At 42.1% G+C, this 62230-nt stretch overlaps 5 protein-coding genes across 10 annotated transcripts; 1 reads left to right on the top strand and 4 right to left on the bottom strand.

The window, feature by feature from the left end:
- Window positions 1–1673: 1673 nt before the first annotated feature.
- On the bottom strand, window positions 1674–14971 carry peli2 (pellino E3 ubiquitin protein ligase family member 2). Its single transcript, XM_042388960.1, has 6 exons — window positions 14645–14971; window positions 8728–8857; window positions 6153–6254; window positions 5191–5388; window positions 4805–4993; window positions 1674–4652 (listed from the first exon to the last, which is right to left on the bottom strand). The coding sequence occupies exons 1-6, from the start codon at window positions 14719–14721 to the stop codon at window positions 4074–4076; spliced, it is 1275 nt and encodes a 424-aa protein (XP_042244894.1). The 5' UTR covers window positions 14722–14971; the 3' UTR covers window positions 1674–4073.
- A 3227-nt stretch (window positions 14972–18198) lies between these two features.
- ktn1 (kinectin 1) lies at window positions 18199–39148 on the bottom strand. Of its 4 annotated transcripts, none has more exons than XM_042388187.1 (36): window positions 39003–39148; window positions 33711–34420; window positions 33379–33537; window positions 33145–33261; window positions 32903–33033; window positions 32683–32787; window positions 32397–32537; window positions 32119–32225; window positions 31706–31850; window positions 30881–30977; window positions 30595–30779; window positions 30239–30328; window positions 30097–30134; window positions 29914–30004; window positions 29612–29680; window positions 29458–29495; window positions 29226–29316; window positions 28970–29038; window positions 28827–28864; window positions 25663–25753; window positions 25404–25516; window positions 25220–25316; window positions 24983–25020; window positions 24758–24848; window positions 23830–23916; window positions 22196–22285; window positions 21994–22080; window positions 21823–21912; window positions 21626–21718; window positions 21470–21538; window positions 21272–21355; window positions 20788–20871; window positions 19735–19818; window positions 19538–19633; window positions 19322–19432; window positions 18199–19227 (listed from the first exon to the last, which is right to left on the bottom strand). In XM_042388187.1, exons 2-36 carry the CDS (start codon window positions 34417–34419, stop codon window positions 19198–19200), a joined length of 3855 nt encoding a protein of 1284 aa, XP_042244121.1. In that variant the 5' UTR covers window position 34420; window positions 39003–39148; the 3' UTR covers window positions 18199–19197. The 4 variants fall into 4 exon arrangements, with proteins under 4 accessions (XP_042244121.1, XP_042244122.1, XP_042244123.1 ...); XM_042388188.1 differs by having other exon boundaries at window positions 33145–33258; XM_042388189.1 differs by lacking the exon at window positions 20788–20871.
- A 654-nt stretch (window positions 39149–39802) lies between these two features.
- On the bottom strand, window positions 39803–47303 carry msh4 (mutS homolog 4). 3 transcript variants are annotated; one of them, XM_042388911.1, is made up of 20 exons: window positions 46909–47303; window positions 45904–46077; window positions 45660–45823; window positions 45437–45547; window positions 45149–45264; window positions 44887–45060; window positions 44629–44801; window positions 44463–44530; window positions 44205–44279; window positions 44056–44120; window positions 43764–43933; window positions 43530–43666; window positions 42960–43111; window positions 42302–42426; window positions 41423–41623; window positions 41202–41278; window positions 40968–41096; window positions 40583–40757; window positions 40422–40510; window positions 39803–40127 (listed from the first exon to the last, which is right to left on the bottom strand). In XM_042388911.1, the coding sequence occupies exons 1-20, from the start codon at window positions 47114–47116 to the stop codon at window positions 39930–39932; spliced, it is 2781 nt and encodes a 926-aa protein (XP_042244845.1). In that variant the 5' UTR covers window positions 47117–47303; the 3' UTR covers window positions 39803–39929. The 3 variants fall into 3 exon arrangements, with proteins under 3 accessions (XP_042244845.1, XP_042244844.1, XP_042244846.1); XM_042388910.1 differs by having other exon boundaries at window positions 41202–41320; window positions 46909–47301; XM_042388912.1 differs by having other exon boundaries at window positions 41202–41320; window positions 42960–43063; window positions 46909–47298.
- Window positions 47304–49622: 2319 nt separating this feature from the next.
- Window positions 49623–51484, top strand: vcpkmt (valosin containing protein lysine (K) methyltransferase). Its single transcript, XM_042388913.1, has 5 exons — window positions 49623–49929; window positions 50089–50202; window positions 50718–50790; window positions 50893–51012; window positions 51136–51484. Exons 1-5 carry the CDS (start codon window positions 49673–49675, stop codon window positions 51238–51240), a joined length of 669 nt encoding a protein of 222 aa, XP_042244847.1. The 5' UTR covers window positions 49623–49672; the 3' UTR covers window positions 51241–51484.
- A 7944-nt stretch (window positions 51485–59428) lies between these two features.
- Window positions 59429–62118, bottom strand: arf6b (ADP-ribosylation factor 6b). The gene is made up of 2 exons (XM_042389211.1): window positions 61974–62118; window positions 59429–61743 (listed from the first exon to the last, which is right to left on the bottom strand). Exon 2 carries the CDS (start codon window positions 61053–61055, stop codon window positions 60528–60530), a length of 528 nt encoding a protein of 175 aa, XP_042245145.1. The 5' UTR covers window positions 61056–61743; window positions 61974–62118; the 3' UTR covers window positions 59429–60527.
- Between the last annotated feature and the right edge of the window lie 112 nt (window positions 62119–62230).

Below are 62230 nucleotides of genomic sequence, written 5' to 3'. Positions count from 1 at the left end.
TCTTTCCTCCTGACTAAAAAGGAAAAAAGGTGTAGAGTTTTGAAAAGGATGCCTTCTTATTTCTGGTTGTGTTCCTCCTGTTATTGCTTTGATCCTGCCGGATGGGTCTTTGGAGTTGTCAGGAGCCTGAGAACCTTAGATCATCTCCGTAAACTTGATGGACTTCATAGAGGGTATAGCCTCACCTATACAGCAATAAAGCTCAAATGTAAGAATAAGTAAAATTGTAATGCATTTGATGCAGCTTGAAATTATGATCTTGCAAAATTGAGTTGCATGGCTGTGAAAAAGCCATCCAAAGCGTCTCTTAGAGGTTAATTGGGATCAAAAAGGTGATGATGGAAGTACAATCATCACCTGTGTCAATTTATTACAGAGGCCAGCGTCAGTATAGCACATGAACCTCACTTTCTCATCCAGGAAGCTGGTTCAAGAGGAAAAAAAATATTGTATCATTCCACTTTATTTGCATAACCCTGCCCTGCTTAAGGCAGGGGAGCCACCGAGTGATCTCAAAATTAGCATGCTGTCACCTTCAGTGTCTCTTCTGTCATTCAGAAAAACAGGCAAGTGTGCAGACATATGAACCCATCTCACATCTACTGCGGAAATGTTAATTAGGAAGCATGGCATCCCACAGCTCCATTCCTCACCAAATGCCTAACTGACATGTTATGTATTTAAATCCCTTTCATGTGCCCTTATTATAGCGGAGATGAAGTCACATGCCAATGATGGAAAATGTCATCATCATCGTGCAATATTTTTTTTTGCACGCACATAAAAAAATAAGAGCTAAAAATTGCACACAACTGTGCATATTTGTCAACCCAGTCTCGTGATGTGTGATGCCAGGATTCAAATCTGAAATAAATCTAAGAACAGTATAATTAATTTGAGAAAAATACAAAAGCAAAAACATATGGAATGTAAATTAATCTGCATGTGTCCAACTGTACAGCCTACATACATCTCCTGTGATAGCATAATTGCACATACAGAGGATTTTCAGGCATCTATAGACGTGTTAATTTAGTTAATTCAATTTCTGTAGTGTCATATGTATTTGTGATGTATTTCTACTGAGTCTTTTTTCAAAATAAACATCAAACTTGTATTTCTTTGCTGTGTGTTTTTGGCTACTGGAGGCTGCAGGCTCACTGGTGTGTTGGGCATATTGCCAACATCTCTATTGTTGAGGAGGTAGTGCCCTCCTGTGGCTTCAGAAGGAAACTACACGCCACACTGAACACCAGGGAATGTTGCTCATGCATTCATTTTCTATAATAAATATTAAGATGAGGCTGATAACATACAACATGAAATGTGAATAAAATAGACTTCAAGAAAAATGTTGTCCCTTATCTCCAAAATGCTGTTTGATAGAGCGATCAAAATCCAGAGCCATTTTGGCTGCTGAGATAGCTCATACAGAGGAATGATGAAACACATATGTAACTGTGATTACTGCTACGTTGTGTGAACAGAGCTGAGACATCTGGAGTTCAAAGGCAGTAGCCGCAGTAAAAAAGGAACAAATCTTCATCCCCTGAACGTACCTTTTTAAAATCACTGAATCGTTTTCAGTGATGCAGAGCTTTATCTATGACAAGTATAAAAATGTTACTCGACAGACAGGCCTAAAATCAGAAACACCACCGTCTCACTCCGAGTTATTTTTAAAAAATATTTTATTCTTTGCAAAGGAGGCATCGGGAGCATCAGTGCGTTCTATGGCTTGTGTACAGAGTTCCTGTAGGAGACAAAATCATAGAACAAGCCCTTGGGTGAACTGAGGGCCCCACCCATGTTTACCAAGGAGGAATGTTTGAGGCAGCTACTCCGCAGCTGTTAACAGAACATGGTCTTAAGCAACGGGCACAGTGTTTGAGCTGAAAGTGTTAGAAAGGAATGCTACTGTACAGTATGTGGTTTAGTACTTGACCCCGCACTGTTACATAAAATCTGAAGAAATCAAGCGATTCAGAAACGCTCTGACCTGTGAGCTAACTGTAATGCTGCTGATACTTTTAAGAATGTTAAGTATGTTTCTCTTAGGAAGGAACCGAAAAGGAAACACAACTGCTGTTGAGATGATATCTTTTTTTTTTTGTGTGAAGTCTTGGAGCCCCTCAGCAATACTTTGAATACTATTAATAGAAATTACTCTCAACATCTCATAAGTTTAATGCTCAGTTTGATAAACTAGTGGCAGAATTAATGCCTTTGACTACACTCTACATATGGGCACAGTCTGGTGAGCTAACATCACAGAAGAATGCACAGATTCGTCCCAGATTCTTTAGTTTTCAATTCATTTGCTAGTTTTGTTTCGAACAACTTGACTCATCCACACACAATAGAACTTACCAAATTTGGCATTGTGTGTGATAATATCATTATTCCCATGGAGCTGGTGCGTGCAACTGAGCAGCCTTGACTGTAATCCAGAGCTGTCAACATTCCACCAGAGCAGCAGTTTGGGTTTAGGATTGTTTACAGAAACACTTTGGGCAGCAGAGAGTGGTCGTTACATCTTGCATGTGGAGAGAAAAAACAGCTCCTCCTTATATTTGGTATAATCTCTGGATGCTGCTGAGACTGTGCCCAGGTTTGATGGCGTACAAATCATTGGATCAGACCCAGCATGGGATAAAGCTAACAACAGTGCAGATTGAATACAGTACATGTGTGTGGGACAGAGACACAGGTGTGATTGATGCAAATGGTTGTACAGTTCCAATGTTGTCTTTCACTGTGAATAGGCCTTATCTATACCTTTAACAGCACAGTCATTGTGAAAGTTAAATGTTATAATTGAAGGGTAAAGCACCACCAGTGAGGAGAGTCAATGTATTTCAGTACATTCATTGTCAAACCCTGCAAGGTTGGTTTAATTCCTGTTTTCTCTCTGGTAGTGTTTTTTTTTGGGTGGTGGGTGGAGATCATAGCATAGGAGATTGGGGGTGAAATGATGCAGGGCGATTTTAAACAAAAGCCCAAGGGCACCCACACAGTCCAACCCACACACACACACACACACACAATCACACATGCACGCACACACACTCAAAACATTCTCACACACATTATTTATGCAGGAGAAAAAAATATATTAACATTTTGCATTACAAAACAGTACAAGGGCCTCAGTGTAGTAAAATATGTCTTCTGTCAGATAAAAACGTGGAGACGAATCCATGTGGGTTGTCATTTCCTTACATCTGTATGCAAAACTCTCTCCCTTTGCCTTCGACAAAATATCTTTCTCTTATCTATTAAAAATATTCCCAAAGTTGAATGGGATTTGAGGCACTGGATTATATCTCTGTACACACACAAAAAAAAAAAAAAAAAAAAAAAAAAAAGTCATTTTCACCCTCCCTCAAGGTTTGTTCAGCAAATGGAAGCCCCCTCTGGAGAGCTACATGATCTTGATGCCATTAGGCGTTAAGGGGCCGAAAGGCCAATGGGGAGCACTTAACTAGTTTAGGCATTAGACGCCAAGTTTCTCTTGGCTTTTCTCCCAGCCAACAGTCCAGCTGTCTGGCTCTGTAAAAACTCTCAGATCCACCAGGAGCTACACTATAAACCCTCCCCATCTCTCTCTCCTTCCCAAAAGACTCAACTACACCTGCTCGCTGTTATCTGGTTCAGTCTGATTCATGAGAGTAAAAACAATTCATTCTTTCTACAACCTTAATCTTACAGCCCTCTGAGTGAAAACCAGCAGCCATTGTAGTTTAAACAGCCCGGCGCTGGAGCCTTGTTTAAAGCGGTTGGTTGGCAGGACAGCTGAAACAGTATTTCATTCTGGAGGAGCCAGGCATCTGTGGTCCAGTGTGCTGCACATCTCTGTATCCTACTGTGGCCATCCAGACAGCCAAGGTCCTGAACAATCTGTAATGGCTCTCTGTTGTGTGGAATCCAGAGTATATGACCAGAGCTTGAGAAGATTGACTCCTTTCCACAGCTGGCGTACATGAACAAAAGAAAGCACAAAATAATCTGAACAGTTTCACAGCATGTTGGCATTCTGGTCTAATCTCTCCACCAGAGCAGGACCCTTCAGCTCAGTCCACCGGGCCCTGGAAGATTAGCTTTGAACAGCCCTGAGTGAGGCTGAGCTGGGTGGCACAGAAGGGGCAGGCGGCGTGGAAGGCGTGGGTGCCATGGGGCAGAGGGATCTCCGCCCAGTACTTGACTGACTTCTCGGAGCACACGTGTCCACATGGCACAAAGGCATGCGTGGGTGCACCTGTGTCCACGTAGAAGGCCGGCTCGCAGCCCAGCCACAGCGGCACATAGGGCCCGACCACCCGGCACATGGGACACTCTCGCTGAGTATTGGGCTCCTGCTCTGAACGGTGGCCCCAGTTGTGGTAACCGTGCACGTGGCCACACGCCAAGTAGACCCAAGGCTGCTTGTCCTCCAGAGAGGAGAGGGCGCGGCTGCGCTGCATGCTGGGGAAGGCGAGAGTGTTGAGACCTACAGGGCACTGGGGCCGCGCTGCATTGATCTCCTGCCTGAGAGCCTCCAGGTGCTTTTGGGTGGGAGTGTGGAAGAGGCCTTCTGCAGTGCGCCACAGCAAAGTGGCTCCACATAGATCCACCAGGGAGCCATCCTGCAGTATATTACTCTCAATCTCCACCTGAAGAGGAGGATGTAAAAGACATTCAGTTCACTTTGTGCATGTAACTATCATAATCACTTTGTATTTCTGACTTGAGAAACATCTGCTTAATAATCTGTGATGCTTCAACTACATCACAGTGTCACTAATGTATATAAGGGGCTACTGACCAGTTTGCCTGGGGTCTGTGCTGAGCGGGTCTCTCTCAGAGTGTAAACATCCCCACAAACAGAGATCTCTCTCCATACGCCAGGTTTGGACTCTTCTGTGAATCCACCCTTGGGGTGCATTACCAGCACACCATTGGTTGTCAGGCCGTCCATGTGACCGTCAGGGTTCTTCCATTTCGCAGCTTTTTCCTGTAGGCGAGACAGAGCACAGATGATGACGTGATCTAATGTGCTGTGTGGGGGTTTTTTATGTACTTTTATATAACACAGCCAATGGCAGAGATGACTTTTGTTTATCTGGTTACAAGTTATACATTTAAAGAAACAAAGAGAGCATTGAAATAGAGATACTGTACATCTATCATGGTACACTAACTAGTAATTACCCCGAGGAAGATGTTCTTGGAGGAGTCAAACCCGGCTGCATAGATACGAGCAGTGAAGGGCGGGTTACGCTCACAGACAACTCGGCAGGCAAAACGGGAGATGGTGCTCTGTGTGATGGGAGTCTCCTCTCCCTCCTGACCTCCTGCTATTGTGTCAGTCACCACAAAGTCTATGGGACTCTCAGTGGAACGCCCAATCTAAAAAGCAACACAGTAATTACATTGTTGGTGAGGAATAATTGATATCATGCTGTATCAGTGCTCGGTTTCTTGTGTTCTCTTGTCAGTACACAGGCATGGATGCAGAGGTGTTTATTTTCTTTACTGCGGACATTTTCAGCTTTCTGGCAGTTCAGCCTTTTGCCAGTTTATGGCAGTTTGACATATGAATGATGGCACACTAGTTCATGTTTCTGTTTGTGTGTTTGTGTGGTAGAAAAAAAAGAAAGACTGACACACTACACACTTTGGTACGCAACATTTCATACAGCAGCATGTTGGATTATCTTCAATGATACACTGATAAAACAAGTTTCTGTTTTTACAAAAAAGAATATTTCAGGCTTATTTTTAAGCAGATTGCAGAGTTCAACAATGTCCAAACAGTTCTCAAGCTGAACAAACAGAGGTAAAAATAAGCATTTCCCTCTTTCATTTCCTCTTTTTTTCATCACAAATGGTCCTGAAAATTCCTTTTTTTTTTTTTTTTTTGAAAGGTCTCCCCCTTCTTTGCTGTGCCTGTGTTTCCGTTTATTCTGTGTTGTTCAAAGACACATGGATACAATAAAAGAGCTGAATGTGTAGCACGTGTCTGCAGTGCTAACTTCCCTCTAGTCACCATCGCCTTGCTGTGCATTCAGATTAGTGCTACGGGCAGAACAGTTGACAGTATACATACAAGGCACATGTACTCCCAAGTGGAGGGTGAAGTTCAGGAAGGAAAAAAAAAAAAAAAAACCTACCTGAAACATGTCCGTGTCTTTATCATGGCTGTACTCCACCACTACTGTGTGGTTCCTGGATAGTGTGTATGAGATGCTGTGTTGGCCTTTACAGTTCACAGCCTGAAATATAACAAATGAGCAACTTAATACACACACACACACACACACACGCTACATGTTCTGTTATCATATTAAACACAATAAATGCATGGATTTTTAACAATTTAGCATAAGCACACCAACAAAACAGAGGTGTTCTTATTATTTTGCGTCACAGTGAAGACACTTTTTGATGTCTGGGTTTGTGGCTTTAACACCGGATCTGAGAGTACCAGAGATTGACAAACAGGAACTACTCGACCAATTGCAATGATTGCCTTATGCAATCTCATCATTAAATTACAGATGAGAGCAATAGCAAGCCCCCTATTAAAATGCATGGCACTCAGTTGATTAGTCACATCCTAAGATTCAACAACAACTATTGTGCTATTTGGAAGAACATGTTTATTTGTCCTTCTTTTCATCCTAGTTAGTTAGTTATTTACAACTAAATTTTTCTCAAGTAAAAGACTTCAATATACTAAATAAAAACCAAAGGTCTGGGGCAAGGAATTTCTGGAAGAGGGAAAATAAAGAGTGTGTAAAGTAACACTCCTATGACAGTGACCATAAACTGCTCACTGGCCTCAGCTAACACAAGCTCGCCTATCAGCTGATCTGCCTCAGTGTAGTGAGGGAGGGTGGGTTAAAGCCACTCAGGCCCAGCTCCCATCAATACTTTACCACATGCCACTATCATCCTGCTTTAATCTGCGAATTCCATTTCCCAAACATCCCCCCCCCCCGCCTTTGTCACGTGCGAGAGGGAAAGAGGGAGAGAGAGAAAGTGGGTCATCAGTGCTGCCACACTCTGCTGTAACATCAGAGACAGACAGGAACAAATGTCATCATCACATGCAGTCTTGTCTTGACTGTGCCGCTACAAAACAAATGGTGCTCCACCTGTTTAACAGCTAAAAGAAGTTCATACACACCCCGAACAGAAAGATATATTTTTACAATCACAACACCCCCCCAAAATGTCACACACACACACCCTCCCTCAGTTGAAAGCGTAAAAATAAAAACACAGCCACGGGGTCATCCGACCCCCCGAAAGGAAAGCCAGTGCAAACAATCACAAATGCATAAATTCAGTAATTGAGATCAAGTAGGGAGATTAGAGAGCAGGGGCAGGATTTCAATCGGAGGCTGGCAGTGGCATCACGGGAGCTCCTCATTATCTGTCATGAACACCAGAGTGTGCACAGACACGTGAGCTTTCCCTCTCAGCGTTCTCGGTTCATTCGTATGAGACTGCTACACTGTGAGGGAACAAGAGTGGGTTGGGGGACTGCTGTAGAAAATAAAGTATATATATATATATAGAGAGAGAGAGAGTGGGGTCCAAATGGGAAAGTGGTCTCAGACTTTTGGACCCCACTTATATATATATATACACACACACATATATTTTTAAAAGGGTAGATGACTTTGTTTTTTTACTTTACTGCTTACTCAAAAGGAAAGCCTTCCTCTAATTAAGCTCACCGCCCTCCTTGTTTCTTAAGGAATGGCTATTTTTGACCGTGTGTACAGCTGGGAGTGGAGGGTCAGCCAACTGCAACAACTTCCTCCTCAGCTCGCCCTCCTTATCCCGTGCTTGGTAACAGGGTGGCAGAGAGGAAGAGTGGTGAAAGGGGAAGAAGGCCTGAGCAGTTCCCATCTCTGAAACAGTCTGTTACTTATTGTGTAAATAGCATTCTTTGCTTTGTTGTGCTGTGCAGTAAAAAAAAACAAAAAAACAAAAAAACACAGTGTAGCAGTGTGGAGCAGCAGAAACATTTAGCTAAATTTGATAGGGCACTGCAGCTTTCTGCTCTGTGATGTACAGTCGCTGCAATGAAAAACCCTCACTTACAGAAAAAAAAACATCTACATAGATATCAAGAGTCAAGTTCCACAAGGTGAGAGTAACCTGAACCCGAGAGGCCAAGGGAGCTTAACTCCCAACAAAATGTCTGGAATATTGGCCTCTAAGAGCTGCAGAGGTAAGCAGGTCCTCTAGCTTGTTTAGCAGTTTTGCTTGGGAACCACAGGCAGGAATGCAGACATGTTATACTGGACAGGGCAGTTTCTGGCAGGCACGCTGGTGCAAAGAAAAGCTATGAGGCCCGGCTAAGAACTACAGTTATTGTACTGGAAATGTCAACATTAGGGTCTGCCAACAATAATGTAAAGGGGTTTACTGCGCGTTCCACGAGCTACTGAAATCATTGAGAAAACAGTCTGCTGCTCTGAAAAAGTCAGTTTTGTGTTTTTCTGGATTCTTCTTCAATTGTGGCTCCACTATCTTCAATCACAATATCAGCCTCACTGAATACAGTCCAAACTACACGCGTATAAAAATTAGTCATCAATTTACTTGCATGCGTGTGAAATTTTCTAATCTACAATATATACACACATCAAAAGACAAGGAGACAATTGTTCTTTCCCCACTGAGAGTCTGTTCAGTAATCATTCATTCATCCTCTGATCTGCTCTGTACCTTGCTGGCCTGGGGTGTGTTGAGGATGTGCACAGTGCTTGGCTTAACACCATTGGCTTTGGTCCTCTTGTATAGCGCAAATCTGCTTTTCCGTCTACCCCGATCTCCATTGGGCAGGGAGCCATTATACCTGTCACAGAAGGGGAGGTGGGGTGGGGTGGAGGGAAGGACAGCAAATTCACAGTTCAATTTTTTTTTTTTTTAAATGAAAAAAATGCAAACGGTTTTTGTAGAAGCAAAAAGGATGTGTCTAATGAGATTTACAGGCAAAATTCTTGTAATCATATAACAAGTAAACATGGAGAATTAGAAACATTCATGTGTTTGAAAAGGAGCTTTGCCACGCATTACATCACTGGCAATCTAATGCACCCTATTAGCAATCTAAGCGTTACCTTGGATGATGTCTCTTATTACATAATACACTCTGGTACTTGTGATTTCAGTGAGCCAGTTCTGAGTAAACCTGCAGCTGTTCTTTTGCTCTGTGTCCCAGGCAGGAGCGGGTTTTAAGATGCACGTCAGGTTTGCTACCACTTTGGGTAAGCGGAGCCTGGCTGGAGAACTGGCTCGCATGGTTAAAAAACACATTCTCTCATAGCTGTGTTTTATACGCCGGTGTGGAAAGCTTTAACGACTCAATTCAAAAAGCCTCAGCATGACCAGAGGAGCTTCTAAGAGTGTTCTGTTTTCACTTCTCAATACCAGATTCCAGTTTTGCCCTTCAATCTGCTGCGAGGCACCTAGCCTAGGCTGCTCCTTGTGAATGAAGAAGCCCCTTCCGGTAGGACTGGTCCTCTCCCTATCCACCAGCTGGTTCCTACAGCTGGGACACCCCATGCTCTACTCCCATCCAACACACAGACCTTCTGTCACACACTCGCACGTAACCACAGTGTGTTGAACAGACGCTTTGCAAAGCGGAAATATCCGTGTCAAAAGCCTCAAGTTAGCATCATGAGAGGATAAACTCTGCCAATTGCTATATAATCTACTATTTCTCCTCTTTGTTTCAACGCAAATGCAACAGAAGAAACAAGATCCTCCTTCTGCTCCTTGCTACCTCCCTCCCAAGCTAGCCCACCTGTCCCATGTCTCCACACGGCTGGCCAGGCATAGAAACACATGGTCCCAGTCAGCACAGTGCACAAAGCTGGCCTGTAGGACAAGCCACCCACAGAGAGCTAGAGAAGCACTGGATGATACTGTAGACAAAACTACAACCAATGCTCTGAGGGCAGGAGGGAAATGACAAAATGGAAGTGGATAGATTGTGGTAGTATCTTAAAATGTTTAAATTATTCACTATTGCAAAGAGAATTCAGCTACTCAATGTTTTCACGTTACTTTCAAAAGACATCCACTCTGGTTATAAGGTGCAGGACAGAAGGCACATCAAAATTAAAAACTATTTGCCAAAAAAAAAAATGTTGATCCAATGTGGTCCTAATCCTGATATAGATGCATATGGGATAGAAATGTTGATTATCTCACATCAATAATCACACTTTTGGAGCTATTAGTGTGCCGACTCTATACTCCAATTTCACTGAACTTGTCCTAGAAACTTCCCACCTAAATAAAGCCCAGCGAGGCCTAAATATTTTTGAGATTTCTACCTACTTGAGAAGGCCAATCTGCTGGATACGAGTGTATTTATGGTTCCTGTGCATGGATGTCCCACATATAGCACACAAAACAGATGATACGCTCTCTGCAGCTGAGCATTTATGCCAGGATGAATTCTAAATGCAGAACATAACCCTGAATCGGTGAGAAATGACACACATGCTTTCTATTATTCATCATTACAGAGAGGAACAATATTCTGTCACTTAGGAACCGGCACCGTCACATTGGCTTGGACAGGCTCTTTAATGCAGCGCTCCTACTAATTGTGTTAGCTTTCCCTTTTGACCTGTGCCAGGCAGACAGCGGATTTACCTTCCAATACTTAGGAGCAGGGATTAGAGACTCTGGCGTATCACCTATCCGCCAGGGTTGCACTAATGAGCCAACAGCACCTCCTACCTCTTGCGCTAACATGAGAGGCTAGTGTTCACAGAATGAGGAGGAGATATGTTTAGTAGTTTTAACTCTCACTGGCATGTCAGAGAGGCAAAGTGTGGTCTTAAAGGGTCACAGAGAATGGCACAGGGGTCAGATTATGCTGCACAGACGACCACGGCCTATTTGTGCTTAAAATAGGTCAATCTAAAGTGTGCAAGTACATTAGAAACTATTTTGATAATCGAATAATCATTTTAGTCTTTTTTTAGTAAGGTAAAATACCAAATATTTGCTCATTGCAGCTTCTCAAATGTAAAAACTTTTAAGCGTTTCTGTCTCTTAAATGATAGTAAACTGAATATCTTTGGATTTTGGACTGTCGGTCAGACAAAATGAGACATTTGAAGACATCACCAAGAAATTAGTTATTTTCCGCTATTATCTGACATAGAGAAAACGATTTATTAGGGCTACAACTAACGATTGTTTTCATTATCGACTCATCTGTTGATTTATTTCCTCAATGAATGGAGTAGAGTTGATTGGTCCATAAAATGTCAGAAAATGGTAAAAAATGTCAAACACTGTTTCACAAAGCCTAAGATGACGTCCTCAAATGTCTTGTTTTGTCTTCATCCCAAAGATCAGAATCAGAAACAGGTTTATCACCATGTAGGTTTGCACATACAGGGAATTTCCCTTGAGGTTGTGTTGCATAACAATCAAAAAAGTAGGTAAGGTATATAGAACACGAGTACCTATACAAAGTAAGAGAAAATACAACTACAACAAATTACAGGTATATAATGTATAAATAACATTTATAATCAAAAATAAGATATAGTAAACATAGTAAAATATATTCTAAGTGAAAAGAGCTATTGAGTTAAAAAAAAAACTGTACAAGCTATTCAGTTTACTGTCATAGAAGACTAAAGAAACCAGAAAATATTCACATTTGAGAAGCTGGAATCAAAGAATTTGGACATTATTTTCTTAAAAAATATTGATTATCAAAATAGTTGGTGATTAATTCAATAGTTGACAACTTATCTTTTAATTGACTAATTGTTGCAGCTCTAGAGAAAATAATTGACAGATTAATCAATAATGAATATAATTGTTAGTGCAGCCCTCAAGTACATCTCTAGGACATTATCACTACATGAGAGGCAGCCAAATGGCATAGTGAGTGAGATGAGCAACAGTCAACTGACTCAGATTCAGGCTGCCATGGCTCCAAGTATCTGTCTGACTGATATAACCTTGAACACAACACTGACACAGCACCAGGTCCTCCTACACTCTGACCTTGATGTAGAGGCCAGAAAGGCAACTCTTCACCTTCTTGGATGAATAGAGTTGCCAAGAAAACGACATCACTTCTCAACAATCAGTGCTAGTTTGTACCAAAGATGTCCCCAAGTTGATTTGTATACTTCCTATCAAGCGGTTCTTTAGGGAGAAATGTACAAAGTTCAATCAATAGGCCCAGTCTCCCAGCCACAATGGACAGAGGAAGCTGAGGAGAGGCAAAGGCTGGGTCCTGATCAATCCATCCTTTCATTTCCAGGATACCCATGCAGCCGCCGTCCCCCTCCCACCACCCCTCGCCACCCCCCGCTCCACACTGACCAGCACCGAGCCAATCCGCCCAGGCAGAGATGGGGTGCAGCCATGCAAGTAATAAAAGCCACCATGGTCATAGCAACAAACCACTGAGGGAACTGCTGCTCAAACCAGCTTTGTTCCATGCTGTCAGCTATCTTGTCTACCATCAGTTTTATCAATGGGATGTGATGTCACAGCAGTGATTATACACCCCGTCACATCTGATTCAAATGTGTCTTTATGCCAAGAGAGAGAACAAAAGTATCGACTTCAAACATGCCACATGTTCAGCCTGGGGTAATAAGCAGTCAGCACTTTTTGTCCCTTATAATAAGCAGTATGACTGTGAGTGTATGGGTGGAGGGCAAGGGACAAAACCACAGTCCTCCATGGCTCTGTGTGCAACCTTCATAAGCATCTCATTTCAAGTGCTTCAAACAAATGCTATATCCCCACAGCACAAACATCTGAACATGCTTATTATAAGTTAGCTGCAATGTTGGCCAAACTCTAATCACTGATGACACAACAGGTGTTTTCCATCATCTATTGTGGCTGTTGCCCTTGACAGCTTATCAATATAAACATGACTGTTTTGAATGATAACTGGCTGCTGTTTCTGCTGAACAAATGCAGCAAAGAACAGTAGTGGTTTTGAAATAGTTCTGACATAAACAAAGAAAAAGCCACATCAGTTTTTACTCAGTAGCAGGATGAGGCAAGTATACTAATGTGACTGACAACAGATTAGGGGTGGGTATTGTTTGGAATTTTGGATACTAATGCCAATATACCATACCATACATACCAGTTTCGGTATTGACACCAAAATCAATCAATACTTTTGTAAATTTTAACAAAAAACACCAAAGTTTTCACAAGTTAAATCCTGGCTAAACACAAGCTTTTCCTAAATAAAATACAATCTAAAACTGGCAATCAAAGAATAAGTAAACAAGATTACAAATCTGACCACAAAATCACTGTCAAGACATGATAATTGACTGATTTTGTGTTCTACTGCTGTACGTACCAAAAGAAAAAACTGATGGTATTGTAACATAAAATGCTAAAACCTGTGACAAAAAGACAAGATATAAATGTAACCATGAGGCCTCATGACCACTACTTTAAAGAAGAAGTACCCTGACAAAAAAGTTAAGAAAACTGCCCTCATTGCATAAGACGATATAAAATCTGTCAGATTTTGAGATACAGTTGTAGTAGGCCATGGTGGCCAATATTGTAAGTCAATGAACAGGATTGTTTTATGGCAACATTTTTATGTTTTTTGGATCGATGTGATGAAATATCTTGATTTTTCTTTACTCTTTTTATGGCTGGATTAGCCAAAACACAACAGTTTCCCCATTGATGTTCCACTGAATTTACTATATGACCATAATAGCTGTTATCGCCTTTTGCAACACAAAAACACATATAAACTGTGACTGAGAGTTTTATTCATATCCCCATCACGCACTAGGTTGATGGTGCTCTTTGGTGGTCCCAAAGCTTGGCATGTGAACAACAGAATCATACTTAAAAGACATCTGAGGAAATTGACCATGTGTTTTGTGATTAGCAAGGTTCATTAACAAATTTGGCATCTTTAAAAAATGTGCAATGGCCCTCTGGAGCGTGTGCTCGTAACAACAGAAGACGCAGATGTAAAGTTTAGCTACAGATAGCTTTTTAAAAAAACAAAAAAAAAAGGAAGAACCCTAGGGGCTGAGGGCTGGGGGCTGGGGGAGGGGACCATCTCCACTTCCGAATTCCTAAAACCCCATGAATCCAACTTTAAGGTAGGACAGAGCGCCCTGGTCAGAGTTGCTGAGTGTGGGATTAATTTCACCAGGGTTGCAAAAGTTGTCCTGAACGCATCTGTTTGGTGGTGAACATCAGTATGTTCAGATGTAGCGAGCCTGTCGTTGTTTCATCCGATGTTATCAGGAAATTAAACATCGCCACCAACTCTGGAAACGAAAACGTACACATTTCTGATTGCGCACGTGTCTCATTGGTGGAGTAACGTGAGCGCGTGAATTTCCCCACTGGGCTTGACGGTTTCTTTTTCTAAATACAAAGTGTTGTCTATAGATGTTGCCTTCCCTCTTAAGTAACACCACATTGCTGAAAATGCCCAGTTCATTTCGAAAACTTAGCTAAGTTAGCTATGTGAGTGCCCCCCTTGTGAAACTTCCTCAAGATAAATACTCTGCTTTCACGTACACATACAGGAGTATCCACAAAGTCAAAACATCCCAAAATAAATACAAAAGAAGGCTCAACTCACCCCAGGACCACCAGCTCCCCGTATTTAACTGGGTCTTTGGACGGGGCGCAGTGCTCCTCTTGGCTTAACGAAAACATGAGGCTTCTGGCTTCACTGTGTAAACGTTAGCTATACAGTAATAACAGCAGCTGAAAAATAACCAGGAACTGCCTTCAAAAAAAACACACGAACACGCTGTCAATTCATATCACAGATCCAGCGGCATGTGTCTACGTGCTCGCATAAATCCAGTTTTTCTATAGATGAACTGCTCTCAAACTTCTTTAGCGTGACATTGCAAAATGTAACTTACTTGGCGGTTGAAACCGTTCTGAAGCAGATACAAAAACAGCGAGCAGCAGGGCCGGAACGTACCATTCTCTTGTTCTTTACTTCGCAGAGGGGGGGTTCACCTTACCAACTTTGTATTTAAACCAGTGTTTCTAACCAAGTTGTGTTGTATATACTTATTTAAAGTTATTTAATAAACTGCGTGAACATATTTGGCGATTAATCTCCTCTTGGGGAAACAAATATATCAAATTTTAGATTACATTTTTCTTCTTGTACCACCTCACATGGTTCAGGGATCGTACATTGTGTTATGTAAACAAAGAGTACAATCTGGGAATTCTTAAAGAGATCATACTTTTTCTGACATGTTTTCAAACTTTCCAGTGTCCCATACATAACGAGAAAATTAACTTTAATTTCGTCCTGATATCCTCTTAATGTATGCACGACAGGGATCACCTCTATTTCAGCAACACTTGTCTTAAAAACCACATCATTTTCTTAGATATGACTACTTTGTATAATGTTACACAACCCCAACAGAGTTTACTGAAGGTGGGGCAGTAATAGTGGGAAACACATGATGAAAACAATCATCCTGGTACATTTCCTGACTGAGATAACTTGCAGAGTGAAGGGAAATCAGATTTGCTTATTTTCTTGGTGACCCCTTGGGCCCTTTCAAGAACTTTATTTGATTATTACTTTATTGCAGTTGGCTAATGCATGTGATTGATTATGCAACCTAATGACCTCACCTTTTATCTGTATGCCTGGGAGTTTTATTTTCACATTATCATCGCTCCTTTTGATCATTTTCATTCTGTTGTCTAGTTTCTTAGTTCCATCTTCACTTTTATTGCTTGCAGGCCTACAGGTGTATACTTATTTCTGTCTGTAATATCTTATTAGTCACGTTGCTGCATTGCTATGTGAGAAGACGCAGATGAATCTAATAATAACACCAAGGCCTGGTGATTAGCTTAATTGCGTCTTCTGAGAAAGACTCACAGACTCTCTATTGTCAGCCAAATGTCCACACCTTAAGTGAGAATGTAAGGATGTCAAGTACTTCTCAAACCTGGACAAGTCTCAAATGTCACTCCCTCCAATATCTCACATGTCCAGTTGTTCTCACGCCTTGCTGATGAATGTGCCACTTCACTTTTGTCTGGCAGTCTCATCAACACTTTACTGCCTCTGTCTTGTTTTCACAAGAATCTGTATGGCTGGAGGTGCCCTCACTGACTTAGACCCCTATTGCCTCTGCAATTATTGCCTTCTGTTTGAACTGGTGTTCAGTTTCAAAGTGCAATAACACTTGACACAAAAACAAAAGGTAGTAGGGGGTCACTGGGGCCCATGAAGCTTTAACTCTCCTACGGTACAACAAGATACAACACTGATGTATTTTTTCATTTGTAAGCAACACTATCTCAGATTAATCCTTGGCATTTGTTGGTTCGTCCATAGCTGCACATACTTGTCCATTAATAGTACAGAGGAGTGAACTTCTTCAGCAGTTGTGCACAAGGATCAAGGTGCTTTAGGCCTTTAACTACAGGCCTAGAGGCTGGCCTTAAAGCTGTGGGTATAATGAATGTTTACTGCTCTTTTGTGTCACTGTCTCTTTCCGCTTGCTTTCATCCACTGGGCATTGTCTGTGTAAAAGAGCACTACAGTCTTTTCTGTGTCTGTCTGACTCACACACACACACACACACACACAGAGTCGAGTTGTTGGGGGGGGATCAAAGGCTCTCTAGCACATACCACACTGATGGAGAGCAGATGCAGGGAGTGGGCTGCTTTGCTGAATTTGTGCTGGCGTAGTGTGAGTGCAAATCTATGTTTAGGAGGAGGAGTCAAATGTTACCAGGCAAGAAGCATGCATAGCAGAGGCCTACTGCAACCAGCTAAATTGCGCAATTGAGACTAACAGTGTGAGCAATGATGACATAGGAAAGACAAAGCCCCTATTTCCTCACTGCTCTTTGGCAGACCTCACATGTCAGACTCTCTGTGGAAGTCATGGGACTATCCGTAAGTGTCTGACAAAGTCTAACCCCAAGCAAATTTATTGCTGGTTTTATCTCCCACATGTTTATTTCTTTTCTTTCCAAAGGACTAAGTGCCAGAAGGGGGAAAGTTTAAGAGATCACACAATAAAATGTAGTGTAAATAACATTTTTTTATCCAGAGAAAACAGGACCTTTAAACACATTGCTCTGTATTAGGAATTGGCCATTTTTCAGGGGACTGCCTCCAGCTGAAGGCTGTGAAAAGCGCTCCCTGTGTGATCCAGTTAATGACGAGTGATGTTATTTTGAAGATGCAGTGGCGCCTGTTTCTTCGCGTGTTTTCCATGAAGGTAAAAGCCAGATGTCCAATCAGCTGACTGCAGCATGACAATGTGGGAGAATGTGAAGAATGTGCTGATCCCATGTTGCCTGCGCCCCTGACCTGACCCCCCAACAGCCAACAAAACAGTACTGTTGTTGGAAAGGGCCTTAAAACATGCAAAAGATAAGGGCAAGAGCTCTTTGTGTAGATATGTCATGTCAGGCCACACAGAACCTGTATTTCTTCTTTTGATAAACTAGAGATCTGCAAGTGGTTAAGATAAATTAAAATATTAAAAGGTCACACCCATGGCACATCTTTTCCTCTTTCTTACATGGCTTGATGTACTTTAAGAGCTTACAACACACTTTCACACTCAGCCACTCACAGCATATACAAGTGACCACAACAGAGCAATGTTTTCCAATATTACAGCCAAGGCAGCAGTTGTCCTTTGTAAGCTTTTGATTATTTCAGCTACCACTAGCATACTCCCCTTTCACATCCTCTTACTGATGTTAATGTTTGTGCAAAACCTTATGCCGGTGCTGAGAACAGAATCTCCTGTTCGGAGGGATTATCCAGCATGTTACCATCACAGGAAACTGGTCACACCACAAATGTTCCATAATTGAGGCTGCACACAGTGTCAGCTTCTCTCCTGTCATACAAAACACTTACGTACAATACCACCACTGCATGACAAACATGTTTATTATGTACTGGGAAGTCAGATGAATATTTTGCCTAGTAGAATATACCTGTGGTAAAAGCTACAATAACCAGAAGCACTAAGTTCCTAGTGCACATTCAGGTTTTTCAAGACTATGGATCATATCAGTTTGAAAATTCATTCAAGGTCATGTGGTGCCCCACAGTGCTGAGGAGAAAGAAGTGCAGTGGAAGGAAAAAAAAAAAGGAGCAACACAGAAAGCTGGGCAGATTTATCAAGCATCCCTTTTATTAACATCACCTGTTACAAAAAGAACAAAATCTTCAGTGTTAATGAACTTAGCAACAATATAGCGAGTGTTGATTACAGATGATATGGGACACTTACTCCTAGAGTAGTTGCAGTAGGATTAAAAACCTCTACACTGTTGACCTGGCCTTCTCCTTCCACAGCCAGGGTCACAGACTCCCTTCTCTTTGGAGCTGCAGTACAGACTTGCGTACAATTTGTCCATGCATCTCCATAGTTACAGTCACGTAGTGACCCATCTGATATGCTGAGACCCCTTCTGATCTCCCTTCTCCCACCCAATACTGAGCCAAGGTATGCTATGTAATCATGAATGCACGATGATGCACAGGTTGTGATAGTTTTCTGGTTGGGATGCAAACAGATCAACAACATGGTGTATTTCAGCAGGTCCTAACTGGTACATTTAAACAATACATATCTTTAAGTTAAGAAAAAAAAGGACTGAAAACCCAAAAGTTTGTTTAGTCGAGTTGGAAATTTGTATCACTGCCCTCTTGAGACAAGAAACAACAAAAACTACTGCAGTATTCAAAAGGATTTCATTGAAAAATACAGGTGTTCTAAACAGAGGAATGGTTGCCACGCAGTTTGAATTATGCTGGATGTGATTTTTAAGATAATAATAAAAAGTAACTGGTGATGCTGCTGAAGAAGAGGAATGTGGTGGGGGTGGAGAAGTGTGTCTTTTGGTACAGTGTCTGGAGTGTTTTGGAATTAACAGTAACCTCTGCCTGCTCCCTTGTGGCAACAGTGAGTCTGGGAGTGGTTTGCCAGCGCCTCGGCTAGAGTCAGTTTGAGGCCGCCTACGGCACAGGTGAGGTGACGGAGGCTGGGAGGGAGGAAGTGGCTGGGTGTGACAGTATGGTGTTATGGTGGTAGTGAAGAGACCGAAGGTCAAGGGTGGTCTCTGTAGTGCAGTCAGAGTGGCTGCGTGGGCGCCTATCCTCCTCTCACTATACCTTGGGCAGATCTTTGTCAGCCTCCTGGAAGAAAACACAAATGTAGAATTATCAGACAACACAGTCAAATACAGCAGCACAGAAACAGGGTAAAAACAGCACAGAAAACAGGTCGTACCCCCTCCTGTCCCTTGGTGAGTTGCCGGCTGACACCTTGTAGCAGCTGCTGCAGTTCTCTGACTGTTTGGTTTAGTCCTGCAGTCATCTTCTCCTTTCTGTCAATCTCCTCCTACCAGAGACAGAATGACATGAATGAGGTTTACATCTGCTAAATGCAAGACATACAAAAACATACTGGACACCTCCAACTGTTACAGCTCCCCTAGACTCTTACTCTCTGTGACGACAGACTGCTATTCTCTATCAGGTCATCTGCATTGTCGGTCACTTGTGAGAGCTCCCCCTGAATCAGATCAAGAGACTGCTGGGCCTGGGTGGATAAGGATTAGAGAGTTCCATTTTTTAATGAAGTGGCAAGGTAATGGACGCTTATCAACAATGTGTACATTTGAGTCATTAGAGAGTTCTTACCTTATACAGGTCACCAGCCACCTTTTGCCTCTCATTCTCTTCTGCCTCCAGCTTGGACAGAGTCTCAGTAAGCTGGGTTTTCAGCTGGAATCAAAACACACACTGAGCACATGTTGTAAAACCAACGGTAGCGTCCTAATGACACCAATGAATCCCATTTATAGTTTAGCATTGCATGTTCAAAAAATGAACTGTAAGTGCTAAACATTAGCATAGATTTAACTGTTTTTGCATGTCCTACTAAGCTCAAAAATAGCACTGTTTAAAAAAAAAAAGCAAGGGGTTGGTGACGGCATGTTGTTACAGGTACCGGTGAGAAGATGAATCATGATACGGAAAGTCCAGTTTGAGTAATGCATCCATAGTTTTATCAGATGTCCTAACAATGCAGAGTGGTTTATGATGCTTTAAAACAGGATATTACAACTTTGGAAAGTTAATCACTGCTGTAGTCATTCCCTCCCCGCCCCCCTTTGTCTCAGTGATTGGAAGATAAACCATATAATTAAAATCATTCACCTTACACACCTTACATATTATGCAATATGTTGGGCATATTCAGACTGACAACACTTCATGAAGACAATAGAAAATTCCCCAGTGTTACGAAGGCAAGACAAGGACAACAAGACTGACGAACAAAGAGACAAGGCTTGTATAAAGCCTGAAGATAGAAAAGAGTGGGGTAAAATTAGCGCTGATGTTAGGGAAACTGAGCACACTTTTGGCCTCTGCAGAAGTTGACTAGTAAGTTATTAGTTAGACACCAGACCTGGAGTGCTAGTTTAAGGAAGAAAGAGTTAGTCTTCACTCATTGTGAATGTGAGTCATCATTCACAGCCTCTGATTTGTGATACACTTAAATATTTAATATTTAAATATGCTTCTAGGTACAAATAATCACATTTTCTGAGGTTATGAATGATGACCTACAGTTCTGCAGAAGGTAAAGAATCCCATTTTGTGGTAGTCAGTGTAGAGCCAGTGCTGAGTGCAATGGGAATAGGTTTTTTAAAAAAAGCAGCTCTAGCTAGGAGGGTGAGTAACGCTTACCAAATTCAGCTCCTCATTCTGTCTGATAGCCTCTGTATATGAGCCATCAAGTCTGGTCTGCAATTCAGTCAACAGATCTTTGAGCTGAAATTAAGTTTGAGATGCTGTGTTTAATGGGAGTCTGTGGGAGTCGGTCCAGGACAGCACCACTAAAACAGAGTCTATGTAGTGAAATCAGCTGATCAGGCCTACAAAAAGTGAATGATCTCATTATTCCGCTATCACCAAAGTCAGTCTAGTAGAAGTTAGTCTGGTGAGTGTACTTTTCAGTTCAACAACATTTAATGTTTGTGAATTTCAAAAGCCCCAAATAAAAAAAGCGTACAGGGTGTCACAGAACAATTAACAGAAAAAAAAAAAAACACGCCATGAACATGGAAAGAACACACAGCAGAGCTTCTCCTTTTGCCACAGAAGGATGAATGCTGTGATATGACTGAGGATCACAAGCAACTCTGGGTGAAGAGGTTCAGATTCTGCTCACCTCTCTGACCTCCGTCACATAGGTGGCACTCTCACGTTCCGCCCTCTCCAACTCAGACTCCAAGTGCTGCTTTTCTCTTCTCAGCTACAGGAGGGTCAGAGAAGCATATGACTAAGACAAACACGAGTGAAAATGGCAATTTGAAGTACAATAAGAGTATAAGTTTGAGAAACGTGTTTTAAAAAAAAAAAGACTGACATTTTCCAACTCTGCTCCATCAGTTAGTCTCTCAATCTCTCGCTCCAGAGCTGTGACTTTCTGGCTCATCTAAAGTAAGAGAAAGAAGAATGGTATAATGAAAAGAGTACACAGTGTAATAATATATCTGGGTTTCATTTCTGGCTGAACACATACCTCCCTCAGCTCTCCCTGCGATAGCTCCACCTTCACCCTCCAGCGAGACTCTTCCTGCTCCACACTGTTCTGGAGGCGCTGCAGGATGCCCTCCTGTGGACACAACAGGAGTTACAGCTCAGTTTTCACAAAATACATATCAAGTTTAGACACACCTAAACACAAAAATATGTAACATAAAAAAAAATGTATCTCACCGTCTCTGCCAAAACCTTCTTGTATGTCTCACAGTCTTTCTGTAGAATCCTTTGGGTTTCCTCCGCTTCCTTCAGCTTCTCAGCCAATCCCTGGTAACAGAAAAGTATTTGTGGGTGTTGTCTAAGTGTAAGGAATAATGTTCAAATTTTAATTTCTGATTTATTTTTTACCTCTGAGTCCCCTGATGCAGGGGTGGATTGTGCAGCTGAGCTTTCAGCTGCTGCCCTCTCAAATCTGTGGAGCCACTCCTGATGGTTCTAGTAGAAAGAGAGAGAGAAACATCTGTAGAACATGTGGGGACATCAAGAGACAAGAAGGCTATTGCTGGTAAACACAAGCCGCATGGAGGTAAAAATCCAATAGTACTCATACCTGCTCATTGGGCAGAGGCACATTGGGCAGAAGTCTTTGCAGAACATCTCGACACTCAGCCTGAGATGATTCCAGTGCCGTCTGGTTCTCCTACAAGGTGATGTGAGGGAGCACATGGAGATGGAGAAAAAAAAGGGGGGGGTTGAGCTCTGACTGTATAAATGGTTCAGCTGCTGCGAAGACAAGGTTCAGTGGTCATCTGAACAGATACGACCACAACCTTTTTTTCCCCCCTTCCTCACTATACTCTCCATTATCTTGTTTTAAACCAGTCATAGATTCATCCATCGGGCCACTTCAATCAACGTCACAGGAGTGATTCTTTAAAGATCATCCTCAATTATAACTTAAGGGAATTAGGATAAACACTGTGTCACTTCCACTTCCAATTACCCTAAGCCTACATCATCATCTCTCAACAGGCCACACCTACAACAAGTGTCAGATTCAGAGCACCTCACAAACCTTATAAAAAAACACAACAAAACAAAACAAATCAATCCGCCTTCCTGACATTTTAAAAAGTACCTTGAGACTCTTTAATAAATAAAAAAAGGTAGCTATCAGTCCTCCCACAATAGGCCAGCATTGTGCACTGTCACTCTGAGGCCTGAAGGGAGAACGTATGCCAAGCACTAGCCAGCTGGCACTCTTAACCACTATTCACATTAACACACTGTGTCACAAGGCAGCTCTGAGACAAGTGTAGAGTTGAATACAACCAGCGTGCGTTGACGGTACACAACAGCTGCCAAGGAACTCCCTGGCTCAGCCCTGAGAAGGTGCTTTCTACTGTACTCGGGTGGCAGAAGAGCAGCTGCTGTGCTGATGGTTCAGCATGTACCCTTCCCTGCTGTAGGGGGAGGACGGCAAAAATATGCACACGTCACTGCAACTGTTAATAGAACAGTCTAAGTCTACATGAAGGGACCTGCAGCTATATGAAATACAGGTTTTGCTTTATATGTTCTTCATGATGGGGATCAAAAACATTTCAGCAGTGAGTACAGAGCATTGAGAAACATAAGGACCTGTTTCATGTTCAGTAACAGTTTTAAAATTTCTCTTAAGAACAAACTGTATTAAAAACAAAGTCAATTCAAATATTTTTGTTAACTGATTAGCTGATGATATTTGACAGCACGGAGGTCAGAAAGCAGAATGAGGGGGAAAAACATGCTAGAAATGAGTCACATGACAGAAAGACAGGAAGCTGCAAAATGATTACCATGAATCTCAATCTAATGACAACTAGTGACATAATTTCTAGGTCACTGCACACTCATTTCCAAGCATCAGCCTGAGCATTGGGCAAGAAAAAAAAATCTTTCAGGTAAAATATATCCACTAAAGAAAAGTTATTAGGTTAATAAATTCTGAGATTCCCAGAGTGCAAAGCATAGTTCACCAGCTCAACATACAGCCAATTGAAAACTTGAGGCCAAACAACACAGGAGAGGGGTAAGAGTCAGGTAAATGAGTATGCAGCTTTTTTTTTTTTTTTAATGGATGATGGTAGAAAAAAAAAAAAAAAAAAGAAATCTCACTGGATCAATTATGGCAAAAAAACGGTATTTTGGGGGGATGCATCAGATTGGAACTAGAGTAAAGCAGACTGAGGTGGGGTGTCGAACCTTGACGGCTTTGCTGAGTTTTCCTTGAAGCATGGACTCGGTGGCTGACAGAGCTTCCATTGCACTCCAGTTTTTCTCCCGGAGCTCCTGTTTTGGTCAGTTCCAGAGAGATACTACTTTCAGTTCAGCCTCAGGAAAAATGCATTCAGTGACCCTCAAATACAGACTGATAAGAATAACAGAAGAAACCGGACAAATTTCTCATTTTAAAAATGCTCTGCTTTTCAACCATGCTCCAACCGCTAAAAATAAATATGAACAAATAGCCTCAAGAGTCCCAGTCTCACACCTCGTGTGGGTAAAAGTAACATGCACAATACGCAAGATATATATAGTAACAATGTTTTGTGGTTACTTTCTATTCAAATTAAGGAAATACTGTCTGGAGTTGCATAGATATGAAAATGAAAAAACAAAACAAAACAAAGTCCACATAAATATGCTTTTCAAATCAAATATGCCCCTCTGGAAAATAAAAGGTAGGCGAGTTTCTAATGCTCTGAATCACCCACAAGCACGGACAAGCTTGCTGAAACAGTCGTGGCCAACGGCGAGCATAACAAGAGTAGGCTGGAAGCCCTGTTATGCAACGCTCAGCTTAAGCAATCCAAATCAAAACAGACATCTGTACTGATGTGTATAATCATGTCGCAAACAAGGTTAACTAAAGAAAGCTCTCTTTTTAGTTAAAAACCACAAATAATCGCGATAAAATAAAATAAAATTTAAAAAACAAAAAAGAACATAAAGCAAAACAAGTGGGACTAAGTGGTAGTGGACAACAGGGAATATGGATGTATGCAGTGTGCAACTACACTGTGAGGAGAGTGTTTTGGGGTACCACACAAGTGGGGATGATTTCTCGCAGTGCTAGACCAGAGTTGTCTGATGTATTATATAGTTTGGGTCATCTCTGTAGGAAACCTACGTTGTTCTTCTTCCTATGAAGCTCCAGGGAGTCCCTCAGCTCCGCCAGCTCACCCTGCAGATCTGAGACCTGCTTGTCCTTCTCTGACAACCTGATAGACGACAACATAACCACCCATTATGAATATTATCATCATCATCACGTGTAGTAAAGGGTCCTTTAAAATGAACCAAAGTCTGTGAAAAATATGAAGAATGTTATGATTTAGCATGAAACTTTACTCACGCTGTAAGAAGTTCTGGGCTTGGCACTGCTGTATTTGACTGAGGAGGGCAAAAAATTACCTTATTAATTACTACTGAATGAGAATTTTATCCCTATGACCCTTATGACAGAGACAAATATATAAAAATTAAAGAAATTAGAACATGAGCACTTCTGTCATTAACATTTCCTGAGTCAAGAGGTTCACCTCCTCCAGCTTCATTTGTTCTTTCATGGTAAAAGAGGCGTCTTCCTCACCTGTTGATGTACCTGCTCAATCTTCTCACTCAGCTCCTTTGTCTTTGCCTCCAACTCAGCCTGCAGCATCTGGATCTCCTGGTCCTTTGCCGCTACCCTGCAGGTCAGATGTGCTCTTTACTAGTCTGATTTGTATGGGCTACACATGGTGACTGCATTGTGATGAGTGGGAAGGTTAACTTACTGAGCCTGGAGGTCTTGGAGTTGGGTACCAGAACTGGTCAGCTCTTCTGGCGTCTCCTTCTGTCTCAGCTGTTCCATCTCTGCCTGCAGGGCGGCCAACTGCTGCTCCAGAGCCTGCGAGACAAAAACTGCTTCAGACAAGAGCTCAAACTAGGAAAATGGGACACCATTTCTAGTCTCCTGAAACCTGTAAACAAAGTATTTCATTAATAAAGAGGAAAAGAAAGGAAATGATAACATTATATCATTAAAGCTCATACCTCAACTGTCTTCCCTCTGGCAGAGCTCACATCTTGTTCTGCCTGTAGACTCTCCTCGATTAATTTTAGCTTCACATCCTTCTCTTGGATCCTGTAAATGCAGTCAAACAAAGGCTCATCATACAGAACTGTGTAAAGTCTGTAAACACACATATCTATATATATAATGATATCCACTTGATGAAAAGACATTTAACATATATATATATTCCTGGGCAGCTGGGTCTGGTCCGCACAATAGCCCCTCTCAGGTCTGCTTCTACAGTATATAAGACTGGCATGGCCCGAGTTCTGCTCCCAAGTAAGCCATCTTTTTCTTCAGCTGACGTTGGTGGAGCCAGTGGGGCCTGAAACTTAGAGGGCTACGCCTATACTCATAGAATCTGCGGTTACAATACATTAACCAATCTTCTATCATGTATAGGCTTTGCCCTCTAAGAGCTGTTGCTATTGGGATAAGGGTGAAGCTGGTTGTGGTCAATGCCCCACTGGACCACCAGAGTCCACAAGCACTAACACACACACACACACCAGTTCACAAGCACCATGAGCACAGTGCACAATAAATATAAAATAACATAAGCTGCGCTATGGCCCTCTCCAGTTCCAGGCTCTATATGAATGGTCAGAGTGAAAGCATTACACTCCGTTCACGTAACACACCTGCTGCTGTGAGAGAGCAGGGAAGATAAGTACACAGTGTAAAAAGTCCCAATGCAAGCAGAGCAGACGACTCAGTGTGTAATGTGCCCAGAGCTGACAGTGTGTTGCTGGTTACCAAACACGCTCAATAATGAATGAGTTAAAGGAAAACTCAGACGTATCGCACAGATGGAACCAAATAAAAAGGACACAGTGAAGCCCATGATGCCGCTGCACAAATGTCTGCCACTGCCATTCCACTAAGAAGAGCCATGGAGCAGGACAAAGCCCTTGTAGAGTCTGCACAAATACCCAGTGGGGGGTCTTTCCCCGCTGTGACATATGCATGTATGATAGCTTCACAGAGCCACTGGGCCAAGCACTGTTTCGTCAGGGGCTTTCCCTGAGAATGTTCTCTGTAATGCACAAACAGCTGCTGTGTCTGAGGCCTGCTGTGGATGCCACATAATGAGAAAACGCTCGCACCAGGCAGAGACGGTGTGATGTTTCCTCTCCCTCATTTCTGTGAGGAAGAGGGAAGAAGCCTTCCAAATAAATAACTCTTGATCTAAAAGAGCCGGTTATGACTTTGGGCATGAATGAGGGATTGGGCCTCAGAGTGGCTTAGCTGCTGCCATCTCTGATAATGAGTCAAGATGGAGAGACCAAGAACGCACACAGATCACTTACTCTTTTTGCCAAAGTCAGGGCTGAGAGAAGTGCTGTCTTTAAGGACAGTAGTTTGAGAGAGATTTGTGCTAGTGGTTCGAAAGGGGGTTTCCCCAAAGCGGATAAAACCAGGGGTAAATCCCACTGCCATGCCAAAGAATTCGTGACAGGTCGCTGTCTTCTGACTCCTTTTAAGAAGAGCTTAACCAGCGGATGTGCAAAGACAGATCTCTCTCCATAGCCTTTATGGCAGGATGAAATGGCTACAGTACATGTTTAACCATAGATAGAGCCAAATTTCTATCTACTAACAGCTGGAGGGAAATTAACATCAGATAAAAAGGGCCCAATGTGGGATCTGTGACTGAAAAAGCGGACCATTTTGTTGTATAAGAGGCTGTGGTAGATGGAGCTCTCGCACCATGAATAGTGTGTACTACTCCAGGAGGCAAACTTAAACTTTCCAAGCACCCCTGATCAGGGGCCAAACCCATACACGCTGGCCTATCACTGGAAAGTGAAGGATCAAACCATCCAGCTGGGAGAGCGCATCTCTGCGCCACCAAAGTTGCCATGGTTTCCCTGACAGTAGCTGTATCATTGTTGGAAAAACATGAGGTGCTTGTGCGTTCTAGAGCCACCAGAATAACTGCTAGACTCTCTGCCTGAATGTACACTAAGGCAAGGAATCAGGCAAGGTGAGCTAACACCGCCCTGGTGATTTATATAAGCCGCTGTTGTCTTGTTGTCTGTCCTCACCACCACATGTTTGTCTTTCAACTGTGGAGCAAGTGTTTCAGCACCGTGGACAGCTCCAGGCAGTTTATTTGGCCACATTCCTCCCACAATGTGAGACTGACACATTCCTCCCCATCTGAAGAGAGATACGTCTGTGTACATCGATATGTGTACACACACGGTGAACTTATTTTGGGAGAGCAAGCAGGGACTGTCATTACGCGCTGTGACAGTCCCAAAACTTGTACAAATAAGTTAGGAGAGCTTGAGTATATAATTGCTTGTGGTGCATATAGCGGCTCTCTACAGAGTGTGTGTGTAACATGCCCAGAGCTGACAGTGTGACGTAGCTCTCCCAAGACATCCACACTGAAAGAACACAAAGGGTTTTCCAATATGACAGGTCTGACTGCGGAGAGGGAGGGACAGTTATCATGCCTCTTTGTGACACATCAGGTCGAGACGGAGACGACCGAACCAGAGGGAGAGCCAGGTGGGGGGGCAGCAATGGAGGGAGCCGAGTCAGAGTACTCTCGCCCTGCATTATTGTGCCCATCCTCGAAGCCAGAGGGATCCCAGATGACCAGGGCTTCTTCAACAATGGCCGTCATCATATCACTGTCCTGCAGCGCTGTGAAGGCATCCGCTCACCGCAGTTTCTTCGTCACAGGTAGGTGTGCACAGTAGGGGCACATGGCCTGGGACCGAGGCATGTTTCGCAGCGAGTGTGGAGGTTGTAATTCGTGATGTGACCAGCTCAGCAGGAAAGACAGAGAGAGAACCTGCCGACGGAACGATGAGTAGAAGTCATGCTTTCTTTCTTCACAAATGACTGCATCACACGCTGAAGAAAAAGAAGGAGCGGAACTCAGGCCACGCCGGTCTTATACACCGTAGATGCGGAGCCGAGATGGGAAACTGTGCGGGGCACAATGACGCAAAAGAAAATCTTCACGACTGCACATGCGCACAGGGATAGACCCAATAGCGAAAGCTCTCAGAGGCCGAAGCCTATACAACTAAAGTTCGCCATTTCCGTCTAACAGTGTGTGTTTATGTTTTTGTTGACCACTAACACAATCCCTACATACCAAAGTCAACTAAATTGATCTTACTTGCTCTGGAGTTCTTCCACTATTGACTCTGATGATGCCTGTGTTAAGGGAAAAGAAAATGCAAAACAAATGATTACAAAATGAGGTGAAAAACAAAAGAAAAGTAACTTAACCTTTTTATTATAAATTTAAGACCAAGTCACCTGTTCTGCCATCTTGCTCTTCAAGGTCTCCATTTCTTGTTTTAGTGCCATATTCTCTTCTCTTACAACCTGCATCAGGGAAAGAAATTACTTAATGATTTTTTTTCCCTCATTAGGGATTGTGATTACAAGGCAGACAGTGAAATGCAGAGTCATTTAAGGGATGCTGATGTCAGTCAGATGTGGAAATATGTGTGTGTGTGTGAGGTTCTGCTACCCTCAGCTATACTTTTCTAAAACCAGAGAAAACAGACACCTTGAGCTCCTCCTCTTTGTTGGCCACCTCGATCAGCCCCTTCTCCAGCAGGCCCTCCACGGTTTTCATGTTCTCCTCCCTCTCCTGGACACTGGGTAGGATGCAATGTTTAATAAAAGGTCATTCAATGATTGATTAAGGATTATTATTATCATTATAGATGGAATAATAAGCCTAACTAGCTGATGCGTTCAAAATATGTATTCGGAGATGGGTTTCATTTTTCACACACCTCTTCTGGATCTGGTCCAAAGCAAGCTGGGAGGCAGCCTGCGTAGGAAGAATCAAATGCAGATAGAAAGATAGAAAGGGCGTGTGTCAAACAGAAGAACACAGAAATTCACAGAAGCTTTTTTTTTATTTGGAAAAAAAAACAGTTAGCTGACCTGATCAGAAATCTGTGCCTGCAGATTCTGAAACTCTGCCTTCAGTGACATGTTCTCATTGTGCAAGGCCTGCGGAGGGTTAAAGACAGAGACAGAAACAGGAAAGAGAGTTAAATGAAGTCCATTTAGCATCTGAAATGTGCACCGACACGTTCTCTTTCCTACACGGTGGTGTACATTGTCTTCAGCCTCTCGGCACAATGAGGGGCCTACAACGTGTTCAACAAATTCCTGCTGACTAATGAACCGATGCAATGTTATTATAAGAAGAAGCTGTAGATGAAGCGCTGTTGTGCCTATACCTGCATGTTCGTTTCTCTACTGGCCCCACTACTCCTCTCAGCGTTTAGAGAATCCTCCAGACTCTTCCTCTGCAGCTCTTTCTCAGCCAGTCTGGACAGAGCAGCACACAAACCAGCACTGAGAATGATATCACTATTAATACAATTGCTATGTCTGAAAAGATTTAAAAAAAAATGTCTTACAGCTTCTGTAGCTCCTCAATGTGGGAGGCATGGGTGACCTAAATGAGAAAAAACAAAAATCTAATTAGCCAACATATACTCACAGATATGGGGGTTCATCTCATACCAAGTAGACGCAGGTTAACGAGGTTGACCCATATACCTGGGAGGAGATCTGGACCTGCAGGCTTTCATTCTGGACTTGCAGTGTCTCATTCTGGACCTGAAGACCTTTGTTTTCATTCATAAGTTCCTGTTAAAAACAGAATGCATTAGTGAGTACAAAGAATGTGTGTTGCTCTGCATCTTGACATGACACTTCAGAGCACCAAGAAGCCATCAATGTAATTCAATTTGATTCTATAACAGTACAATTTAGCTCAATTTAATGCAATTCCATATAATTGTGTTCAATAAAGCACAACCAGTTCCATTTTTCTCCTTCTATAGGGTTGATAATTCACACAACAAGACAAAAAAATATATACATTTTTCATAAGCGATGGCGTGGCGTCTCACCTGAGCACGGGCCTGCAGAGAGTCGTCGGGCATATTGTGCTGGGACGCCTCCAGAAGCTCCATCACTCTCTGCTCCAGGCGCTCCTTGGAGACCATGGCTTCAGTCAGGCTGCTATGTAGGTTCTGGATCTCCTTGTTCTTGTTGTTCATCTCCGTCTCCGCTGCCAGCAGCTGGCTGTGGATCTCTGCACCCACGCACACACACAGTTCTGAATGTCACCTGACCCCTTTGTAGAGGCAAATATTTAAAAGATTGTGTTTTAAGTGTCATATCATGTTTTATCACCTTGCTTAGAGGCCTGAAGTTTCTCCCTCTCAGTATTGACGCTGTGGAGGTAGTTTTGCAGTTCTTCCCAGCGACGCTTAGCATCTTGTAGTTGACCCTGGGGATCGAGAGATACATACGATTTGGTGAACATTTTTCTTTCATTCATTAATTCTTTTCATTAGAACTTGTACAGTTTTAGTATGGGTGGGGAACTGATGACCTAAGCCTGGTAGTGCTGTAGCCACATTGCACCTGGTGTACTATAAAGACCATCAAGATACCACTTGAATTTCTACAAGCTTATGAGTCTCGTCACTTTTTCTTCAAGAAGAAGGGTCTGTCAAACTAATTGAATGGATCTAAATTACAAAATATTTGAAACAGTTTGTTTCATTGGTTCTTCTGTACAATACAGAAAAACTGTTTTCCTTCATTCAAATCCAAACTCTTGATGTGACTCTCAGGTTCTTTGCTGAGACTTGTCTGTGTCAAGCCAGCGACTTAAATTTCAATCTTTGATCGTGGTCAATGAAAAAAGACAGGAAAGACTGATCTGGGTGCCTAGCAGGAAAGTGTTGTTTATACACACAGCACAAAGCCTCAAACATTCCAGCTTCCAAAGCCAACACAATCTTCCCAACCTAGGTTCTATTTCCCCACACCCCTCCCCAGGACTTCCACTACAACCTCCTCCTTTTTCCGTGGTAAAGCTGCCACACCCACGAACCAGATTTGAAGCTGTGTGGTATGCCCAGGTTTTGTACAGCTCAGTTCATTTTTATCTCGGCTGGGGAAACCGAAGCCCAGGCTAAATAAACACAATGTGCATCTGGATTAGCGCACCTCCAGCTGGGACACGTTCTGCTTGTAGTTGACCTCCAGCGACTTCCTCTGGTGCTCCTCCTGCTGCAGCTTGCTGTTGTTGTCTGCCAGTTCTTTCATCAGACCGGCGTACTCAGAACGCAGCTTGTTCAGCTCGGCTGAATTCCTGTCAAGTAACATACACACATAAGCACAAATCCTTTTGTATAGTGGGAAGTTTTTGACAAACCAAACTGCAAACAGCCCTTACTGGGCCTTTCACATTGTGTAACTGCATAATGTGAGCAACGCTGGATCATACTGAGGTAGAAAGTGCAAAGACCTGAAATTCTGATATGAACTGGAGTGTTTTACCAAGCTGAGCAGACAAGACATTTATGAAACTCTATACAGCATGATTAGTTGATTCTTATCTACTGCAGTGCTGTACTGACTTGCTTTCCATCTGGTTGGTGGCAGAGCTGACTGCGTCCCTCAGGATGCCGTTCTCCTGCTGCAGTCGAGTGATCTGGCTCTCCAGCTGCTCCCTCACCTGCTGGAACTACACACGAATAATGGGAATCAATCTCCATCACCATGGAGTGTTGAGGTGAATGCTAAACAAGGGTTTTTAATATCTGTATGAACTGTATTTGATGAGTGTTTTCTGATATAATACAACTATACTGATGATAAAACAACAAAATTGGAAACAAATGCATACTATTTTCACCTTTATCTGCATGGTCTGGAGCTCCTGGTAGCTGCCCTGTGCTTTGGCCTGCATGGCCCCTAGCTCTTTCTCCATGGCTGAAACTTGCTCTCTCATCACAGCCTCCACCCGGCCTGTCTTTTGCTTCTCAACCTGAAGCTCCTGAAGCACAGAGGCAAAGCAAAGCATAAGAAGCACTTCACTGAAACCAAGGGAACTATTCCTGAGGGATGTACTTTAGCATAAGCCAGGAATAAATAATTATCTGTATCTTGTCATTCATTAGGGCAAGTATGGGAATCTAGACCTGGCCGAGCTGTTTCACTTTGTCCTTGGCGATGGAGGCCTCCTCTTGCAGAGTTGTTAGGAGTCGCTCTCTTTCCTGGGCAGCTGGGTCTGGTCTGGCTGCGGACTAGTAGTGACAGACATGAGATGAAACAGACATTGTAAAATCAACTTAAAATTCTGGGTCTCTTACCAAATGCAAATTGCACCTAATCGAGGTTCATCACTTATTAATCTCTCACTTTGTGCCAGGCATCCAAGGCGCTGGGGCTCTTCTCTCGGAGGAGCGCGATCACACTGACAGCCTCCACCTCTGACAGAGCCAGGCTGGACAGACCAGACAGCAGCTCCTTCAGCTTCACCTCCGTGTTCTCTGTTAAAACACACAAGATAGGAGACGCGATTAAGCAGGTTATTATATAGATAGTAGATGTGGAATTTCAAAAAGTATTTAGGGTTCCAAAATATTGTCGTCTTCTCTCACCTTTGTCTGTCTCATTCTTCTGTTTCTTTCCACTCCCTTTGGATGGTACATCATCATTATGGGCTGCCTGGTGGTTGGCAGAAGCTGCTGAGTCAGCCAGAACATGGGATTCATCTACTGGATTTGAGAAAAAAAACTGGTTAATTACAATGTGATGAGTTCAGGATTCAGTTTGAGCAGTGTCAATAAATTCAGATATAATTTTGCATGTGGGATCACAGCATCATCATTTACCAGGCTCGGTCTTCTGCTTCTTGGCAGAGTTCTTCTTCTTGCCACTAGTAGCGACTGGAGCTGCACCATCCACAACTTTGGTTTCAGCCACAATAGGAGCTTCTTTCTTGATTGGTGCGGGAGCCTGCTCTGCTTTAACCTCTGGCTGCTGGTCATCCGCTGAAAAGAGAGGGGGGAGAATACTGTCAGTCTAGACTGATGAAACAGGATATTGAGTCATCATTAAAGCCTTTAGGCCAAACCTCCAACCTCTAATGCAGCTACTATGACTAATTTCACATCCCATACTTTTCTAGTCAGTTAACAATCATCATGTACTCTTGGCTAATCACCTGGCTCAGCTTTTTGTTTCTTCTTGTCTTTCTTCTTTCCAGAGATCTGGGGAGGTGTCTGAGCCTGAACAGGAGCTGGGGCAGCTTGGACCTGGATCTGGACTTCAAGCTGGGGAGAGGGTGGGCTGGACTGTTTACTAGCAGCTAGAGGAAGTTCTGCTTTGCGGCTGACCGGCTTGGAACCGTTCACTTCTGGCTCCTCAGAATGGGAAGTTGTAGTTGTAGCTGCAGCTGCAGCGGCAGCGGCGGCAGCAGCAGCCTTGGCTGCCTTTTTCTCCTTCTTCTTTCTCTCTCTCAGACCAGCAGGAGCCTCCGCTGACACTGAAACAGGCACATAGGGAGTAGGTGTTGGTGGATCAGGAGCTGGTGTAACCACTGGTTCTGGTTCCTCCTCAATCTCCAGAGTGGAACTGTTAGCACCATCAGCTACATCGAAGTCCCGCAGGTCCTCTTCAGACTCTCCTCCACCTCCACCGCCTCCGCCACCTCCTCCGCTAGCACTCTCCTTCTTCTTGCTCTTCTTCTTGTCATTCTTCTTACGGGTGTCTGGCTTGGACGGCGGTAGCTTGAGGTCGCGTTTCTGCCGGGCCAGCACCTCGTCGTAGGAGGTTTCTTTCATGAAGAGCCAGAAGAAGAGGAACATGAGGGCGATGACTAGGGATGGGGCCAGGATGAGCAGGTACTGAGAGTCGTAGATATCCACCGCCATTCTGCAGAAAAGGAGAAAGACATGAGGGGGAAAAAAAAGATGTTTAGCTATGATTATAATAACAGATTTCTACCAACAAAGACAACTGGCAAGGCCCACTCAATTCCAGTGATCTCAAGAATATAACGGCTTGAAGATGCCTGTGATTCCAGCTCACTGCTCATGGTCCTGCTGCCCTTGGTTGAGTTTCTCAGGGAGAATATTAACGTGCAACCACTGCTACAAGCCAGGAGAGCTAGTCTGTGATGTGTGAACTGGTATGAGTATGAGATATGGGGGAGTGGAGGTGTTACATCAATAGTGCTGAGAGGGTGCGTGTGAGAGGGCTCACTCACACCTTGTCCTCTCTTAGTGATATCATCCAATTAGACAACACTACCCCAGATACACTGCTTAACATCCTCCTTACCTTTTACACGCGTTCACGGCTGGGATTATGAAAGCCAAATTGGAAAAACAATAGCGGAGAATAAAGGCTTTACTCACACTGGCTTAAAAAAAGGAGACAAAATAGGTTAAGAACATCAGAGAGACAACTAGGCTAAAGAGAAGATGACTCACTGGCTCATTTAGTCACTTTCCTCCTTCAGCCCTCACAGGGACAACATGGTGGTATTCTTAACTCATATCAGGGTGGATTTGCAAGAGGCAAAAATACACCCACATGCAAGTGTCACCAAGTGAGGTCTGCTGCAGCTTGGCCCTTGCTTGCTTAAAGCAAAAAAGGAATTGCAGGCAAAGTTTACAGAGTCAAGAGGTCCTGACACTTAATCTGTTTTGCATCTGCCAAAGATATTCTTAGGAACTATGTGTTGTCTCCTAAGGCTACACAGTGAGAATGAATTGGGGTGGAATCAATGCAGATAAAGCAGTAATAATTTGCATCTTATAGCTCACTAAAAGCCACTATAAACCAAGTTTAAACTAGTCCTCTCTGTTGATTTGTCATTTCTCAGGATAAACGACACTGAGGAAATGCTTGCGTGATGGCTATTGAGATGGAGTAGTCTCTATTGTGAAATAGCAACGGTTACTTGTGTATTTTACACATATGTGCGTCATCAATTAATTCAGTTTTTCAGCCAAGCAATGTTCCAACAGTGCTGACAATTTCAAACAAACACCATGCTGCTCTGTCAAAAAATATTTCATCTTTATGCCAGCTGTTAGGCGGAGAGCTTGCAGTGCCAACAATTCTAATCTAATGAACGGAAAACCTTTTCAAAACATTATTGCATCTGGACTGCATCAATTTTTATACTCAGGATCACCCGGAAAGTGTGTCTTGCGAACTAACATGCAGCAAGGCCTTGTGCAAACTTGTGCACTGGTTACAAAAATAAAACCACAGTGTTTTGAAAATGGACACAAGTTGATCCCATGGTGACGATAACAGCATTGTGTTGTCAACAATGCAGAGCGGCACAGAGAGTGAGTGACCTGAGGTGCTACACAACCCCATCCTATACCTAAGATCCGTGGCGGTAATGCAGTGTAGGAGTCAGTGTCGTAGGCCAGACCTCTTTAGTAATTTGGATTAAGCAGATTACCCATGATAATACATTTAAGAATAACTTCCACTGCAGGGCTTCCTGAGGACTGACAAGCTTAAGCCTATAGTGTAATGTTGACTCTGTTTCACACCCACCTCCAAAACCTCTCATTACATTACATCACACACACAAGGTCATGATAATGTCTAATATTTGACTTATTTGTTATCCTGAAAAAATATTTTACCTTTCTACCACCAAGTGTTTCCTTTAAATATGAAGTAAAACAAAACCCTCCTTATATAACATTTAAAACTTTTTAAAACAGTTTTCATTATATAATATATCTCATTATCTCCGACTCTGACTAAACACATCTGACAGGTTTTTCTCACAGTTGATTGGGAACGTTTGCCTTACACATTCAGTACCTATCCACTTCAATTCCTCTGGGGTGTTTGTCTGGCATCTGTGTCAAAGAGCACACATTCCTCCACACTCGACAGGCTACAGCTGGGGGCAAACTCATAAAAATATATGTTAACTGTGAGCGGAGAAATGGTTGTTGGTTTAGGGAGCACTGTGAAACCCACAGGGATAAAAACCCATACCGTAATTTGAAAAAATTAGCCTTTACTTGACATTTTTTTCCATTCCCTGCTCACCTGTGTATGTATAAATATATATATAGTCTCATCTCTGACCTCATTAGAAGATGTGTCATTCATTTTGGACAGCAGGATGTTAGCACACAATCCACAGACGCAGGCTTATAGGCAGCATGCAAAGGTCAAAGACTTTCAGTGGCCTGGAGGATACTGTCCAAAACCTGGACATGAACTAGCTTTTTACAGAACAAGACCAAAGACAAAGATAAAGAAGCTATAGTACAGGACGTACTTTACATACACACCGTGGGTGAATGAGGTAATAAGGTTTAGATGGAAGGAGAACTGCTTACTTTCAGTAGCTACCAAATCAGGAAACGTTTTTTTTTCCTCTAAATGTCATCAATTGTATGTTCCAGGAAACTCCCAAGTCCAGACCAATTGAAGCCGTGAAATAACTCTTAAAGCAATATTGCCTCTTGGCATATAAAGTGAGGGTGGAGTAAGTGGTGTAAAAGTTTGAGGCCTGCTTGCTTTCTTTCAGTCCCACGCCTCAGAGAGGAAGGTGCATGAGTCTTCTTGCGCAGTCCGAGCCTTGTCCCAGCATCAAAATGAGCCCGGAGGACAAAGCCCTCTCGGGCTGTTGGCTCCCCGGAATCTAGCCACTTGGCTGGCCGGCCCTCCTGATTTGGCAGGCGCGGACACAGAGGAACTCCTGATAACTATCAGGCCCAAAAAGCAACGCAGACAGTTCTTGAAAACCAGGCCAAGCAGCAAAAAATGTAACATCTTAAAGATGGCAACAATTTACATAACAGCATATGTCATCCAGGAGAACACAGAAACTTGGAGCTACTCAAGTGCACAGTTCCTCTGGGAGGCATTACGCACAGACCACAAGTGCAATTTACAACATGGAAATCAAATGTAAATCAAACTACTCCCATTTCCTTGGTTCGAGATTAGAATAGTGCTACAGAAAAAAAGCTATAAAAGCTAAATTTGCAATTATATTAACTCTATCCCCTTGTGATAATAGCGGAACCACTCGCAGATAAAGCAACAACCTTTTTATCAGAAAGTTTAAATAATTGCAGGTAATTAAAATACACTAGTTTGGAGTGATAGGTCGAACAACTGAGCAGTAAGGATAACAAAAGCATAAACCATCATCCGTATCCTGGTAATAAACTAAACTACCAGTAGCAAAGTACAAATAGTGGAAAACATTAACACATGGGTGGTTATTAGTCCTCTGAAACGGTTTGGTCTTCCTGGTAAGACCGCAATAAGGTAAATGTGTGAAACAAAAGACAACCATGATAAGCGAGATAAACCTCAAGTAAATAGGCAGGAGATGTCAGATAGGAGACGTCTACAAGATAGTGATACTTATGACACAAGGGTAGAAAGGAGTATCTTCATGGACTCTGAGCCAAAGTTTCTCAAAGTGGGGACAAGTAGTCCTTGAAGGATTTCCAGTAATCTCCAGAAAAGTACTTAAGTTTAGAGTTTAATTAACATTAAAATCAGTTTACCGAACTACACAGATCCGGGAGTAACCAGGACACAGTGTGACAGCCATGCATAGCCATATCTCCAGTCATCACCTTATTGTAGGTGTAAATTTAACACTCATGCCGTTAATTTTAAGTGCCAGAAATAAGTCACAACATCTCCACTGTTCTTTAAGAAAGGGTGATGTCCAGCAAGCCACCTGACCATTCAACAAGGGCAGTTCACAAAGGCAGAGTACCAAATGTCCCAGCATGCTAAGTCATGTGTAATCGTCGGCCTTGTAACGTTACAGACTAGTGAACCAAGACACGCAATGGCAGCTGTTCTTACAGCAATACGAATGCTGGTAACAGATGCAAAAAAGGCAGAACTGATCTAATCTTGCAAGCTAAGTTGCCCCAATCAGCTCCTAAATCACACGATAAAAATCAAACGAGCCATGACAGCGAAAGAAGAGGCTCACATGTCGGCGACAGGCTCCCTCCTCCACCACCATGACTAACAGCCGAGGCTGATTACGGTTGGCCTGGACATTGCTACAAGTAGTTGCTACAATAGTTCAACCCTTACAGGAAAAGGGGCTCGTCACCACTCGATGAATGAGCTAGCTAACATTAACGCTAGCCAACTAACGTGAGCCGGCCAATCCAATTATTAGTACAGAGGAAGTCCTCAGCGATAGAAGTGACCACGAAAAACGTTTACATGAAAACCCAAGTTTGTGTCTCTTTACAACCATGGGAGGAGGCGTGGATTCTGCCCCCACGGGCCTCGTGTGACTGGTGATCCAGCCTCCGTCTCTCCTGAAATCTCTGACCCGGTCTGCTGCTCCTTTCTTCCGCTTCAGTCCTGAGGGCCGTTCCCAGGCCTGAGTAAAGAGCTTAGCTGCGCTAAGACCGGGATAAGCGGCTATTTAACAAGAAATACACGTTGTATCGGGGAAAACGGAGGCGAAAACACTTACATGTAGCTTCAAATTGCTCTTGCTTTAGATAGTAATGAAATGGCGTTGTTCTGCGTTGACTCAGGCAGACTCCTGACTTCCCAGGGCAGCTCCAGCCTGGCTTTCTTCTGCGCTATCCGGACCGTCAGACTATCTGCCGTTTCTGGTTCGCGGGGGCGGGTCATATAGTCAGGCTGCTAGGGAACGCTTGTTTTGTGACTCGAGGCATACCGAGCTGAGCCGTTACAGCACTAAGGTACAATAAGAATTTAACACCGCCTTTTTGAGACGTCCCGCGTTCTTAAATCGCAAGAAGGACAAAAGCAAAGAGGGGAGTGGTCATATCATTTCCCCAAAGTCCGTAAGACACATGAGTATGTGAAAAGCACTTGGATATTTCTATGGAGACTCGAGTATTTCTGTCTTTTTATACACACATAAAATTATATATATATACATATATATGTTCTGTCTTTTTATATATATATATATACACATATATTTAAAATGTATATATTTTACTGCCTTTTATATTGTGTTATATTTTATGAATTTTTATATATATTTAATATTTTTTCTGTAATGGAGCCTCTCAGCCAAAGTATTTCACACAATTGTTCCTGTATAACTGGAGTGACAATAAACATCTTGATCTGTTGTATTCAGTTAACTAACCACACTTCATATTTTTTAAACCTCCTAAGGTATAGGATTTCGCATATATATTATCTATATCTTATGATACATTAAAAATAATATGTATAGTTTCATATCATTTGAAATTGCCTGTATGGCCAAAAAGGGACCCATAACCACTGGAATTCAAAGAAATGCATTTAATGTAAGAAATAAGCAAATCCATAGACACAAAATGCTTACTAATGATCATCGTCACTTTCATTTTCCCCAAGTGTTTCACTGCCCCTCCCTACAACAAGGCTGAGTCAGTCATTCCTCATCGGTGTTCTTGGATGCTGGCAGCCCCGCGGCCTGCAGCTCTGCCTCATACTGCTTCCTCAGGCCCTTCAGATACATACGCAGGCTGTCAGGGTCTAGTCTGGAGTTCCTGGCAGTCTGCAGGAGGCGAGTGGCCAAGTGGTATACAGCTCTCTGTCTCTGTGTTTCCGGATCACTGTGATGTTTGGCCTAGAGAACGATAACAAAACACACCGTAAGTCTGTTTCTTTATCCAGCACTCATCTGATATAAATTATTAAGGGAAACAAAAACATCTGTGATATTTGTCATCAGATGCCACGGCACGACATTTTTCTGTGGCAGTCTGTAAAATGAAAGCTTGGTCTATTGTTCCACACAATGTTGGACATGCTTTAAAAGCCCCAAATAAAATGTACTTTAAACATGACATATGCACAGCAAGTTGAGTCACTAAATACCGTAGCACAAAAAGAGGCTATATCAGATCTTTATGAGCCATACCAAAAGCTGCTGGCTGACTTTGGAGGCAATTGTCTTTGCCTCTTGAATTATGCTTGAAGGGAGTGAAGTCATTTCTGCTGCTCTCAGACCTAGAAGAGCAAAAATAAGTTCTGTAAACACTTTTCACAGCCAATTTCACTGAGATTTCACTGTCTCCGTACCATAGTGTCTTTCTTCAGAGCATCCTCGACTCAGCAGGTGTGTAAACAACACACTTTCGGCACCAGTTTCACCACTGCGCGTGTGCTGAACCTCCATGTGCTGGTTCTCCACATTGGGATAAAGAGATTCCAGTTGGCACAGCTCAAGAAAGTGTGTGGCAAACAGGGTGAACGCCTGTGAACAGCAGAGAAACAACACACACCTTAAAGATTATAACAGAGCTATCCAAATACTTATTTTACTGCTTTACTGTTGATCTAAGAGGTGTACCAGAAAAGACAACAGCAGTTAAAATGTTTAATATAGCCTGTAGGAATCTGATTGGTCTGGTTTTCGGTATAGGAAAAGGCGTGGCAGTGCAGATAATATTGGTGCATACTGTACCTTGAGGCTAAGGAGGAACTCACAAACTGAATGACAGATGCCGATGCCTTCCTCAGCACTGGTACCACGCCCCAACTCGTCTATGATGATGAGGGATCTGTCACTTACATTGTGGATTATGTAAGAGATCTTTGGGGAAGAAATATACAGTCATTCATAATGTAATGATTTCTTTCAAACCGAATGTGAGTAAAATGAAAGGATGCAAGCAGCTGTAACATGAAAGAAACATACCTCCTTCATTTCCAACATGAAGGTGGAAGAGTTAGTTTCAAAATCGTCATCCACACCAATTCTGGTGAAAATCTGGTCTGCGACACGAAAAGAGGCATACTCAGCAGGGACAAAAGAGCCTGGAATAATAATGGGGATTTGCTCAGAACTCAAATCAATGCACAGCACTGTGCAGCTTTGCATTCCAAAATTCACGTGAGATGGAAAAGTTTGCTGCTGACCTATCTGGGCCATGATCTGACACAGCGCCACCTGTTTGAGATAGGTGGATTTCCCACTCATGTTGGGCCCAGTGATGATGACAAAGTTGCTGCCCTCGGAGATGTAGCTATTGTTCGATACAGGCTGCTGTCCAACCAGTCGCTCCAGAATGGGGTGACGACCCTGCTTGATGGCCAGCGTGTCTGTGAACTCTGGACGCACTGGCAGACACAGCAGAAAAGAGGCGACAACAATCAAAATACCTTGATTTGTTAGTGTTTTGCTTATATAATAACTGTCTTTCATGCCTTCGTACATCTAAATTGTATGAAGTAGTGTTTGGAATATCTGTATAGCTAGTTAACTGTGACTCAGTGATTACTGATACTGTGTATATTATATAAGTGTATTGTTTCATGGCTGGTGAACTGAGGGTGTGTCACATATAATCAAAAGTGACTTCTCAGAGAGTTGTGCACAGTGGTTACAGTCAGCTAGCTCCTCTGGTGGGGAGATTTGTCTTAGTAAATACAGCACACCAATGCACGCTTATGTAACAAGGGTAATCTGAGTACAAGCTGGCTGGGATAGATGGGGGCAGGCAGTCAGCACGTGTCTATGGAGCGACGCTTTCAGACAGCTGAGGGCCAGCGCTCACCACCCACGTGGCTGATCGAGCTGGTGCTGTCCATGACCCACACACAAAAAAGAACTGAGGCCAGCAGAGCTGCCAGCTCTGGAGAGTACTTTCTGGTTGTCATGTGTGACACTGGCTGGGCGCTGCTGTATGTGCTCACAGCACTCCCTCAGACAACAGATCAGACTAATTCAAGGTTGATTTGACAGCCTGACTGACTCGTCAACGAAAATCAAATGTGATTCAAACTTACTATACTTACCATAGTCTGAGATGGTGCATGCATTTGCCAGTGACAGCAACATGTCCAGCATAGACACAGCATCAGAAAGTTTGTAAAGGCAGTGGATGTGCTCATGGATAGTGCTGAGCAGTTGACATATCACCCTGTATTGAGACAAGTTAGATGTTGCAAGGGCAAAACACTGGAGGACAATTATATTTGAAAAACAGCACCCTCTGGTGGTAGAAGGTAAAAGTCAATAAATTGATCAAAATCAGCAGGTATTAAAATGAAAACTTGCTTAGAGAGAGTCTATACAAACCTGCATTGGCCCCTTTTTAACAAGTGAGTTGACTAATTGGTTGTTAGGTCTTCTACTAAGGTCTACAATTATGTTTGTGATCAGATATTTGATAGTCATTACAGTATAATGACAATTCACATATCTGGCAATAAATGATAACATGTATCAAATTGATCAAAATCATCTATGGAGGAAAAATAAAATAAGAGAAACAATTTTATTGATTAAACAACTAATCAATTAGTTATGGAAATCCTACCAACTCAGAAATTCTTTAGACAAGGATAGCCATTGTACAAAGCAGTCTTTCTTTTACTATTATGTAAAGTATAATGACGTGTGTGCAATACATTGGTGTGCTTGTTTCAAGCCACAGGATCATGAAGCACTCACACATAGGACATGTGAAAGATCTCCCTCAGGGCCTCATCACAGCGGTCATTCATCTTCATCACGTCCACGGTAGTGAAGCCATAGTTGTCCCTGTGCTTGGTTACCTGAGGTGACAGATGTTCACACACACACACACACACACACGGTAACACCTAATATATACATAATAACACAGGAAAAAAAAACAATAAAGAGGTATCATGTGAATAAACATTGTTGTATGTCACCAGACAAACAGGTGGCTACACCATTTTATTATAATTATACTTACATATGACCATGATGATAAAATAATGGCTTTTCATTTCATCATTTTTTAAAATTCTCAAAATGATGCCTTTAAGAAATCAACTCTCTCCTTTCCATAATGCCACTGGCCCTTATTACAACATCTTTTAGATTTCAAGATACAACAAATGATTTCATGTGTAATATAACATCACAACAAAATGATTGAAGTGCTTTAAAATATTTGAAATTGTTTCCTTCATTCAAGGCTGGCACTGAGTTATCTTGTTTTCCTTTCTATTCTTTATCCGTCTGTTGGTCCCTGTCTTTAGTGGACTATACCTTGATGAACTCTGAGGGGAGTTTCCCCTCAGGTAAGACCACTCCTTCAAGCTTCATCTGGATAAAGAAACCTCGAGCTGTGCTGAAGCTAGTACGCATTGGCAAGCCATATTTCTCCCCCATCTGGTTCACTAGTCCTGTGCAGCACAACGGCATTCAATAAGCCTCACAGAATGAATACTTCACATAAACGTTGTAAACCAAAGATATTAACTGAACAACCAGAACAAACACCTGCAATGTCGTCCACGATCTCGGTGTAAGCTCTCCGGGCAATGTCCAGGAACTCATTGATGTTGGGGCGTACAGCATAACACTTCTGGGTGCGCATGTTCAGGCTCCCCTTCAGGTAGGTAGCATCATCATTAATTACTGTCTTGATCTGCTTTAGGATCATGTCGAATCTGAGAGTGCAAACAAACAAATACAGTGCATTAAGTTGGTAAAAAGTAAACTGTGGTGCATTTATTTCCACAAAATGATGAATGAATGAAAAATACATTTGATTTGGCATAAAGTTTAGTACCTGTTGTCTTCTAGTGAGGTGCTGTATGCCTTGAGCAGAGCTGTGTTGCAGTTCTTCAGCACCATCTATTCATAAATTGTAATGCTTAAAAACGGAAAAAAACAGTTTTTTCTCATTCATTTATGGCATATAAACCAAAATACACGCACCCTTAACCGTGGTACGAGATCTAATGTGTGTTTCAGCTGAATGACATGTGTAATCTTTGCTTCGGCAACCTGAACCTAAAAAAATAAAGTTACAGTACTGAAAAGTGCACAAAGACAGAAGAAACTAATATTTCACACGTGAGCAGTTTTAGGCATTTCAGAATACACACAAATGGTACTCACTCACATAATGTCAAGGCTTTCCATAGCAATAAAATCAATTAATCAATCATAAGTAATAAAAAGTACTTTGAATACCGTTTCCTGCTTTGGGATTTGGACAAGAACAGAAAGCAGCTGGTCGATGTCAAGGAAATGACCTATGGCTAAGGAGGGCAAAACAACAAATATTGTCATGTCGTGTCTTGCTCTTATCATCAGTATGCACAATATTCAGTCTGATTCAAAACAGTTTGCTCCTGACCATTCTTCAAGCCAAAGAAGAGCTCCTCGTCCTGCAGCAGCTCTTGTATTGTGTCCAAGCGTATGTTGATTGTGTCCACATCAACCAGAGGCTCTAGTATATTGGAGCGCAACCTCCTAGCACCACCAGGTGTTTTTGTGTGGTTTAGTACCCCTAAAAGAGTATGCTCACTCCTGTGTACAGACAAAGACAAATACACTGAACACATCTATGTTTATGCAAGTGCTACATACAAAGATGATGCTTTCTATTGTTTACCTGTGGTCTCTATTATTGATCACCAGCTCCATGTTAGTGGCAGATGCTGAGTCAATCATGGCTGTCTGTTCACTCCCTTTAAAGCTCACTTTGAGAGACTTGGCAGCGTAGACAGAGTTCTGGATGAACTCTAAGTACTTCAGCAAAGCAGCTGCAGCTGCTAGGCAATAATACCTGAACAAATCATGACATTTTTTAATAAAAAAACTGTATAGTGTTACAGTCTATCTATTTTGACATAATATTGTACTCAGAGGCGTACTTAGCTTGCACTTCCATGATGACGGTGCCAAATTCTGGAGCACACAGCTGCTGAATGTACTCCAGTCCTTTCCTCTCATTAAAATACTTCCTTTGGATTGCAGTGAAAGCTACACCCTGACAAAAAATGATGAAAAAAGCAAATATTACTCACACTATCATTTGACAAGGACACATGTCAGTTGCTAACAAAGAGAAAGGGGAGCAAGTGAGGGAGTTTTCTGTTTTTAAAATGTCTGTCTGAAGGATTTGTGTGTTTTGCTCATGACAGCTATTTCTGAATTGGTACCGGGAAGTTCTCGGTGATGAGGTTGAACAGCTTTGTCCCTTTCCCCTTCTCGCTGGCTGTGTCTGGCATCAGTATTTCCATTGGCACCAAGATGTGAACCTTGGTTATGACCTTCAGAAGTGTAAAATATGACTGAGACATGAGTTCTTGTATAAGTGAAGCAAGTATTATGCTTACGCTAATCTGGCATGTAGTTTATAGCTTTTGACAATGCATTGGTTACCTTGGCATAAGTCCCAGTGTCTGCAAACTGAGAGAGAACAAGCTCTGGGTATTTCAAGTTGAGACTGGCCATGCCAATCTCTCCCCTGGCCAAACCGCGCCCTTCGACCACTGCCACAATCACAGATGCACCAGAAGTTGGAGTCGCAGTGGAGCAAGTTGTTGCTGCAAAAACAAATCAAATGAAAGAATCTGCCTCAGCTGTTTTTCCACCTTACTTGAAACATCATCTTGGGCTGAAGTACCGGTGTGATCAGTCAGTGGTGTCCGTGCAGGATGTGTGCCTGTGGCCCCTGCAGACCCAGGGGTCCTTCTGAGTCTTGGTGTTCCTCCACGGCTGCGGAAGGAGGAGCTGTCTGAAGTACAGGCAAGGAGTGATGCATTTGTCTTGCCTGACCTGAAGCTGTGGTGGAACTGACCTATGTCAACACAAAATATAAGGAGAGGGTCTGTGTCATTATATGATACTGATTATAGCCCCTACAGTGGGTTGTGGAGAGAGGGATGTTACACAAGGTGCTCAACATAATGGACAACACTACAAAGCCCCTACACAACCTTCTGATCAGACAACAGAGAGTCTTAAATCGGAGGCTCCTTCAGTTCCGCTGCAATAAGGACTGTTACAGGAGGTCATTCCTGCCTACAGCAACAGCCATCTACAATGACTCCCCTCTGTGCCGGGAAGGGAGACTCCTCCACTGAGTGGCAATGTACAATGAACATTTTACATTTAATTTGCACATTAATAGCAATATCTTCCCTTAAAGTTTAAAATATTGTTTCCATTCTTATTTTTTATTCTACTTATTTTTATTTAGTACAGTACTTTTGTATAAATTGGTCATTCACACACAGACACAGACCCCATCGTGAGTGTTTTTGTGAGCTACGTGTGTTTTTTTGTCATCTATGTGATGACTACTACTGCTGTAACACAGAAATCTCCCTGTGGTGATGAATTAAGTACTCTTATCCATCCATCGACTGTAATGCCCTGTCCAGCCACAAAGTTGAGTCTTACAAATGTGACCCCACAGCACTTGTATAATCTACTATCAATACAAATTACTTCATGACTAAGATTTGAGAAATTTTAGGTTCTAATAAGTCACTCTCGTTGTCTTTTACTGACTCTAACCTCATGAAGTCTGGCTTCACTCTGCTGGAGAGTAAAAGTTAGCTTAAAAGTTAAAATTTAACCCAAAGCTTAAGTTAGCTTAAACTACTCTGTCTATCCATAAGATCACCTGAGGCTGCTGGGGGGAGTGTTGGACCATGGCTGGAGCTCGTGCTGCCTTCATCTAAACTTTGGCGGGATGAACTTGAGGAAGCTGAAGCCGGACCGTACGATGTACTGTCGTTGAGTCCGTTTCTGTCAGCTGGCGACACCGGCCAGGTTTGTCCATACTGTGAGGTACTGTCGCTGGTTACCTCCTCTGTGCTGCTACGAAACATTTTAAAACCTCGCACTTATCACCCAACCCATGTGTGCAACTTTAAAATAATGTTAATATGCTAGTGACGACAGCTGAATAAGGCCTCTGTCTGCTAACTGACAAATGTACTGGAAACATTAGCGCGCGATCATCCTCACCAGCAGGTAGCATCTGCGCATGTCAGTGAACGCCAAGTGCCATTGACTGATGGACATTTTTGATACGTTTATTGATCTGTAGAGTGTGACTTGATTGATTGATTGATTGATTGATTGATTGATTGATTGATTGATTGATTGATTGATTGATTGATTGATGTTGGGCCCCCAACAACTCATTTGTATATGGTGCATGTAGGGTTTCTCCTTTTCCCGTCACACAGGCTACACGCATGAATGCACTGTACACCTAATTGGTCAAAGCCAACAACACAAGACAGATAAGGACATAATATTGTGAAAGGATTAAAATAAGTAGACATTAAGAGACAACAGTGATATGCAGAGTAAACTAGGCTGTCTATGGGCCTTGTCCATGGAGTTTTAGTTTATACACACTATAAAAAGAAGCAAAAGGCCTCAATAATCTAATTAGAAATGTGGTAGCCTTATCTCATGTTATCAGAATCTGTTTTATTAGCCAAGTATGCAAACATACAAAGAACTTGTCTTGGTTGCTCCCACAACATACAAAGTAATGTTAAAATTAAATTAAAACTTTACGATCTATTTACAGAATGGAATGATAATAGATTTGAAATAGGATATAAAACTTGAAATGAAATATTGACTGTACAAAGGAAATATGGACTGTGGACAAAGAGATGAAGTGCATGAAATATATAAAGATGACAAGTGCAAAAATGGAATGTGACGTGCAATAAATCATTTAATGTGCAATGTACAATTAATGCAATGTACAATGTTAAGTAGATTTTAGCCTTGTTTTTTTCCAGATCAGATCTTTGTTTGAATTTAGGTCTTGGGGTCCTTTTGAAATTCTGACTTTACCATCAAATCATATTTGAGGTTTGACACAGAGACAGACAAATAGAGACAGTGCTCATGAGAAAGATGAATACTTTTAAGTTTGTTGTGTAGCATTGTCAAAGTCCTATTGTAAGTATTGGTTTGGTTACTTTTGCATTGAAAATATAGTAAATGTAGCCTAATGCTTCAAAACACAAACTAAACATTCACAGTAAAGCATAAAGAATGAAGAATGTTTTACATTTCTTAACTATTTCTTCTATTTTTCTTTGATTATAGCGTTTATGCTGCACAGAAATAACCATTATCCCGTCAAATGACAGTTCACCAGGCCAAACTAATACAAAATGTGTTCTTGGTAAGACAGTTGATATATTATTTTATGATTTCATTGTTTCATTCATTCATTAGATGCAGTCTAACTGCCAGAAGTACAGTATTTCAGAATGTTTTTTTAGGAAAGACTAGTGTGTTTTTTTTGCTTTGTTTTTTAATTTTTAAATGTTACACCTATGCAATGGGTAGCAAGACATGACTTGGCTCAGTATTTGCTTTACTCCTTTATTTCTTTCTGGCAGAGGAAAAAGCAGAAATTTAATTTGTTGATTGTTTTGACCAGAAAAGGAACTAATAGGAGTGAAAAGGAAAAAAAACTGGAAAGACAGGGGAAACAGCTAGAAGAACTAAAGCATATACTTGTGTTTGACATATTGGCCATATTGAGCCATATTAACAGTGTCAGTTTCATTCTCATCACAGTCGTAGCCTGTGGCAGTCTTGGCTACAAATGTAATTAAATGTAAATATGTGTTGTGAAAGTGGAGGCCTGTAGGATTGTTTAATGTCCACTTGATTTGTCAAAACAGTTGTACAGTATTGCTGTGGGCATGCCATGACTTTCAATTGTATATTTATTACCATGGAAAATATTGTACAGGATGAATAGTTGCATTTTGTCGCTTTTGTTTTCGTGTATTTAATTTTACCCAATCTGCATTAGACTTCACACTTTTAATCTGGAAAAATCATACCATAGGCCCACTTCTGCACAGTCAGTATGGCAGGACTGGACGACATCTATATAATCTACAAAGACATGCTGGTGCTGGGAGGATGGTGGGCTGGAAATGAAGGGAAGAAAATGTCATCACTCGTCTGAGAATAGGACACACAGGTCTCAATCATACATAATATAAAATAGGCAAGCACCCAACCGGAAAATGCACACGCTGTAGCCAACCAGAAACAGCTGAACATGTACTATTTCATTGTAGAAAATACAACATCAAGAGAAATCACCTGCTTCAGGCTCTAAGGAAGGCAAAACACCTCGACTTTTCATTGTCAGGTCTCTTGGGAAAACAGCAGGCAAGATATACTGTGACATTATTAAGTTTTCAAAAGAAACTGAATTAGCTAAAAGAATCTAGAGGGTTTTTTTTTCTTTTTTTCCTGCACAATCTCTTGTTCCACACTCCAGTCCGATGGGTGGCGGTAATGGGCCTCTAAGCTGGTTTACCAATCGCCAATAAACACTAAAGAAGAAGAAGAAGGAGGAGGAAGTTCTCGCTCCGGCCGCAGCCAACATGGCGACGGAAGATGACCAGAATAACTACTTTGTGAGAGAAATTGAGAAAAACGACGGTTCTACCCTGAAAGTGAAGCAGTGCTACATGGGGGATGTTGGCTGTGTGGTTTGGGACGCAGCCATTGTTCTTGCAAAGTATTTAGAGACTAAACAGTTTTATGAGCCGTCCGCAGGAGTGAATATGTGGGCTGACAGGAGAGTGGTAGAGTTGGGAGCAGGGACAGGAGCTGTTGGTTTGATGGCAGCAACACTGGGGTGGGTTGACTGTTTAGTTTGTGCCTGTTATTTCAATATTAACATGCATGATTTGTCGCATGACCAAGGTTGGCCAGCTATCCTAGTTACGCTGTTGCTTGCACTACTTAATTGATGTATTAAAAACACATTTCCATTACTGTGCGTTAAATCTCTCAGAGCTCAAGTTACTGTGACAGACCTGGAGGATTTGCAGACACTGCTGAGAGTGAACATCAAAGAAAACCAAACACTCACCAGCAGCGGATCCATAACTGCCAAGGTACTGCAATGGTTTGTACTTATTTTCTATTTAATGTTTGATTGGATGTATTTATGTTATATTCATGTAAAATCCCATAATCTTATAGCCTATTTGCACATGTGTGATCTTTGATCTAACAGGGCGTGTTACTTTAATACAACTTGTATTATTATTATTATTATTATTATCATTATTATTATTATTATTATTATTATTATTATTAATAATAATAATAATAATAATAATTGCACACTGCATATACTGTTTACTCCTTGTCCATATTTTGTACATTTCATCTCATTCTCATCAATTTAAAATTCAAACATGTAGCAGCTCTTCTCACAATTTCTTTCTTTCTTTTTATATTACTTGTCCCACTTAATTTTGTGTATATTTTTGATTGTTATGCACCACAACACCAAGACAAATTCCTTGTGCTGCATGTGTAAACCTGATTCAGATTCAGATTCTGTTATATGCTCAGCACATTGTAAAACTTGTCCATATGGTAACCATCTGGTTTCTAATTTTTTTTCTTGTAAAGGGGTGAAGACGTGTCTGACTTCCTGCCACCTCCACACTACGTCCTTATGGCAGACTGCATCTATTACGAGCAGGTATTGTACTACCACTCTATACTTACAGGTTTCAGTTGAAACAGCCCAAACCAGGAGTACAGCACTGTATTTCTCATTGAGATCCAACTTATTTCCACACAGTCTATTGCTCCACTGGTGGAGACGTTGAAGCTGCTTGCAGGACCAGAGACCTGCATTATTTGCTGCTATGAGCAACGCACTGAAGGTGTCAACCCAAAAGTGGAAAAGCAGTTTTTTGAGGTGAGAACATAACAGTGTGTTCTATCTGTAAATGCTAATAAATTAATATGTAAATGTAAAGAAGCTGAGATATTTGGTGTCCCATCTCAGTGAGTCACTGTGGTCTTCTGTGTTATCTTTTAGTTGCTGGAGCAAAGCTTCAACTGTGAGGAGATCCCTTCAAGCAAACAAGACCCAGAGTTTAGTAGTCCCGACATCCACATCCTGCACATCAGAAGAAAAGTCTGAGTTTGTGTGATGAATATGTGCCTACGATTAGTAGTGTTCCAACCTAATACCACACGGAAACTGGGATACTGAAATAGAAATCTTAAAGTCTGTACCGGCATGTGTAGAATATTCAATACATTGTAATTTCTGTTGTCTTTTTAAAAAAAACATTTTTTTAAAGGAAAGTATGTCCTAATATATCACTGAACATTGTTCTGATGTGTGATCAGAATAAATGTATTTATAAAAAATGGTGAACCCATTGTGGAATGTATTTTTTCATACTATACTATAGTTACTCTCAGTAGTGTCACTGGTTGGTGTAATTGTAGGCTGTGACGGTAGATGGCAGACATGCACAAGCACAGACCTGACAGCTGTGGAAGCAAGAGGGTTACATACAGAGACAAGGAAGGTATTGAATGGTTGTTTTTTTGGTGTTTATTTGGATGTTTCAACCCGAGTCTTGCAAATGTTGGGGTTTTTTGGTCTGCTTTTATGCAAAACACAGTTAAACAAATGTGAAATTTCAGAGTTTGCAGCCCAGTGAACTGCAAGAAGCTACAAACATGAAACTTGCATCTGCACTTCAGCACTCCCCTTTTTTCTGTTATGCATGATTTAACGTACAGTGTAGGGTTATTATATTATAATAATACATATATTTACATATTAGATAAAACAAATGTCATCATGTTATCTCTTGAGACCGTCCCGCAGATATAAGCACCTACTGTGTGCCATTAATTATTGTCAGAAAGCTTTCCATTGTAACTTACTGTATTTCCTCTGATTGTGAATGAAGTACATAAATCACGACATTGCCTGTATGTAACACTAGGGGGCAACAGTTGCATAAAACGACAACAAAAAAAGAAAAACTATGGGTAAACATTAAGTCTGTGCTATAAAACTGCAATTACATCATTAATCTAAGGGTGTATCTGGTTGTCACAGAGCTAGATATTTAAATTGTGCTCAGACTACAACTATTTAAACTTAGTACAGTCAGAGAGATGGAGAAATAAAGCATGACTAAAATTCACAATCCATATGTTTATGTAGTTTACACAGTTTTTAAAACTAAAGCCAACATAGTAACACCGGCTCTCTCAGTGTTTGCCTTCTATGCGAGGGGAATTCCACGCCAAGCCCCAGATTAGGTGGAAGATTATGGCTCTTTTTCAAGCATAAACCATGAAGTACGCCCTATACTCCCACAGGCATGCAGGGGCCCCACACGGCCTTTCATGCTGCTCTCTGTTTACACAGTGGAGCTGTAGTGTAATGAGCAGGGTGGCCTCCAACGCGCAGGCCAAATAAAAATGTTAATACTGAAGTTGACGGGGTGGGGTTAACAGTAAAGGTCCAATTAAATATTCAAATCACTTTATAGAAGTTTGATTATGCATTAATAAGATGTGATCCTCAGGAGCTCATGCTAGTGTGATTCTCCACAAGGATCCAGGAGTGCAACCTGTTAGCCTGAAATCTGACACTGTAAGGGAACATCTGTGATGGCCTTGTGCCTCTGACTCATGAGTATTCCTGAATTTGGGCTCAAATTTATAATTAGATTTTTAAAAACTGGATATCTATGGATAACTATCTTTATAATCCAGTTCTTAACAGATGCTTTATCTTAATTTACAATAAATCCTTGATCAAATACATGATGGGAGCTTTTATCAAGTGTTTGCTCTTCCGAAAACTCACTCATGTACAAATACAACCCTTTCTGTCCCAACTAATAGATTCATTATTAACCAACATCCCAACAATGATTGTGAAATGTTTGAAAGAGAGAAAGTCAGAGGTGTGTTTGTGTTGAATTGTAGGTTGACCTCGGAATCCCTGTAGGCCTTGATCGATGATATGGCCTATGGCAAGAGGAGATTAATTGCAGCTTTTTTCTTTTGTTTTTTCCTTTTACAAATACTACAAATTAGATAAAAACACCACTTTTCTGGTGTCTCACTTGTGCCTTTGGCAGCTGGACTGTAACAGTCAAAATCGGGCCACTATTCAGGTTTCCTCTGGCTTTGACCAGGATGTGTCCAGCTAATTAATTTGACTCACAGCTGGTAGTAAGTCTGTGTCCCTCAGTGTGGTGGAGACAGGACCCAGAGGGGTTTATGGGGGGGATTAGTAGGGAGCTCCACTATTCTGTGTCAACATCTCACCCCCCTGGCCACCCATAGCTCTCCCAGTCAAATCAGTTAGAATCTATTTTCCTTTCTCTCCTGGTGGTGTTCTCTCCTCCATAGATGTAAAAATAATTAAAATAGTATAGTCATAGTCTTCGTGCCGTTGACTAATTAGGCTAGCACTACAGGGGAATACAGGGAGGCTCACAGTAAAATGAGGACAACCCACAATGAAACACTGGTGTCTGGGTAATCTGTCATAATACACATGTTACAGCTGATTCTGGTGAGCGTAAACATTCATTACTGAACATGTGGCATACATGCTGCATGCACCGAGACAGAATGAGGGCAGTTTCTGCCAACAGATGGTGCTATTAGTAGAAACAACTCATAGCTGAGTAGGAACCTGCAATAAGAACAACACAGTTGAAGTCCTCATGAATAACTGAATAAGCCTGTAAGTTGCACGATTGAACAGTGACTGCTCATTAATTATGGTACAGATGATGAAATTGTCTTTTGTGTGTGATTACAATGCAACCTCAGGCCAATCCACACATGGAGCACGCTGGGAAAACATCTGCATAAGCTCCGTAATCCGCACGCCTTCAAAACGAGGTAACATGAGGGAGCAGTGCAGCGCCCCTCCAAACCAGATGGGTGGAGGACAGTCCGACTCCAGCGCCTGTGTTCTGTGCTCCACTCTTGCTGCATCACAGCCAAGTGACACAGAGGATCCTTTGTGTCACCATCATCATCACACTGCCTGGAGCCAAGAGACACTGTTCCAGAAAGGAAGACTCATTTTCTCACTAACTATCAGGGAGTGGCTCAAGAATAGACATCAAACTGGGCTGATTAAAAATAGAAAAGGGTGCCTAAAATGTGTCCTCTTATCCTTCCACACACACACACACACACTTCCACACACCTCTCTCTCTCTTTCACATAACAAAAAGTGAGTCTGCTCAACTTCATGCTCTCACAAATACCACAAACAGACATCAGGCCAGAGCTCCATTTTCCAAAATAGAGCATGTGATTACTGCTGTTTTTCAGCATCTCGAATAATGAGGTGCAACAATTCTTATAATGTGTGGCACTCTTGCTCAGTGGATTTGAGAGCAAAGAGGTGGTACGGTGCCATCTAAGCAAAGCCTGACAGGACAACTAGCTTATAGAAACCAGCCGACCCCCCCCCCCCCCCGCAACCCCCCCTCCTCCTCCCCGTCCCGCAGGGAAACAGGAGGAGGGCGGGGGTGCTGTTAAGACAGCTGTGCTGCAGTTGACACAATCCCAGAACTGTGAGAATATTGTGAACACTTGCCTCCTTCTACTATTCCTGCTAACGCAATATCAGAACTATGACTTGCCTGTGATTGTCTATATATAATCAGAAATGTGGGAACTAATCTTTTAGTATTGAGTATTGATATTTGACAATTGGTTTAAAGCTGGAATTCTTTTATTTTCATATTATTGATATATATTGTATGCTCAATGAATGCAAACATGGGATCAGTAAAAATGTAATAGTGTATTGATCCATTGCTTGAAATACCACAGGTTTTGTGGAGACCTGACTGCCTGTGTCTCTACGGCATTCTAGTGCAATGATGTATTTGTCATCATTAGGATGTGTGGCGGCCCGGCACTGTAGCGAGAACTGCAGAAGGGAGGGAGCAGCATGTGTATGTGTGTGTGTGTGTGTAGCATTTCCCTGAGTCATTACCTCTCAATAGCCTAAATCTGGACTGTGTGTATGTGTGTGTGTGTGTGTGTGTGTGTGAGTAGCAGAGCCTGACTTGCCAAAGATCTGAGATTTCCTCCAAGCTCAAACTGTTGTCTAATACAGACGCACTGTCACTCGAAACACTGACTCTTCTGTAATTACAGCGATCTTGTCAGACATACAGATGTAGTCAGTCATGGAGCGTGACAGTGCGCTGGCGAGCTGCTGAAGGAAGCCTTTTGAGGTTGCTTTGCATGGATCTCCATCATTCTGTCAGTCAGCCTGTGGGAGCTGTGAGAGAATACATGTAGCTGGTGGATAGTAGTGCTGGGTGAATGGCTTCTATCTACATTGCTGCACACTTTGATGTTTAAATCGTCCTCTCTGAGAGTGTTGAGGAGGTTATGTAAAGCCAAATTTACAGATGCCACATGGCAGAGGTCAGTGCTCTGTGTACTGTACTGTAAGCATTGGGCAAATATATTAAACAAACACATGATTTCATTTTGGGTTTCAGGAACAGATGCACTTTGGAGCCAAGAGACCACAAGCTATAATACCCGCCCCTCCTTTTTTCTCTACTGTAGCATTGCTTACATCTGAAGGCAAGATGGTTAACACTCAGCTATGATCCACTTTACTCCCTGTCTGTTACAGCTGGGAAAACACAGCATATGAGTCCAGGGACAAACTGGTTCACACTTTCTCACAGCTGTGTTAGACATCCTGCAATCCTCGAGGGGAACCATGTGGACAAATTTCAGGTTTTCACATAATGGAATATAAATAGAAGCCCCGACGCTTCAAAAAATGTAATGCGACTTGGATTGGATGGTTTTTAAAGTGGAAGGAAAGAATATGATTATAGGCCGGCCAAACTGTACCAACAAAACTGTATGGTTAGTGGCTTAAATCGTGTACTTAATGCTTGTATGAGTACTGTATCCATCCATTAAAAGACAAATTGCTTATGTCATGTGGACTTCCAACACTTCATGAAAATTTTCTGCTCCTCTGAATTTGTAATTTCACCACAGTATGTAACCTTCAGCTGCAGATATGACTGGAATGTATTTTGGACCAATGCCTGGAGTGCACATTGGACTTCACAGCCTCAGATTTTCAAACTTATTTTACTAGCTTATACGAAAGTAAGATTGTTAGATTGTTTAGGAGTAAAAAACCTGCACTCACGCACCTGCACTCAAAGTCACAGTATAGACAAAAAAAACGACGCAACTGTGCAGGCTTACACGTTTTACAAGGCAACCAAAGGCTTGCATTTGCCGTGGCATTCGAGAACGTTAACCTCAGCAGGAAACCTGAAACAACTTTCAGGCACTTCCGCACCCATTTTAAAGTGAGCCCTGCGTGAGTTCATTATTAACAGCTTAGAGGCTACAGAAGGTGCACAGGAATTAAAGGAGGCTGTTTGACTGTCCTTGAGGATAAGCAGCCGTAGAACAAAGCTGAGTGAACTGTGGCTTAGAGTAGGTGTTCCCTCCTACCATTTGGGAGATAAATAAACCGCTTTAATAATGGTGTTCGCCTCTGTGCATAAGAATATCTGTGTCTGCATGCATCACAAATCCCTAGCTGGGTGTGGCTGTTAAACTGTAGGCCAACATTAAAGCCAGCAATGACTATATCCGAGCTCTCAGTCAGAAATGTGTATGAGTGTTACCTACACTCTAGACTATTCTACAGAGTTAAGAGGAAGTGAAGACAAGTGAGGATGGCAAACAACACCCACCAAAAAAACCACAAAAATGATATCAGGCTTTTGTAGGTTTGTAGGTATGTCAGGAGTGCAGCTGTATTTACTATCACCACAGTTATACCTAAGCTGTTTTTAAATCTTTGCCAAGATGAGTAAGAAAAGGCGAATTGTCATTGCAACAGACGGTGAAAGTTGTTCCAGGATTGCAGAAGTTGACCTCTTCCCACTCTTCCTCTTTCCATGTAGAATAGAGGAACTCACTGGAAACTTGCAGCACAGTCTGCCACCTATGTAACACCAAAACCAACAGGGCACGCTGGCAGAGATCCCATCAGAGCGTCGTCGTCATAGGAACTGCCCCAACAAATAGACATTCTGGCCACCTTAGGCAAATCTGTCACACACATTCCTATGCAAACTAGTGGAAATGTCTAAGCAAATTTGCCTGCATATTTTACAAATTTTGACACCTTTGAATTATGGAAATCAAGCGCCTGTCGGATCAACTGGTGAGACGTGTAAAGAACCTGTTGCTGTGCTGTCAAATGCAGACATGTCTGACACTTCATATGCAAGAAGACTGAGACTCATTACGTGCAGCGCCTATTACTGAACTTCTTTCTGTGACCTGAAACCCATTCCTGACCTTTCCTCTCAGGAAGTGAAAGGAATTCCAGCCGGCCACAGAGGGAGTTGACAAAAAGGCCAGGAGGTCTCATCTTCACAGAGGAAAGGCTGTAAAAATCTTTCTTACAGTATCTGTCCTTGCCCCGGGGGCCCCCGGTGCTGCTAATAAAGCTGTGAGGATCATATGGTTGTAATGAAGTGGTGGGAACCAAAGTGGCCATTAGAGCCCAATTAAACTGCCATCAGCTTCTAATGGAGGCCCTTGACCAAGCCTTAACTGAGAAAGAAGAGTATTTACAAATACCATCGGAAGCTCCGATACTGGCTCAACTTGCAGCTCGTGTTTGATGATTTCGATTAATGCTTCTCTTTTTATCTTTAAATCACAGTTGCATGAGGTGTGCGTGGGTTGTGTGAACATAACATCTGTAGCAGAGGCGTCATATCTGTCTATGTCACCCGACCTGTTTGACGGAAACGTCTGTGGCGCTAAAGCAAACATCCTGAGGCCTCCGCAAGCAACTTGCTAAGGACCAGATTTTCCATACAGTGAGTGCCATCGTGATTATACAGCCAAATGTCTGTGGACGCAGATGCACGTATACACAACGACAGTGTCTGATTGTTAGTGAACACTGCAAATCCTCTGCTCGTCCGCTTGAGAGGCAGAGGGCGTGCAGCCCATTCTTGTAAATGCAAACTCAGCTTACACAGTGCCAGTTTTTATGTAGATGTGTAAAAACACTGGGAAAGACAAGCGCCCTTCAGAATGTTAAGAGAAAAAAAAAAATCCTGAGAAATCTGCAGAATAATACCAACTAATCTTTTGTAGCCCTAAACAGCGGTTTGTCACCATCTTTGTCCGGAGTGAAAACACTTGTTAATCAGCTTTAAAGGAAACTAAAACATTCTTTCATGTGACTCAGCAGTGTCTGTTTTTAACACTTAACAAGAGTTCTGTTCAACTTTTAAAGGAATATGTATTAAAATACCTAATAACATATGCCCCAAATCTTTCTTTCGCCATGAAAATGTGATGCAGTTATGCCGACTTAAATTGGGAAAGAATGACTATTCAGCAGCAGCAAGAATTTAACAAGGTCAGTATTTCAGGAGAATAGAAAAGGGAAAAATAGAGACCCCAAAGGACATGGACCTCATCTTCCTACCTTGCTGCCAGGTGCTGACATTATGGGGTGTCAGAAGTTCACCATTCTTCATGATAGATAGCAGAGGGGTCACATTATTAGAGATTATTTATAGTAGTAATAATGTTATTACACACTCATAATTATGTGGAAAAAAGTATAATATATGGTTGTAAGTGGTCTCATTAGAAACTGGTACCTTATTAGAGGTTAATAGAATGACTCTCATTGAGTTGTTTTTAAACTTATATATTATATTTTCCTTTCAATTTCTCAACAGCAGGACAGAACAAATCGTTCTCACTGAATTAAAAACAACTGACACTTGCTTTTTAATGCCAGTGCCAACCAAAAGCAAACTCAGGAAGTTACAGCTGACAGCTCAGCATCGACTCAAATGTGGCTCGCGACCAACACGCAACACTCAAAAAGAATTCATAATTCAGCTGTATGTCTTCACTGCCCCTCCAACTCTCATGCAAACTATCATGTGGTTCTGTTGTTGTTCCAGAAAGACCAGCAGTTGGACTTCCTGTTTTGTACATTTTCCCCCCTCTTTTACTGGCAAGGGCACTGAGGCCAACGACTTAGTTTGAGGGCTAACAGAGTCCTCATAAAGAATCAGTCCAATAGCACTAGAAACCAGAGGAATTTTAAACACTGCAGACTTGTAAAAAATGCAGTTTTTAGTCTTTCCTATGTTTTGTAATCACTGATCATATATTAAACTGTACTACTTCCAAATAAATACATAAAAAAAAAGGTTGGAGCACTTACAGGCCTGATCACAAACTGCCTTTGATCCTCGAAAAAACAGAGACATAACAGATTTAAAATCACTTTTTTAATAAGACATTACAATGACATTGTTCTGTACATGGTCCCCCCAGTCAAAAGAGGAGTAAGAGCTGCACTACAAGGTGTCTTCAACATTTCACCAGTAAAGCAGCTCCCTCTGACTGCACGACAGATGGACTCTGATGGAGGGTTACTGTACTTTCGTACTCATGCTACAGATATAGGCTATCATATAATGTCCCATTACTGAGACTAATCAACTGTGGTATCAGATTGAGAAAGCTCAGAGCTGAACGACATTCCTTTGGAGAGATTGAGTCGACTGACTACGTGTTACCCAAAAATTAAAAATGCATCCCGACAAGCATGTTCAAGAGTTACTGGAGGCCTATTTGTTGAATATTCAGCACAATTAGGTATCAAGACATGACACAAAAGGTCAATCAGTTAACTATATAGCCCACATAGGTGGATTGGGAGAGGGGTAACAAAACATGTCTGAAGTCATTTTTTTTTCTCTGATGTCAAGACTCATGACAATGAAATGTAAGCAGTGAAAATTCCTTTTTTTTCCCCCTTGCAGCAGTCAATACCATTCAGAAGAAATACTTTTCATCACAGTACTGTGTTAAAACAAATGTCAAAGTCCTTCAAAGTAGGTTGCTTGACATTAAAGATCTCACCTTTAAAGAAAAGAAAATGAAAGGAAAAAAAAAAGAAAAACCAAAAGATCCAAGTTCAATGCAACAAAGACTGAAGAACCTTGAAACAAGCTTTAGTCCAATAATGAAGATAAAAACTCCAGCTTCATTAGAAAAATTATATAAAACAGGAAAAAGAATAGGCAAAGGCGGTGATCTCTGTGGCTTTTACAATTGGACCAATTCATTCAATATTCATCAAGCAAGCCCCCGCCCCCCCAAAAAATGAATGTGATATAGGCCCGCTACACATTACAAGCAAACTTTAAGCCAGCAAACCCATTTTAAGATAAATTAGTCATGGGGTAAACGGAGTATTAAAAATAAATGGGGGATAATCAACTTTTTCTTAACCATACTCATTTGAGAAGTTATTTGTTATTTGCAACTTTATTATAGTTTTGACCTAAAACAGTCAGCACTCAATCATTAAGATTTGTAATTTGAGGTTAGCCATGTCAAGCCCTCATACAGTCCATCACCTGTGGTCGCACAGGAGGGCTGAACATACCAATTCCTATCTCTGATGCGGGTCAATCCGAGCTTCTCTTGGATTTCATGTGGCTTCATGGCATCCGGAAGGTCTTGCTTATTGGCGAATATCAAGATGATGGCATCCCTCATCTCCCGGTCATTAATGATGCGGTGAAGTTCCTGCCTTGCCTCGTCGATGCGATCCCTGTCCGCGCAATCCACCACGAAAATTAACCCTTGGGTGCCTGTGTAGTAGTGTCGCCACAGAGGACGAATCTTATCTTGGCCTCCAACATCCCAGACGTTGAACTTGACATTTTTGTAGGTGACAGTCTCCACATTGAAGCCGACTGTGGGGATTGTGGTGACTGACTGTCCGAGTTTCAGTTTGTAAAGGATTGTTGTCTTGCCAGCAGCATCAAGTCCAAGCATTAATATTCTCATCTCCTTGTTGCCAAATATCTTTGAGAGCATTTTCCCCATTTTGAACTCTTGTGCATAAATACTTTGCTCGTAAAGAGAAAAATAACAAATTGCACACTGATGATTTTTTTTTTTCACTTGGACTATAGCTTCAGTTTAATTATGGGCTCACTTGTGAAAACATGACTCAAAGAAGAGCATATGTATGGGGGAAAAAAGTCAAAAATACACGCTCATGTTGAGTCTAGCAAACTGTACTTGCGAGGGGACTTTTTACTTGCGAGTCTGTGCGTCAGGATCCTGTGAAGTGCAGGGGCATTTATGTTCAGAGTACCACTATGCTTGCAGGGCCTTTACACACCATGGCACGGTTAGTCTTAAAAACTTGGCAGCAGCTGTTGCAGGACGTTCATTGTGTAGCCCAAATCAACATAAAGCTGCATGTACAAAACAGGCCGTGGCGTATAAATATTCGCACAGAGCAGATATGGCGTGTATATAAGGCCCAGAAAAAAGCCGCGGTACTTGTGAGATCCCTCTGGTGTTTGTGTCTGGCGGTCCTCCTAACCGGGTGCGCCCTTCTTCTCTTCAGCACTACCGGGGGCAGAAAAGCAGCTTTCTACAGCTATTCCATCAAGCTTCGTGCCGGTTACCTTCACCTCGCTGGAGGGGACGTCTTCGGAGGAAAAAAATCCTCGGCGATTCAGCAACACATGTATTCACTCACGAAACTCCACTTCTCGTCCCCCTGAAAGAGATTTAGGAGGAGGGTCAGACATCCCAAATTAGCTGGCTACTGCCCATGGCTGCTAATGACGGCTAGCATTAGCTAGCTTGTTGCCTAGCAAGCTAACAAGCTAACGGCGGTTAGCTGTAGCAAACTAATCATATCTGGACTTAAAATACGTGCGACAGTGACAAAATCTTTGCCTCCACTCAATCTGAGTTTAACGCTTAATTGAAATATAAGTCATTTACCTCCTATCTCCCCCTCCTCTTTCGATAAATACACCCAGCTCTCGTCTTTCTCCTTTAAGCCGAGCTGGTCGGAGTGCTGCTACACCGGAAAGGTGTGGAGCTGCATTAACCGCCACTTCCTCCCGTCGACTTCATTCAGCTGCTGCCTCTCACTGTCTGGAGCATTCACCAGTCATGAGATGAACAATACAATACATAATATGCCATTAAATAAGATATAATTTTCTAACTACTTATATAATTATTATTAGATATAG

This window comes from Thunnus maccoyii, chromosome 16 (genome assembly GCF_910596095.1).
Source record: "Thunnus maccoyii chromosome 16, fThuMac1.1, whole genome shotgun sequence".
Lineage (NCBI taxonomy): Eukaryota > Metazoa > Chordata > Actinopteri > Scombriformes > Scombridae > Thunnus > Thunnus maccoyii.
The sequence above is the reverse complement of the archived record's forward strand: the minus strand, read 5'-3'. Positions and strand labels throughout refer to the sequence as shown.

Coding starts and splice junctions, on each gene's coding strand:
- peli2 (XM_042388960.1), bottom strand. CDS start 14,721: ATGTTTTCGTTAAGCCAAGAGGAGCACTGCGCCCCGTCCAAAGACCCA. Junction 8,858..14,644: donor GGGGAGCTGGTGGTCCTGGG/GTGAGTTGAGCC, acceptor CTTCTGTGACAG/GTATAATGGCTCCCTGCCCA. Junction 4,994..5,190: donor CCAAGAACATCTTCCTCGGG/GTAATTACTAGT, acceptor TCTCGCCTACAG/GAAAAAGCTGCGAAATGGAA.
- ktn1 (XM_042388187.1), bottom strand. CDS start 34,419: ATGGCGGTGGATATCTACGACTCTCAGTACCTGCTCATCCTGGCCCCA. Junction 32,538..32,682: donor AAGTGAAACAGCTCGGCCAG/GTCTAGATTCCC, acceptor TCTGTGCTTCAG/GAGCTTCAGGTTGAGAAGCA. Junction 21,539..21,625: donor CGCAGGGAGAGCTGAGGGAG/GTATGTGTTCAG, acceptor CTCTTACTTTAG/ATGAGCCAGAAAGTCACAGC.
- msh4 (XM_042388910.1), bottom strand. CDS start 47,116: ATGTTTCGTAGCAGCACAGAGGAGGTAACCAGCGACAGTACCTCACAG. Junction 42,427..42,959: donor ATCTTTCACATGTCCTATGT/GTGAGTGCTTCA, acceptor GTCTCAATACAG/GGTGATATGTCAACTGCTCA. Junction 41,097..41,201: donor TCATGTTGGAAATGAAGGAG/GTATGTTTCTTT, acceptor TCTTCCCCAAAG/ATCTCTTACATAATCCACAA.
- vcpkmt (XM_042388913.1), top strand. CDS start 49,673: ATGGCGACGGAAGATGACCAGAATAACTACTTTGTGAGAGAAATTGAG. Junction 50,203..50,717: donor ACTGCCAAGGTACTGCAATG/GTTTGTACTTAT, acceptor TTTCTTGTAAAG/GGGTGAAGACGTGTCTGACT. Junction 51,013..51,135: donor TGGAAAAGCAGTTTTTTGAG/GTGAGAACATAA, acceptor GTTATCTTTTAG/TTGCTGGAGCAAAGCTTCAA.
- arf6b (XM_042389211.1), bottom strand. CDS start 61,055: ATGGGGAAAATGCTCTCAAAGATATTTGGCAACAAGGAGATGAGAATA.